This window comes from Dunckerocampus dactyliophorus, chromosome 2, assembly GCF_027744805.1.
Source record: "Dunckerocampus dactyliophorus isolate RoL2022-P2 chromosome 2, RoL_Ddac_1.1, whole genome shotgun sequence".
Taxonomy (NCBI): Eukaryota; Metazoa; Chordata; class Actinopteri; order Syngnathiformes; family Syngnathidae; genus Dunckerocampus; species Dunckerocampus dactyliophorus.
In genome coordinates, this window is record NC_072820.1 from 13,217,335 (window position 1) to 13,289,423 (window position 72,089).

General features: G+C 40.0%; 1 long non-coding RNA gene across 1 annotated transcript; it reads left to right on the forward strand.

Moving 5' to 3' along the window:
* The first annotated feature begins 8,328 nt into the window (after positions 1-8,328).
* Positions 8,329-39,401, forward strand: LOC129176967 (uncharacterized). Its single transcript, XR_008569549.1, has 3 exons — positions 8,329-8,420; positions 34,979-35,054; positions 38,329-39,401. It is a non-coding gene; the product is annotated as an uncharacterized LOC129176967 (long non-coding RNA).
* The last annotated feature ends 32,688 nt before the right edge of the window (positions 39,402-72,089 follow it).

A 72,089-nucleotide genomic window follows, 5' to 3' on the forward strand; every position in this document is an offset into this window, starting at 1 on the left:
ACAGTTGAAATTTTGAATTGTGGGTGGGGAGATGGGAGTATCTCCCTGAGTCCAAACTTTGGAACAACAGTCTGGAGACTAGCCTCTGAGGATACAGCTTTGGGACTAGACTATGGTGGATAGGGCTTGGAATCAACATTTAAAAGTGGAGGTTCTGGTTGCAGAAATTTGAAGATAGAAGGCTGAGTCAAACGTTCAGGGGTAATGCTCTAAAGTCTAGGTTATGGGTGCTGAGATTGGAGTCCAACCTTGGGGGGACAAGGCTCAGTGTCTAGTTAAGGGAGGCTGAGTCTTAAAATTTGGGGCTGTCTGAAGTCTTGATTCTGTGGATACAGCTTTGGGCCTAAGAGATATTAGGCTTAGGGAGCAGCAGTTGAAAGTCTACCTTCTGGTCACAGAAGAAAAAGGTTGGCCTTTGTCAAGCAGGTTGTAAACTGGAGCCTAGGCCAGAGTGAAAAAGGCTGAGTCCCAGGCTCTGATGTAACACTTGAAAAATAGTGTGGTGCCAGCAATTCTGCTGCACGCTTTAGTGACGCCCTGCGACCTGTTCCTGTTATTGAGGGTGAGCAGTCCATACCAGCGGATAAAAGAAAAGGTCAGCAAAGATTCAATAAAACAAGAATAAAACATTTCCATAAAAGTGTGAAAACTGCAAAGCTTCTGATAAAAATCCATCCATTACATACAGCATCCACCCGAGACTCGAATGTTAGCCTGTGTTCCAGCAAGGAACCAAGGAGTTCAAGGAATTCTCAAGACTACAAGTCACTTGACACGATTGGCCTTGTTAATGTTTGGACTCTATACATCACTCCAGCTAGGATTTGAGGCTCCTACTGGTACCTTTTACACACAAAAAGGTGGTGTCGATGGTGAATAGTTGAACAGCTTGAATAATGATATACATGCAGTGGTATCATCACCGGCGTCATGAACACACAGAATCGTTTTTCCTCTTCTGGGTGCACGTGCTGCTTGGAGGTGTTGCCATAGTGACTAATCCTGTTTTCTCAACTGGTCTGCCTGCGTTGACAGAAGTTCCACGCTGGAGTTTGCAGAGTTTAGGAAAATCAAATGGAAGTCAATCGCTGTTTTGACAACCAAATAAGTGAGTTCAGTGCAACTGTTCACACACACACACACACACACACATGGCAGATGTCGAAGGTGTAACAGTCAAAGTCTACATTTCCTAAATACGGCTGTACCCCCCACCGCACCCCAAAAAAGAACATTCATTTTTTCCCCCACATATTTTTCATGTGTTTCATTTGCCCACCTACAGTGAGAATTCATATATGGGCTCGTTTAAATTGGCTTCTTGAGACAAGTTCTCAGGCAACAAACTGCACTTTGAACCATGTAGGTCATATTTTTAAACATAAATACACACAATTTCATGTGCAAAGGGCATAAACATTATTGCATACATTAAAATAAAGAATAATTAAAATAAATTAAATAAATTTAACTAAATTTGATATTTCACTTACTGTATATTACATTGAGTATAGATCAAGAAGAAAAACAACTATCAAAATGAAATTTAAAAGGTCCCCTATTTTGTAAAATTGATTTGGTAACGATGTTGCAATAGTAACATGCGTCTTGAGTAGAGATCGACTGATATGTTTTTTTTCAGGGCGAATACCCATACCGATCTTTAGTAGTCAAGGAGGCTGATAACCGATATTTAGGGCCGATATTCATTTGCAGTAAAAGTGAAAATATTGGCAACAAAATTTTTAATAATACAAACTCCAAGTTTGAACTTACTTCAACTCTAATGACTTTGCTTATTCCATGCAGTACAATTCATCAGAGTATGGTAAGATTTACTTTGTTGTTGTGTGCCATTACGGGTCCATGCAGTTATGCAAGGTGTGCAAACATACAGTATTGTGTGAAACATACCCAGTAAAAGCATAAATGAAAACATATTAAGCATTTTGAATCTAGCTAGATCATTTACTGCAAGTCAGCAGAGCTGCCGCTTGTGTTTCTAGAACGTTGGGCTCACAGTAACGTTACCAGTAGTTGTGAATTGTAGATGACTGGGATGTTTATTACAATTTTAAGAAAGTCTGCTTACTTAAAGGGCATCCAAAATTCTGAAACACCCATAAGGACGATGCACACGGAAACGTTTTCAGGTCAAAACTGCAAATTATTTTATCGTTTCAGCCTCGCATCCACACGGTAACGGCGTTCTGGGTGCCTTGAAACGGTATTTTTGAAAACGGCTATCAGAGTGGGAAACTATGCAAATGCCGACTTGTAAACCCCTGTTTTTCAGAAACGATGACGTCACTGATCCGTTGGCCACCCCGTCGCCGTCACGTGACCAGAAGTGAGCTTTGATGACAAGCCAACATAATATCTGAATATTTCGACGGACATGACTCACGCCAGTCGACGTCCTCCTGATATTTTGTTCTCTTTTTCTCCACAATGACTTGTAGAAGACTTGGAAACTGGAAACCGACGGACTTATGAGCATGTGTTCTTACCTCTTCTATAGTTTGATGTGTCACGTGGCTTTTCAACCCGACAAAAAAGAAAAAAATCCTAAGAACGTTCCGTGTGGACAGGGCCATAAAGTGAGGAAAAAGCACACAATTTCTGCATAAAATGCACATACATTTTATAGATGTAAGGAAATTAATTAAAGATAATAAACTTTAGCCCCTTATTCTCTGTACCCGCTTAAGTTGTGACGTCATAACAGCAAGACTTCGTGCAAGGACGCCTGCCGGCGTATTGTTTTCTGTGTAATCACCTGTAAACATCACAACAGTTTTAAGTGAATTTTGGGAAGTTTTGGAGCGAATGCCAATACTTTGTGTCGCGTGAGGATGCAGTAACGGCATGGCTCACAGTGTTCGTCTTTTTAAGAGGTCGAAAGACGGAAAAGCTATTTCAAGTTTGCAGTGTTGCCAGAGAGCTGTGATACAAACATATATCTGCTCTATTGAGCTTCTTATCTTAACGTGTAACCAATCAGATGGTGCTGTAGGTGGGACGATGCTGGAGACAGAGAACTGCAGACATGCTCGGCTGCATCACAGCCGAAACCCAGTTTTAAATTGATCTCTTTTCAGCCGTCGGATTAAAAAAAAAAGTCTGATGCCAATATGTGTCAAAATGTTGAATATCGGCCGGGCCGATTAGCGGTCGATCAATTGTCTCGAGAGCCTGTTTATAAAAATGTGAGAAAAATCGATCATCTCTCCTCTACTTGATGGAGTAGAGCTTTTTGTATCAAAAGCAGGCTTAGCAACTTAGCGTCGGATTAAAAAAAAATAAGTCTGATGCCGATATGTGTCAAAATGTCGAATATCGGCCGGGCCGATTATCGGTCGATCACTAGTCTCGAGAGCCTGTTTATAAATATGTGAGAAAAATCGATCATCTCTCCTCTACTTCATGGAGGAGGGCTTTTTGTATCAAAAGCAGGCTTCGCGACACATCTTCGCAAACAAAGTAAAGCCTGGAGCATTGCCAACTATCCATTAGTCAGCTACAGACATGGGAGCTGTAAGTTTTGTCATGTTGTTTGTCATCATCGAATAGGCTAACCTAGCATGATGTTGCTGTTAAAATGTGACACTGATGTCAGCACTGTAGCTCACATAGCTATGCTAGTGTTGCTAACATTTGTGTCCTCCTGTCCCACACCTTAATGTTACATTGCTGTATGCGATATGTGGCATCTACTCTTTTACTTTGGACAAGTGTAGAGTTACAGTGTAAAGGATAATGTGGATAACGTGCACATTACCTCTTTTTGGAGACACACACTCGCGGCATGGATAAACAGTAGGAATGTTACAATCCCTGTACCTAAGCGACGGTAAAATCCGACATGCATGCACGCTCGTTTAGGAGAGTCTACGGGCACGTCCCTGAAAATGCAGCTTTTTCATAGGCTATCGGGTGTATTTTCATCGGGATACATGTTTGTTAGGTAGATTACTTCTTCCTTTTCAATTTTGTATTGGATTTATATAGAGTCTTGAACCACATCGACTCATGCGACTGCTTCGAAAGTGAAGTCCAACTAAAAGCCTTTCAAACTCTTGGGTCAGAGCCTCAGGACAAGATAAAAGGTATGTAGGATATCAATCCACTTTAATATCTATATGCAGATGAAATGTCATTAAAATCTGATGTTCATTTTTCCCCGGAATTACTGTGTACGTGCAATTTGTAGTGCGGCGTTGAAAGGAATACAGCATGCTGCTGCACTGCAGTGTGACGCATACATAAAAAATATGACACTTGATTTTCTTCACTGGACTTTTTGATTAACAAAAAATGTAAATGGATACTCTATTGACTATTAGAAGGAATGTCACAGACTAAGTTATTATATATTTTATAGTACGGTTGTACTTGCCAAGGTCCGTTGGTCGTTCACAGCTTTTGTCTTGACTCAATGTTAAAGGGATAGTTTGAATTGTTTGACATGAAGTTGTATGACAACCTCATCAGCAGTGTAGTCCAGCAACACAGCGACTTACCCCCCATTTGGTCTCCTAAGTCCAGTTCTGGTCGGATTTTGATGATGAAGAACGTAGATCTGAACATAGATATGATAAAGACGCCCGCATCTTCTTCCGCTGTGGAAAAACATACGTAAACAAGATGGCCCGCGGCTTTCCGTAGCGGGAGAAGAGTGGCATTACCGCGAGGGTCTTCATCACATACAAATGAATGCACAGATGACAGTGTGAAGGGATATGACAAGAGACGAATATAACGCCGAGCGTTTTGTGAGGTCAGATTTTTTGTGAAGGCATTTTTGTGATGCAAATGAACTCATTGTTACTTAAATGTCCCCAGCAACTAAGCAGAACTACTTTCTTCATCACCAAAATCCGACCAGAACTGGACTTAGGAGACCAAGTGGGGGGTAATTCGTTGTTGCTGGACTACACTGCTGATGGGGATGTTATACAACTTTGTCAAAAAATCCGAACTATCCCTTTAAAGCAATGGGAACCAAAGGCACTATTTCCCGGTATCAAATATGCTCTAACTTCTTTAATATCTGGGGTAGAGAAGTGAATGAGGTATCAAATTAAAGTTCAAGTCACGTTTTATCACATAGAATTAATCACAGACTTGGTTTTACATATTTCAACATTTTGTAACATTCCTACAAACAGCTCATCAGCATTAAAGCTACAGACACGCAAAACGGTGGGCTCCTAGTAGGTCCTATAAGCACTTTTAAACTGTCAAAAATCCAGCATCAAGGCTGTGTTTTGGGTGCTCCTCTGAGACTTATATTAAACGGTTGCGGCCCACTTTTGGGTTGTGACCCACCAGCTAAGAATGACTGCCCTAGGGGATGAGCCTTACAGAAACTTACGGTTTCTAATGGAAAACAAACAGCGTGCCCCCAGTGTCAAAAGCATTCTTGTCTCAGTCGGAAACTGGAGTCCCCCTCGTGTCTGATTGAGTTATGTTGTCATTCCCATTTGTGCATCCCAACCTCCTCCTTATGCAGACTATCTTGTCATACATTGAAGTCATATGATTTTGATGGAGCATTTTTTTCCTTGCAAACACAACATGAGAAAGCAGTTTTGTCATCAGGAATAACGGCATCGCAGTCTCATCACACTAACCATATTTGTCTCAAATATGCAATATGCTTGTGTCCCGTTATTTTTTCATTTCCTCTACTTAACATGTTGTCTTTTACGGCAACCGCTAACTCATGCCGAAGCTATTTATCAAATGCGATATGTTGCCGCCTCGGTCTGTTTTCAATATTTTGTGGTCTGGGAAGTGTTGTCACATGTGCAGACAACATTCCGTGCTGCTCCTACTACTGTATCAGCCCTTACTGGCACATTGTCTGTCTTGTTGATGAGCAATACAGACGCTTGGATATTATATTTTTGTGCCTCTTCAGCGTCCACACAGATAATAACCTGATGGTACAAATCAAAAGCCTCGCCTCCCCCAAGGGAAAATACCTCAGTCTGTTTGTGGTTTGCAGCTGGATGCAGGAGATGAAGCTCTGCTTGGTTCCTGAGAGTCAGCTGTGTGAGCGCACACGAGGCCAAGCGTCTGTCCTCAGAAAGCCCACAAGGAAACCCTACCAGAAGAAAAAGCATTTTAGAAAAAAAAAACAATGACGTAATGCACTTGGAATCAATGTATTTATCACAGAAGCATCAATATGCATCATAGAACCTCTAATATCAAAGGATGCTGAGGTTGTACAATTTGGAATATGATCAGTATTTCAGCCATATAAACGGCCTCTGTGTACCTCACAAGACATCAGGTTTTCGTGTTTTTTGGTGACACTCCTAAAGAATAAGAAGTTAAAACAAAAAGGGCGTGAGAAGAATAATATACACAGGTTTTATTGTTTAAACCTTTTTTACAAAGGTTAACTTCTTTTTACACTTGCGTGACAATTAGTAAGAATGTTAGAAGATGGGATATGTGAGGCACGTACGCAATGTCAGTTAACCTTTAGTTTACGATTTAAGTGCTTTGTTGAGTTTTTTGGTGTTAATATTAATAGTGGTTAACTTACACTTTTGAATGTTAACCACGGTATTGCCTGTACTCTCACTAAATACTTTATGATGGCAACAGTTTGACCCTGGGACATATTAATTATATTTAGATCATTTCCTGTAGTAAAAATGTGCTTTATTGATTTTCCTTCTTACTATTAACAATGATTGTTATTTGGCTGAAGGGAAACCAATGAAAATGGTCTCATCTTACATGTACTTAGGCATTGTTATCGATGAAAATCCGTTCTTCCAACAACATATTGAGCATCTTGTAGGTAAACTGAAGCTTAAAACTTTGTTTTTTCTTCAGAAATAAATCCTGTTTTTGATCTTATCCAAGGAAATTTTTAATGTTTACCTTTGCTGAATTATGGTGACCTTCTTTTTCTGAATGTGTCTGAACATTACAAAAAAAGCTGGGCACTGTCTACCACTCTGCTTTACGCTTTGTGACTGGCTGTGGAAATTGTGCCCAGCATTGTATGTTGCATGCTGCGGCTCTGTGTTTCCATCCCCGCTCATTGGTTGACTTTCATTTCGAATTGTGTTCTTGGGCTCCTTTCCTACCTCTGCACATACATTCTGCACATACATGCATAAATACCAACAACAGTATGCTCTGCACTCTCAGAAATACACACCGATGGTGGTTCCTAGAGTTCCTAAGAAAATTGGGTAAGACGGCATTCCAGTGCTGTGCACCCTTTGCATGGAATAACCTGCAAAATGACTGAAATTTATCTGAACTTGTTACGTACGGAGAATTTAAGGCTATTTTAAAGAAATGTGGAAAAAATGGGCTTGGCCAATGCAACTGTTTTTAAATAGTTGTAATTATTGATTGCAAATATTGCACTGTGTTGAGAATGTCTTATCAGAAACGTTGTGTCATGCTGCCGTCTTGGCCAGGTCACTTGTGTAAAATAGATTTTTAATCTCCACTAGGTTTACCTGGTTAAATAATAAATAAAATTAGTAAATAAATACATTATATTAAAATGCCAGGTAAATCATTGCAGTTCAAGCTGTTATGATAGCAACAGTTTGACCCTTGAAGAGGTGAATTCAATTTCTAAAGGAAAAAATAGTTGTAACATTCACAGTAACTTATTTTTTACACTTCAATTACTATTTTTTATGGGAACGATCACTTCTCAATCTAAACAATTTGGCAGTTCCAATGTATCTTTGAAACAAGAGCACATCAGACTCACACTGTGGCCTTTATTTCTCCATGTTTTGGATGACAAACCCACACCAGGACACAACTATAAGCTTGCTTCCTGCGGGTTTGCTTTGATAATTTAGGAGGAAACCTCATTTGCTAATTGATTGGTGCATGCTTGGAAACAAATGAGCTGATTGGTTTACTCCTGAACTGATTTACTCCTGAGCTTTTGTTATGTTATGTTTGAATGGCTTCCTTTTCAGTCAAAGCAAGGCCACACAACAGATTCAATCAGAACACAGCTTTCTAAAGATATGGACTGTATTTTTAAGTCACTCAACATGGTCAAACATGTGATTAAAAAAAAAGGCATCTATCCACCCGTCCAATCACAAACAATTGCAAACAAGTCATAAGAAGAGTCATCCTCCTAGCGTCCTAGCATTACACAGCACATTCTTGCACGTCAATTCCACCACAAGGAGACAGGTGGCAGCAGAGAACCATGAGGCCAGGCCAGCCAATACCTCAGCAACAAAAAGAAGAAAAAAAGTCTTACTGTACACAATTAAAATGTGGTTTGTTCCATGCCATCTTCATTCTTTCTGCTCACAATTTCAGAAGCTATCAAAGCCCTTCAGCGAGGAGCGAGACAGAATGAAGACACCAGGATGTTTTAATAGACGAACCCCTGGAGTATCATGGTATGTTTTATTTCAGTCATCTAGATTTGAAGCAGTTTACACGGGAAGGAAATTGCTTTTAATTGGCAAATTTATTGTGTATGTCAGCTATTTTGCGTGTTTTATTTGTATTTTTCTTCTGTGTCAGCATTTTAAGAAAGGTGCATGCGTGCATGCCCCCCAACACGCATGACCCACCAAGCAAACAAATAAAAGCACACAGGGGCCTTCTTTTTAATTAGCTGAGATTGACAGCTTTAAATGTAGAGATAACACAGTTACTAGCAATTACTCTAAATATTTGCTGCGTTGCACAGTTGACACCTATGTGTGTGTGTGTGTGTGTGTGTGTGTGTGTGTGTGTGTGAGCGAGAGAGAGAGTCTCTGGAGGCACATTAGCGGCATGGAAAATGGAGGGCGAGCCACCGTGTTTGTTGTTCAAGTCATGTGATCGGAATTAAAGCAATGCTAATATGATGTGGCATTTATTTTATCTTGTCCGTCTCATTCTTTTATTGCCCCCTTTCTTGTCAAGACACATAGAAACACCTAATGAAGTTAAGTAGGCGTTACTAAACTCAACAAATGTTGAACACGACGGTAAAAGGATGTGAACTGGAGGTCGTCAAGGTCAGCTTGCTGCGCGGCACTAATATATTTCTGTTAAAACAAAATAGTGTATATTAAAGGTGGTTAGTGTTATTCAAACACTTTCCAACATACTTGAAATGTCTTTGTATCCCTTGTTAGTGCACATCTTCCCATGTTCTCAGGGCTTTATTACATGGATGCTTTGGCCTGGCATCAAAGTGCAGCCTGGCTGGCATATGACCAGTAGAAAATTCCATGACATGTGCTGCATATCACATTTCACTTGTATGGAAATCCATGCACAATAATACTCCACCCCAGTTAGTCCCTGTCCTTGATGAGGAGCATTTCTCATCTTTATCCTAATGCTGTGTGGCAACACGGAGGCGTGTTGTGTTGTAAAATAACATTAAGAATGGAACTGCTGATATTTAAAGTGGAATTATATTTATTTTTTATTGGAACGCACTGTGACGCACTGTTTTTAATTAAAATGTGGATTTTTTTTTTAAGTTGTTTTCATGAGTTAAGCCACAATTAATAGGTTGAGCTGTCAATTGCAAGGTTGCCCTGCACATGACCCCCGTTTTTATTTGTTTTCTTTTTTCCCATGGCCATGAAACAAGTCATCATTTAAGCTGCAGGTCCTCACTTCTTTTGCTGATACGGAATTGTTTGGGTTAGTTCAATCAAAAATAATTAAGTGAATAAATAATGATAATTAAAGGAGCAGAAAACATGAGCCTAATGACAAAAATACAAGTAAGATCAATATATTGTCTTTTATTTATTAAATGTTCCCGTTTATCATTATTAGTATCCTACTTATTCGTCATTAAAATAATCTTAACATTGATTGTTAATAATTGATAATACAATTGATAATATACTTTTCTCAGGTGTTAAAATAGTGCCTCATATATTTACTAACATTTTCCCGTTCGCCATGTAAGCTATATTTACTTATTCGCTATTGAAATTGAATTCTTATGTTTTTATTGTAGCCTGTATATTATTATTCATTTTTGTTGTTGTGTATTATGGTATTATTATATACCACTGTTATTATGATATCCTCTTCCATGAATAAAACTTCAAGGGAACACATTACCGTTCACTCAATTTAATTTTTTAATGCATTGTTTATTTATTCCCAGTTTTCCGTTGTGTTCAACCAGCCTGTTGAATAGATGAGCATATTTTAGTGTGTGGTTAGAGGGAAAAAATAAGGAACCTCAGCAGTGAAACAGACCTACACTAAAAATGACCTTTCAGAAATAAACCAAACCAAAAAAAAAAACAACAAACAAACAAACAATACGTTGAAGTAATTAATGAACGGCTTTAAATGATCAGCACTCGATGGTCTGCAAAAACATGCGGGTTTATTCGTTTTTTTAAAGACAGACATTAAAAAGCAAATAAATAGGTGGATGAAATAATTCGTTAACAGCCAAGCTGTTAAATTAAACGGTTGTAGTGAAACAGTAAAAAATATTGCAAAATGATAAAATTGCAATGCATTTATTTGACTCCAACGTGGTGCAGTCTTCTCTTAACGAAATAAAACGACCACGTCGGTTATAATTCTGAATGAGATCACATATAGGAAATAATATGCTGCAACTCATAAAACGTATCACGTATTCCCAGCAAAACGAGCAGTGTTTTACCACAAACAACTGATCCCAGTAATAACAATAATATTAAAAAAAAATAAAATCTCCCAGGCTGCAAAGCAAGTGTGTGAGTTTATTTTACAGTCTGCTCTTCCTCCTCTAATGCATGACTGACAAAATACAACCGTGACTTTGGGGGGAGACAAGAAAAGAGACATTCTCCTTTCATAAAATATCTTGTGTAACATTTTAAACAAACAAAAAAAAATCTAAATGTATTAATAGACCCAAACAGATTTTAATATAAACAGCCGTGTATAATAACAATATCGGTAATAATAATAATAATGATGATAATAATCGATCTGATCACCAGTTATTATTATGTAAAAAATAGGTATAATGCAATACATATCTACAGCATGTGAGGTCGAGCTGCCTTTGCAGGAATGTGCGTGTGTGTGTGAGAGAGTGTGTTTCCACGCGTGTCAGACAGAATTAGAGAAATAGAAAGTCTGCAGGGAGTGTCGGCCTGTTGAATTTATGAGTGTGTAATGAAGCATTTCGGATGCAGACAGACTAAACAGCGTCTATGTCTGCGTCTCGCGTACACACACGCACACGCACGCACACACGCAAACGCTCTCTCACAAACACTGACACACATTTTTAAATGAGTCATTTTAAACTAAAGTCGAAACAAAACATATATTTACAATATTGCCAAGGCAAAAAGTAAATAAAACCAACAGTTCAATTGTGGTTGTGGCTTCTGTGGTGATGTACACAACAGGTTCCTTAAAGAACTCACTACACTGTCCAAAGAGCGACACGGGGGCCATTGTTGGCCGGCACCTTGTTTTTTTTATTGGCATATTCTGTAAATAAATAGATTAGGAATCAGATATATTACTAGATATATTGTCACCAATAACACAACGCTAAGATGCAGATGTTTTGCTCAAATATTGACCTACTTTGGATTGTTGCTAGCATCTTTAATGTACAAAATCTATCAACCCCCGCATTCGGGGGTGGGGCTGGGGGGGGGGGCTATATTGTTGTCAGAGGTCACTGATCTTGAACCTATGAGAGGGCCTTATAGTTGTAGTTCACCCCAAATGTGTTTGATTGATTTCTTTCAGACCAGACATGCCTTTATGGATCTCGCTTTGTGCACTGGGTATAAAGTTAGAAGCAAAGTGTCCAAACTGTATTTAGAGGGTGTAGTACAGCGGAGATGCAGCAGCTTTAAAAAAAACCCTGGTAAAATAACTTAAAAGGCAAAATGGATTGAGTTTTACTTCTGATACTGTGAGAGAGTAAATAAAGTCTAGGGTCAGCAGAACATTTGTTTTTTGGGAAATATGGGGGAGGCTCCTGATCTCTGAGGGAAACATGCTCTCCTCCACATCCTGATGAATTGATTAAGAAGTGTGTATGGATACTTTTGTCTGTATTGGGTGGACGGACTGGCCGAATTCCCACGAGAGGGGTTAACTTTTAAGAGCATGCCCTGCCTGATATGGGAGATTGGTCTTGGATGAGCTTCGCCACTCCCGCTCATCAAGTGTGTTTTGACTAGCGTGCCAGCTCTCTGACTACCAGTGAAGCGACTACACCCGCCGAGTGGATTCTAAGCATTCCAGTGTGAGGGGACGCCTTTGAAAAAATGGACAGATGTTCCCGAGCGTCACCTGGCATCCTTTCCTCAGCACTGTTCTATTGTTTATTTCCTCTAGAAATAGTGATAGTAGGTATGTTGTATAGCAAATTGATGTGACCTCTCACCTTTTGAGAACGAACAAACAAAAGCATGTTGCATACTGTAGATTGAGGCAACCCACCCATTTTGTCCACGTAAGGACTAGTCTAGATGGGCCTGTCTTATGTAACAGCAGCGTGTAGACATGGCACATGAGGCGTGATGGGCTCCAGCCAGTGCAGCCACATTATCCAAAAATATACTGCTTATATTCACTATTTGGGAGTTCCAACTTCACTTTCATTATTTCAACTATAGAACTCTATAGAGCGCAGACCTCCACCGAGACGGGACAATCCTTGTGTGGATCAGCACCAAATTGTACACCCTTCTCCTGCATGTAGCGTAATTTTTCCAATCAAATTTCATGCATTTTTTGCTGACAAAATAAGCAAAATGATGAAAAAAAAAATCCTGCATCCACAATGTTTATTTTGGCTCAGGATCACAATTGAATGGAATGAGCCAACGAGTTATGTAATCCTTCTTAAAAACCAATACAATAAACTAATGCTACTCAGTTTAAACGACAAATAAATCTGCTTCTTACTCACTTGATTAAAAAATATGCTGAGCAGTACACATCCACTCCAGGACTGCAGGTGGTGCTAATCCATCCGTCCATTTTCTGTACCTTGTCCTCAATAGGGTTGCGGGTATGCTATATGAGGCGGGGTAAATATTGGACTGGTCGCCAGCCAATCGCAGGGCACATACAGAGAAACAATCACTGGTGGTGGCAAAGTGTATGATCAGGTAAGATTTTTCATACAGGTCCATCTCCTGGATCTCTGCACCATGTATGTGGGGGAAACAAAATCATCGACTCGCACTTGCATCATGCAGCTATGCACCAATATTTAAATCTTCTTCGTCTTAGTTCTTACTAGGCTAAATAACAGCACTCATATTTAAACTGCAGTCAATAATAGACAAAAGGAGAAAAAACAGGACTATATCTTTTACATACTGTTGTCATGTAGGTGGCAGTAATGTGCATAAAAAAGTCCTTTCCTTCTTTGCCAAAGCTCCAACTGCTGGGTCACTGCACCATTGAGATTGTGCCCAAAGCAAAAACGAAACAAAAATGTCCCAATCTGCACACTTAACTGGATCGGCACAAAAATCTTCACTGATCCCTCCTTGGCCTGTGTGCCCCCCTTTTACAAAATTTCTCGAAATTGCTCATGAAATGTTTGCCTAATCGCTGCACGGTGGGCTTGTGTGTAGAATGCTCAGTCAGGCGATCCGGATTCGAATCTACGTAGAAACGTTTCTGTGTGGAGTTGTCTCCATGCTTGCTCCGGCTTCTTCGTACATTCCAAAAAACATGCATGTCAGGCAGTGACGTGCAGTCAGGGCAGGCAGGTGATGCAACGATAACATAAAATAAATATTTAATGTTTAAATATTTAAATACATGTTTGCCCATTTAACAGTATTATAAATGTATTTTCTGTGTGATTCAAATCATTTATAACATTTTCTTAAAGTAATAGTAAAGTAAATAAGTAAAAATGGCTAAATTCGAACATTTGCTGATCAAATACAGCGCAGAAACCTAATATGAGGTTGGTGCAAGCGTTTTTCTGAGCTTAGTGTGCAAGGCATGCCTACCGTCTGAATGCACTGACAGTTGAATCATTATGACTGCCAGTTTCTGTTTGTCAACATGTCCCCAATAATAGAATTGGCAGAAACATTTATTTTACACCATGGCTTTCTACAGCCTGCGTAGAGTCTTTACTGTAAGTGTCACCTCATTATTCTTGCTAATCAGACAATAAAATAGACAGAAATGTCATATGTGGAGGTGCTAGCAGTACTCGCTTCATCCAGAGGGGGTGACGGCATGCGTGAGCTGGAAGGTGCTTGTCACTGCCATCCTTCCATAGACAGAAAAAGCCAGAGTTTTTTTGTTTTTTGACAGAAGCATGTCAAATGCTATATTTTTATGATTTGCGGAATGAATGAATTAATGTGACAGCCAATAAGGAGGATTATATATTTAATCATTATAAATTCTAAAAATCATATAATAAATGGAGGCCGCACGGTGGCCTCGTGGTTAGCATGTTGGCCACACAGTCAGGAAATCAAGACGATCTGGGTTTGTATCTCCATTGGGCATCTCTGTGTGTGGAGTTTGCATGTTCTCCCCGGTTTCCTCCCACATTCCAAAAACATGCATGTTAGGTTAATTGGAGACTTTAAATTGTCCATAGGTATGAATGCGAGTGTGAATGCTTGTTTGTCTATATGTGCCCTGCAATTGGCTGGCGACGAGTCCAGGGTGTACCCCACCTCTCGCCTGAAGTCAGCTGGGATAGACTCTAGGGATAGACCCTAGTGAGGATTAGCGGCATAGAAGATAAATGGATATAATAAATAATCTTGAACCACGAACTAGCTCTCACCCTGCTCACAAATTTGACCACTGTAGTTCTAAATCAGTGCTACTCCAATCCTGTAGGTGGCAGTAATGAACATTATGAAGCGGTTGACTCAACAAAAAACAACCAAAGGAGAATAATCCCATTTGTTTCAATGTCAAATATACATAAAGCATCTCATTTCATGCAAAAATCCTCATTATTGAGGTTTTAAGGATGTTTGCTGTCTTGTGTGGCTGCAGAGATGAATGGGTGGTTGTCCGAGGGCCCCATGACGCCCCTCTAGGGGCCCATTAATTTGCTGGGGGGACATGGAGTCCAGCTAGGCAGCCTGAAGCCCTGCTAGAGCCCTTAAATGCTTGAAGACACACTGCATCTCCTCTTAAAGCTCCACACTGACTCTCCATGACACATATCAGACGCTAGCCGTAATACTCGCTATGTTCAGCTCTGCAAACTGTATGAAAGCATTTGTTCCATGTTTTTAACCAACTGGGCTCCTTCTTTCACCCCCACCACAAATTTCCATCATCTGCTTTCTCCTTTTTCATTTGGCTGTCTCTTCCACATAGGCTCACACGCGTCTTCATTTTCTCTTTTTTTCCCCCTCCGGCGTTGCTCTCATGTCCTATCAGTTACAGCTGACCACCAGTCAGGTGGGTCTACAGGACGTTTTAGATCACAGAGGGCAGCCAGGCTGAAAACTCCCACACTGGGCTCCCTCCAGGCCCCGCTGAGGCCTCGTCCCATGCAGGCAGGCAGGGCAGGCATGCAGGCGGGCAGGGCAGAGAGGCGAGAGACACCTGGCCAAACCGCAGAAACACTTCCAGCTGCAGACTGCCTGATGCTCACCACAGAGAGAATTCAGGCCAAAGGTGGAGGAGCTCACCGAGAACTACCGCGCCACCAGAAGACATTTCCCTCGCTTCTAGGGTGTTTATTTTCATCACGGCGCATATGTTCATCTAGTGGAGGCGGGGCTTTAAGTTCACGCAGTGAGTTTCATTGAATGTTAAGCAGGAAAGTCCAGGATAGTAGAGGTGTATCTTTAAAAAAAGGGCAAAAGAAGGCTGTGTTTGCAAGCCAGACCAGGATTAACCATCCCAAACTGTATCATGTCGAGCTAAACTTGCAGTGTCGCAATTGTGCCTCCTGCTCGGCCACAATAGAAATCAAAGCAGAACAAATGGTGCCCCTGGAGGGGAAAGTGGGAGGGCGGCGACAACAGCTCCGTCTTTCTCTGCGAGCACTCGACATGAAAGAGCACATTATGTCCGAGATTAGAGGCAATTACATCGCAAGTGTGCTTTAAGACCTTTGTTTGCCAACATGACAGGAGGGAGCGGGGCTGTAATTTGATGAAGGGGAGCAATGCGAGAAGTGAGAAAGTCAGCATGGCGACGTCCCAGTGGAGAAAGAGAAGCAAAGAGAGGCCTTTGTCCTTGCTGTGGACAAGCTGTTGGCAGACATGTGCATGCTAGCTGCAAGATGAACTCAACTGGGATTCATTCTATATTGCCATGAGCCTCTTTCACACAGAAATGCAGCACAATTGGTGCATCACAGACTTAACAGCCAAGTGTGTCTTTCATATGGTTTACCTGGCTTAAGTAGATGCTTGTCAGACAGCAGCAATTGTTTTCAACAGTAGTTTCACTTGAACACCTTTAATAGGCAGAACATTTCCATCTTTTTTCTGCGTTGCTGTTCTGTGTAGAAAGCATCAGCACAGAAGGGTTGAAGTTGACCTGCTTCTGAGGTAGTAAAAAGTAGAGCAATAACACTAGTCAACAGTAACACGCACTACACCTGATCACCAAAGACAGGCTTTTAGAATTATTTAATCTCACAACAGGCACAATAATAACATAATAATAATAATAGTGATCAACATAATAACCCCCCGGCTACTGTTGTGGCCGTACTCTTGCTAAAACTCAAATCTGAATCCTCAATGTCACTTCCTGTTGTAGTTGTAGTTCTCTTTTGTTCCTTTAAGTTAACATGTAGCTCGTAGCTCCCAATTACAACGTGAGATGGGCACATGAATGCACCAGAGCAGCCCCGGAGAGTTGTCATAACACGGACTTTGTTTTTGATGTTCAACTAACAGTGTGTGTCTATAAACCTGGTTATTTCTGATTCATTCAATGCTAGACGCTGTTTGCACCGTGATATTGTATTGTGTTGTGTGCCTTAAGCATCCAGCCGCCGAGCTGGTCGCTAACTGCTGAGCTAAGTTAGCCCCGTCAGCATTTCCACCAATTCATTATATTGTTAGCATGCTATTTCAATGTGTTTAGTGTACTGCTGATAGCCGAGATGTTATGTTGTTGTGCATTTGTGTATGTGTCTAGGGAGGGGTGGTCGCTGTGTGCGATTGGCCAAACCCAGAGCGTGAAGAGTGAATACATAATGAGGATTTTCCGTCATCACGATTACGGATAATGACGAGCAGTACTCGTTTCATGCTCGTATTCGGCATAAATGCATTATCCGTAGCGGATACTCGTCTTCAATGTTCCCTGAACAGATAATTAGATGTGTTACGACGTCACGGAGTGATATACAAAATTGTCGAACAGTGACTATTGCTTTCAACAAAATTGGATGGAAGTAACTTCACACCCTGTGAAGGTAATATTAGTGGCTTAACAGGCGGGATGCCGACTGTGTGAACGGCCTTTTTTTTTGTGGCATGGCTCGGGAGGAGGTAGAACGGGTCCCTCAGTAAGTGGATGGTTCCTGGTTTGAATCACGCTTCCCCCATTCCAGTCCCAGTCCCTGCTGTTGTGTCCTTGGGCAAAACACTCGGCCCACAATGCCCCCAGTGTCACCCACACAAGATGACCAAGATGCTGACCTTCCACCTGTATCCGGTCCCCAGGCTCTGCATGATGGCTGCCCACTGCTCCTCAAGAGAATGGGTTAAATGTAGAGACAAATTTTTCTGTACATTGTTATGACAAAATAACATTTTTGCATGTGAAGTTAATTAACACCCGAGACTCACTTCTCTCGCCATGTTGACAGCCATTGTCACTGTTCTCCGCAGACACATACCTGGGAATGTCCCGCTTTGTGGGTGTTAAAAACACATTCATTGGCTGTCATGTGCATTTTGGCCAATTAAAATCCTGAATCAACCACAGCTGAGGAAGACTGCAATTGAGCAGTCAAAACTGTCAGGTACGAAAAACTAGCTAACTCTGGTTTGTAAAAAGAACTTTAGAATGTATGAATGATAGACCAAATGAACCTCATTGGACTACAACCACAGCTGACTTGGTCATTATAACACCTCTGTTAATCAACATAGTGATATATAAGATATACAATGATGTGCACATTAGCTTTAACAGGGAGCCCAGAAAACATCATGAATGTCTTTTTAATCACCTGTTCTATAAGGCACATGCACGCAAATCTACCGCCACACGAAATGAAACTAACTACCGTAAGTCAACAACTTATCTTGTTAAATAACATTTCTTATGGCACAAACCAAAACGCTCCGTTGCTATAAAAGTGGGGGTGTTGAAAGTGCGGCCGAGGGGCCGTTTGTGGCCCATGGCTCTTTTTATGTTGGCCCGCTGCACATTGTAGAAATAACATGAAACCAAAAAAAAGCAGCAAAAATATGGAAAAACAGGCAAAATAGGCAAAAAAAGCAAAAGGCCTAATTTAAAAGAAAAATATGTAACACTTTTTTTTCACACTTTTTACAAAATAAAAAATATATAAATGTGCCGCAATCCTTACATTTGACATTTTTCAAGTTGGCTACTCATAGAATTTCTCCAACGCTGGCAATCTGGAGAAATGAGTTTCAGGTGATTAACACACCCCTGTTCTTTCCATTATTCTCTTTCACGCAGCCACCATCAACCCACATTTACGCCTCTGATACTACCTTCGGAGCTGGCAAATGCGCCCATTATTTTGTGCTTTATTCCATGTTGTGCTGATCAGTGCTAAGCATATAAGCATTTGGTTCAACCCCCACATTTGCCAGCTCTAGAAGTAGTATCAGCAGCGGGTTGGTGGTTGTGTGAAAGGGTATTCTGCTAACTTCCGCCTGCTTTTCTTGCCTTGTTGTGTTGAAAGCAATTGTCGCTGGTCCCCCCCCCCCCCCCCCCCCCCCCCACACACACACATGGAATGTCCTGCTTTGCTGAGTTCAGTGTGAAAGACACGGGAAATGCCAGCTGTGCTGCTGTGTCTCTGATATGCCAAGTTTGCAGCATCTCTGTGTGAAACGGCCTTCTGAACAGCAACTCAAGAAAATGACGGAAAATAATAACTAGGCAGTGTGATAGGAGCTACTGTCCTGTTGTGTGTGGCTACCGGCTTGTCACAGAAAGTGAAAAGAGAGCCTCTCAAAAGGAAGTACTTTAATGTTGACCTTTTAGTGGAAGCAGACAGTCCAAAGATGGTTATGCATTGTTTCAGCATTCATTCCATTGAAATCCTCAGTTGTACTGCAGGTTCATTCAAATGTCAGGAGCACTCCAAAGACATGATTCATCTTGAACCTGCGGTCAAACAAAAAGCACCGCGCCAGATCCCCGAGACGTGACATCTCCACTGTCCCGCCGGACCTGCATTGTTCCAACATGGAGGCTTCTCTGGACAGGAAGCGGAGCGGCTTGTTCCAGACAGAACACGATTTTATTTGAGGAAGTCATTCCGTCAATATATAAAACACCAAAGCAAGCCCCCCCCCCCACACACACACACACACAAACACACTTTCCTGGTGCTATCCCCCTTCAAAAGGAAGGGCTCCTTTATACCAGGCTCACATGCTCACATGGGATCAGAAGAAAAACAAACAGAAGCCATTTAAACATCAACTAACTTGCCTTCTGTTGGAAGGGAAGCCTACTGCAAGGCAAACGGCTCAACGAAACTAAGAATCCAACCGTAGAATTCCATGGAAAAAAAATACTTCTAATCATTTGCTTCCTTGAAACATTTTCCCATAAAGACGTGTGAAAGGAGGAAGAGGACCGCCTATTAAAGTGAAATTTAGCATTGATGGATGGGAGCTTGTTGAGGGGGTGCAGCGCAGAGTATACCCCAGGGAAGAAGGGGTGTTTGTGGGGGTTGTTGATGACCATGGGGGGTGCAGAGGAGAGTTAAATCCTCACTTACACCTCTGTTTGTGGGAGACCTCCCATGCTCACCGAGTCGATTGACATCATCCCTTTAAGTCCTTAAAACTTTGGTCTGTTTTACCTCAAATGTTTTACTTTCATCTGCACTGCAGAAAAAAAGTACAAGTGACCTGAAGACAGTTCCAGCTACTGTAGTAGATTCTGTAAGAGTACTTAAGGAGCTGCTCTCATGTGAGTTTAGAATGGAGTAACTATTTGAAGAAAAATATATATAGATGATATAGATTTTTTGGTGTATTTTTGTGACTAGAAGAGTGACAAAAATAAGGGCCTTTAAAGGGTCCCTGACATGATTCGTCAACTTTGCTTAAATATGTTCCACATTGTTTGAAAAGCGAACGCTAAATTTGCAGAAATTACATTTATAGTTCATGGCGGCAGTCACGACGAAGTAGCTCGCAGCACAGCCTCATTTCCGGAAGTGACGTCATCTGAGTAACACCTCCCAGTTAAAGCAGAGTAAACAAATGCTTCTCGAGGTAGATTGTCGACTTGCTTCAGTACATTTTTCACCAAAGTAGTAGTCAGTCCAACACATTATGTCGCTGCTGGATGTCCACAGTATCTGAGCGATACAGTAAGTTTGTTTTCTTTTCCAAAAGAGGAAGTTTTAACATAACAATGGACAAACGACAAACGAGAGACAGATGGAAGCCCGCCTCGAGTTCTGTTCTTTGCCATGATCATTTCACGGATATCTGCTTCGAAGGAACACCTTTACAAGAAGCGTTTGACTTGAAAGTACGGTATAAAAGAATTTTGAAAAAGTATGCTATTGTGCCGGTACACAGGAAAAAAACAAGACAGCAGAGAACAACCACTACGTCAAAGTTGGCACAAGAGAGAAAGTCATGCCTTGTTTACATAACGTTTTCTAAACGCTATTCCTGTCACAAGGTGGCGCAAGCCAGTGTACGGAACCCAAGATGCAGAGGGGACACAGGATGTGTGAACAAAAGTTTTAATACAAGAAATAACTCCACAGGAGTACAAAGGTATATATACACAAATGACAGTCCAAAAGGTACAACAAAAAGACACGGGCAAGGCCACAAAAGCGGAACACAAAAACACTGCTCGAAAAAAAAAACGATAGCAGGAAAAATGTACGAAAAGCGCTGCTAACTAGCAGGACAAAAATACTAAACTTAAAGAATACTGCTGAGAACCAGCCAGTGACAAAAATACAGAAGGTGCTGCCGAAAACCAAGCAGGAACTACTACGCAGATGAGGTAACACTACTCACAGCGGTACGAGGCACACGGGTAGGTAGCACAAGGCAGACTGAACGTGTTAGCACGCAAGGAACAAGGACAATCTGGCAACGAAAGTGCTCCAGCGTCTAGCTTATGAATGGTGATAGCTGATTAGGAACAGGTGTGCGCTGGAGACTCCGCCTCTGCAGGATCAGCAATGCACTGCAAGAGACGGCAGACAGGCGGCAGCAGAGCGACAACACAGAGCACGACAATTCCACGATAGCGGCAAGCCTGCAAAGCATTATACATGTTATATAAACATCTTTTGACAGCAATATGTTTAATGTGGGGGGCGGGGGCAGCAGCGGTGGCGAACATTTATCCTAGACGTGCAATACAATAAAACAAGCTATAAAAAAAACTCTCATCAAGAAGTTGATTTAAACAATCATGGAATTCTAAGCAACTCCAGAGTCATTTACACTTACCATTCTGTGTTTTGAAGGCGATCAGTCTTCGGATTTTTTTAAAAAGGAGTTGTATGACATCCACACCATCAGTGTAGTACATCAATGGTGACTTACACCCCACTGGGTCCCGTGAGCTCAGTTCTGGTCGGATTTCGGTGATGAGGAACGCAGTTCCGGTTAGTTGCTGGGGACACTTCAGTAAAGAGCATGGCTTCTCAAAAGAGTAATACATTTGCATCACAAAAATGCTTCCTTGAAAAAATCAGACCTCACAAATCGCTCTGCGTCACTTTTCTTTTTCGTCATATCACTGCGTGTTGTCGCCTGTCCATTGTTGCGTATGTGATGAAGATAGCTGCGACACTCGCATTTTCATCCGCTGTGGAACACAACTTAAGCTAAAGAAGCACTCAGAGTGCGCAGACCTTTTGGATCAGTCTTTGATGTTTTGTAGCAACTGTTGGAAACTTGTCCTGTATTTTTTTAGTGTTTTGACCATTTTTTGTGGTGTTACATGCACAAATGGCGAAAATGGTCCTATCTCCCAATGTTAAAGAATACTTAAAAAAATTCCTCGACCCAGATGGTGATCCGGATCACCCCCAAAATTTAAACAGTTTAACGACAATTCCTGAAAATTTCATCCAAATTCATTCAGAACTTTTCAAGCTATTTTGAACACAAACCAACAAACCGCAGTGATACGACGAAAGACAAAAGTAACACCGAGTGATTCTATTCTGATTTTTTCAAGGAGGCATTTTTGTGATGCAAATGTATTACTCTTTTGAACACATATTGTTTTGAGAAGGCAAACTATTTACTTAAGTGGCCCCCAGCAACTAACCTGAACTACGTTCTTCATCACCAAAATCCGACCAGAACTGGGGTCACGGGACCAAGTGGGGGGTAAATCATTGTTGATGCACCACACTGATGATGGGGAAAATCTGAACTATCCCTTTAAGGCTTAAGTCTTAACTCTGCAAGTTCTCTATTTCATCTCCAAATATTTCTTCCTCCTCGAAAACTACTGACACATTTACTCAAATATTCGCTATAATCACTGTAAGCATCCTCTGTATCATACACCAACATGTTTGTGCAGCTGAGTGATAGTACTCCGATGAGGTCTCTTCCGGAAATGATGCTGAACTGCGACAGCCCGTTCGTCGTAGCTGGCGCCATGATCTATAAATGTAATTTTTGCGAATTTACCCTTTGCTTTCAAAAACAGACAATGTAGAACATGATTACAAATATTATATAACATATTTAAGCAAAGTTGATGAATTATGTCAGGCACCCTTTAAGATATAACATAATCTTTTAGTGCCACATGTTTGCCATGTTTGTGAGGTATCCTGCAACAAGACTCACTGTCATTGCTGCGCTAGGATAGGTTTAAACATGACATAAAATGTAAGCAATTGCCTTTCTTCGTAATGATTAAAAAATGGAAATGGTATGACGCCCCATATGCAGTACTCGACCTCATCCTGAAAAGACAGGGGTGTGCATGAGCTGGAAGGTGCTTGTCACTGCCGTCCTTCCATGGAGGGGAAAAGACAGCTTTTTTTTGACAGCAGCAGCACCAGCTGGACAACAGCAACTCAAATGCATTAAAATATTTTTACGCTCTGCTGAATACATGAATTGAACGGCCAAGATGGAAGAAGATGACCAGACTTTTACAACAAAGTATCAGTACTTTTCCTGGAGAAGCATAGTGTGCATGTACTTCATATACAAATAAAAGGTAAGACCACAAATGTTTTTTCAGTTAAAAAAATACATAAATGGGAAAAAAGAAGTATTTCAAAAACATTTTTTTTTTAAACAAAACTGAATTATTGTCTTTGTTTTCTTCATATCCTCTCAATGAGCAACCTGTATTAACATAAAAAAAACTCCAATAGAGTCAGTGCCTCACCAGCCATGAACCTCAATGCACGTCACTGCTACATATAGTTAATTAGGACACAATATGTCAACATATGAAGCGGTAGGTAGATGAGTAGCCTTTCACAAGTTTTCTTACTGATATTTGACAATTGAGTTACTAAAACTAGTTTCTTGATGATGCGTTTTTCTTATTTAATTATCTAAGCACTGCTAATGTACCATATTCACACCATATATGGTATATGCTTACATTATTTAATGTATATACAGTATCATTGACACATGTAGAAGATTATTCATTGAAAAATTATGAAAAAAGTTGACATTTTCGCTTTTTACAAATCCAGAATCTAGACATTTATTCAGATTTGCATCAAAATTCAACAGGTTCGTTTTTGTTTCATGATGCATCCTTCTACAAACTGCCATCCATTTGTTTTAATTAGGTTTCCGCTCAAGGTAGATGGAGCTAACTTTTAACCCTGTTGCCAAAGAGACCAGAAATGCATAAAGGGGCAAATGGAGGGGCTGCACTTGCGTATAACGGTGTGTGTGGAGAGGAATTACTGCTGTACTACTTTGCCTTTAACTGTCAGGAAATGAGCCATAATCTGCAAGCGCTTGACTGCTGCAGCATTCCTGTGAAATGACACAAGTTGAGCTAGATTAGGGCCTTGGTAATTAGCTCATTAGTCAACATAAACACATGGCAGTGCTCCCCCTAGTTCTACACGCCCTGCCCCCACAGCTGGTGGTAGAGGTAGGTTCACACAAACATACACACACACACATGCATGCATGCAAGCCCAATTCATCATTCATCCTTTCTTGTGGACCTTGCTTTTTCTCCACTTTCCTTGCCCAGGTTTTCTGTACTTCTCTGGGCCTCGTCATCTCCTCTTCGCTCCAGACAAGCCACTCTTTCATATTGCAGGCCTGGGGGCTGAGGGCCGGCCACTTTTCACGAGCACCTAGCAGCTTATCAGTGCACTTTATCAGGCTGAGGGAGGCAGATGAGGGTTCAAGCGTTTCACTCCGCTCAGAGAAGCAAGAGGCTGTCAGCAAAACACGTATTTGTTACAAGGTCCATGCTTCCAGAGTCTAGTTTACAACCAAGAAAAGTCTTAAGAGTTGTGTGTTTTCAAACACAGGTCATGCTTTGTGCAGCGAGGCGAGCTGGCTGCCACACAGCAACACTCTTGTTGCTTTGGGGACAGATGCTGAACAGTGGTGCACTGCTCCTTCACACCTTTTGAATGCAGCTGGGGGTCGGGGCTCCGCCCCCAACTCCCCCACCCGTCCTAGAGGTCAGCATAATGCTCTCGTTCATCAACACATCACAAGCCAAATGACAGATCGTGCAAACTTTGTGCGCTAGGTGTTGAAGTTTGAGTTTCAAGTCTGCCTCGTTGATAAGATCAAGCAAAAAAAAAAAAAAAAAAAAGAATCTGGCCTTTGAGTTTGTATTCATGATGCATTTCAACACATTGAGGGCAAACGTTTTAACACCTTGGATTTCAGTCACAGGCAGCTTTTCATTTGGGGAACACAAGGTGGGTGTGTACACCTCAATGCTACTGGAAACACAAGACCTGTTTAATGGCGTGGTATGTTGTGATTGATATGAATTGACCATTGACCATTTTTGTGGCTGCTCACTGTACACATCTTGCTGCGGACCATTGGGGAAGTCCTGTTACACTTTTTAACTGGCACGGCAAGTGGGTCAAGGTGTGTTATTTAGGATCGCAGCATCTCACAAAAGTGAGTACACCCCTCACATTTTAGCAACCATTATTATTATTCTTGAGGGACATCCAACCATCCATCTTCTATGCCACTCTTGAGGGACAATACTGTAGAAATTAAACTTAGTCATACTTTACAGTAGTCAGTGTATGGCTTGGACAGCAGTATAGATTTACTATCCACTAAAATCGACTAAATAGCTGGCAACACAAGTGGGTAAAACAATAGTTGTGCCTTGCCCACAGTCAAGCGTAGTGGTGGTAGCATCATGGTCCGGGGCTGCATGAGTGTTACCGGCAGTGGGGAGCTGCGGTTTACTGAAGAGAAACATGAATGTCAACATGTACTGTGGCATTCTCAAGCAAAACATCATCACTTCCCTTGGGAAGCGAGGCCGCATGGCAGTTTTCCAACATGAGAAGGAGGCCTAACACATGTCCAAGATGACAAGTGCCTTGCTGAGGAAGCTGTAGGTGAAGATAATGGCGTGGCCAACTATGTCTCATCCAGGCCTGAAGCCATCGAGCACCTGAGGGGCATCCTCAAGGAAGATGGAGGAATGCAAGGTGTCTAACATCCACCAGATTCACCAGTCATCATGGAGGAGTGGAAGAGGATTCCAGTAACAACCTGTGCAGTTCTGGCTACTTCCATGCCCAAGAATAGTACGGCGGTGCTAAATAACGGTGCTCACAGTAAATATTGACACTTTGGACACAATTTGAACATGTTCATTGTGAGGTGTACTCCCTTGGGTTGCTGCTATTTAAACATTATTGGCTGTATGTTCAGTCAATCACTCACCGACCGTACTTTACATTGGCGGCAGCTAGCTCGCCAGCTAGAATTATCTGCCTAGCTTCTCGTCTTTGGACTCCAAATGTGACTTTTTACCAGAGTGACTTTGTTTTTAAAACAAACAAGCAATGTGGTTAGTTCGGAGCTCTTTTTTGTGCCATGGCGAAGTGGATATCACCTTCATGGGGTACGTACCAACTTTTTCAAGTGTCACTGAACAACTTTACTCTTGTCATGACACTAATTATGTACTGTCCTCGTAACACTATTTGTGTGTGGTTGTTTAATGAACATAAACACATAGTGTGTCCAGCCTTGTGAGGGTGATACCATCACAGATGTCCTATCTACCAGCTGATTTTGAGTAGCTCACAAAGGGTCAAAGAATATTTGCTTCATCTCTTAGTAGTATTGTTTTGTTTTTAGAACTGTTAACCATGGACGTTATACCTTTATATAATGACACATGAGCACAAAATATCCAAACAACAATGGCCACGCTGTTTGAGTGGAGCTCTGCTTGGTAAATAACATAGAATAGAATAAAATAGAATACAATAGAATGCTTTATTGTCTGTCCCAAATGGTGACAGAAATTCTTATTTTACAGGGCTCACAAACACATTCACTCTTTACCATCAAGTCACATTAACATTAGGAATGCGATAAAAACAAAGAATTCCGACACATGACTAGTGCATGACTAGTGTACAATTTAAATATCGCCAGTCGTACATGAAACCCAAATAGTTGACAGTTCTAATAGTGATGAAAGTTACAACCTGGACACTGAATTTATCCTCTTTTACGTTGACCAGGACAGATTTCTATTGAATAAAGATATTTATTTGTATTATTTTATTCTGATAATTGTGTTACCTTGAGCTAAAAAATAATTATTGAACAATTTATTTCCCATGTATCCGTATTACTCCAAAACATGCATCAAATTACATTTTCGTTTCTGTCAAATAGTACATACTGTAAATAGTTTCCGACAAATAAAGGCAAAAGAAAAGGCCATTCGCCCTAAAACGAACCTACAGTATTTGCCAGGGCCCCTTGGAATTGTCTAACAGCGCTCATGATCGATAGCACTCATTACAAATAAATTGAAAAATTGAAAATAAACAGTTAATCCATGTGATCGATATCGCTATCGGCCGATCTCACTCATGGATGACATGAATCAGCAGCATAAAAGCCTGATCGTAGCAAGCAGCAGTATAGTCCAAAAACAAACAGGTTGTGGGCTACGTCACCACTGACAATGATTAGCGAGGCCAATGACACACCTTGCTCCCTGGCAGAGGGGCCATGGTCTTATCTGACATGATGAATTCCACTGACACTCCAGCTATCTTAATGACTGTGTATCTATTCATCTCCTTCCTCTCCCTTTCCCCGCTTTGGCCTTGCTCCGACTAGATTGTGTGTAGATGTGCTCGTGTGTGTTCAGGGCAAAAATGACTGGGAGTTGCATTTGACGGCGAGCAGCAATGACCCATCAAATTCTAAACTCACACAGTCTGACAAAAGTTTTTTACAACATTATCCTCATTATCCTGCAACAGGTGAGTCTACAGTACAACACTCCTCCTGTAGTAGAAGCAGTGGTAGTAGGGGGGACGGACAGAAAGAACAACAGCAACAATACAATCTACCAGAACTTGTATGTGAAGGGGACAGACAGAGACAAGTGGGAAGAAAAAACAATAATACACATCTCCTGATGTGTGTTGCACGTGGATGAGCAAGGTTTAAGAGGGGCCGGACAGAAACAGACATTTTTAGCCATGTAAACATATCCTTGAAGTGTTTTTACCTTTTGGGCATCTGGGAGTCTCACTTTACCGGTCGTTAAGAGGACCTCCTTCCTCATGTGACCCAAATTTTGTCTCCTCTAACCCTCATTAGTCCCCCCTGTGCGCAGAAGGCCCTTGGACTTCAAGCTTTTGCTCACGACAAATGGCCAACTAACTACTGTGTCCTTCTTAACACTTAGTGGACTGGTGGTGATAAGCGATTTTCTTTTTGGATCCTTGTCCATGTTTTTGCCTCTTTCCAGCTTAGATGGATGACGGCTGATAGAATTCTCAAGGCTGATTGACATATGTGTATCATAAATATCATTTTACTGATTTGTCATAAGGACAAATGGTCTGTTTGCCTGAAATTTAAACTACAACATTACTTGGGCATCAAGTGTACGTCCTGGCTGGTCGTAGAACTAAGTGAAATGTATAGTTTTTATCTTTAGGTGTGCAATTAGTGGAAATTAAAAATAGAAATTTGCAGTACACATTCATAGTCATTATTATAAAACTAAGCAATACGTTTGATTGGGAGGGGGGAGTCTGTGAAACTTGATGTGTTTTTTTTTATTTTTACCCACATTTTAACCCCCCCCAAGTCCACCAACGGCGGACGCACACCACTCAGGCGTGACGCAGTTCAGAAATAAAGGCAGATGCACTTTACCGTGAGGAGCATTTGTTTTTCTTTCTCGCTCGCTCAGCGTACAAGTGGCTAACCGGTGTGCGGTCCAAGTATTCTGGTCGTAATAGTAGCTCAGTGTTCCGGGAATTCACGGATAAAAAAAAAAAAAATGGTGGCGGCGGTGAGGTTTTCTGGGTAATAACTCCATCTCTCTGTATTGTGGTGCAGGAGGAGGGAGGAGGAGCAGGTTCCATTGCTTGCTGTCCATGGAAAGCACACTCTGCACATTCTGCAGACAAGGGTCTTCAGGGAGGAAATAGAGAGGAAATTGCGCAGAAAGTGTAAAAAAATAAAAAAAGAGAGTATCTGTGGCTGACTTCGCACAAAGAAAGAGTCCTTGTTTTCACTTCTAATAACATGGCCATGATACAGTATGTGATATCAATACTACAATTAAGGTGACTGTCTATTGGTGTATAATACATACAGTTGATTCATTTAAGTGCACATTAGCACTGAGCATCTGAGTGTCAGCATTCATTCCATCATTTTACTCAGAAGGGCTTCTTTACAGGCCTTTGACAGCCATGTGTTTCCTCATTATCAATGGTTTTAAGGCGCTTTTAAATGAGGGGTTTGTTAATCTTCTCTGGGGGGAGCTCATCTGTACCAGGTGCTGACTAGCTAACCTTTAAGCTCTGCCACATGGTGTCACCTTAATGTGAAGTCATCATTATAGTCATTACAGCTTAACCACCCCCCACTGTTAGTTCTGAGGATCTTCCTGTGACAAGTACAAACTTAAAACATGTATTAATTAAATATATAACTAAGTAAATAAATTGACGTTATTATAATGTTTAAATTATTATTATTATATAAAACCCAAATTACTATTATAACTTACTAATAGTTATTTAAATATTGAATGCTTACTAAATAGCTTGTTCAATGAATACATACTCCACTCTGGCAGTGTTTGATAAAGCTTGTGTATTGCCTCATGTTGTCATCCTGCATCCAGGTTTCATCATGAATGAAGACCCTTCAAAGAGACTTCCTAGTAGATTTGGCTGTGGGGTGCCCAGCCCACAAAGGAGCCTGTTTTTGGGACGGAAACATGTCGTGGCATGTTGGTTATATCAAAAGAAAAATAAGTGTATGTGATGAATAAAAGGAGGATGGAAAGGTTGTAAACTTCACAGCCTGCACTGAGCACGGAAGAGACCCCCTGTGCGTTTTGATTATTTAAACTCAAAGCGTACTCAGTGTGCTCTCTGTTGTAGAAAGCTGCATCCTACTAACAAACGCTAACAAAGGGGGAAGCTCATGTTTGGGCTGCCTGTGTGATGAGGTATGAGGTTTGATATACTGCATACTGCACAATGTGGAAGCACTATCTTCAAATATACAGTACACGTATGTATATACAGCAGTGGAAGTGGAAGCTGAAGTTGAACACAATCCCTTGTGTTTGACTTTCAAGTTGTGCTAATTTCAAATCAGTTTTCTATTGGGAATAATTAAAGTGGTGTCATTCTAAACCATAAGCTAAGCACTCCATGAAAAAAGTAAATACAGCAGTCCCTCGCTACATCGCGGTTTGAACATCGCTCCCTCGCTCTATCGTGTTTTAAAAAAAAATAATGGCATGTCCGACATGATAGCGTGAACAATATTTCTCCTCCTTTTCCGTGTTGAAGTGGTAGGTTTTTGGCTTCCGTTTGAAACACTTTCTTAAGCTCAGAATAAGTAAATTGGAGAAGCTAACTCATTAGCTGTACTAGCGGCGGCCGTCTCTTTATGTCCCTGCAGTGGCCTGCGCAATGTGGTGTAAACAAAGAATAATATTTGTGTAAAGGTGACTATGGGGTGTTATTTCATGTCTACAGAATAATATTAACAACCATATTTAGAAGGTCATACACAGGGTTTCTATGTTTTAACTACAAAAATATTCAGTTTATTTATATTGAATCCTACTTTGCGGAAATTCCTTATAGCGGTCGGGTCTGGAACCGTTAAACCAGGGACGACTGTACAACTAAAATGAAGTAAAACTACTCATCCTCTAAAGGCGCATGACAGACACCAAAATGGAGGTGGTCTCAAAGCAACACTGCCACCTAGTGGCTCTTTATAGGTGTTGCTGGGCCCTGCTGGGCCAATTATTATTATTATTATTCAACGACTAAATTGCCTTATTGTGTGCACATGTAGATGGTGAAAATGTATATACTGTATATTAGCCCCATCAAAAATACTCAGTGAAACCTTAGTGGTATGCGAGCAAATTGCAGGGAGGAAACATTTAGGGGCCACATGGAAACATTTTCAGGTCAGAACGGCAAATATTTTATCGTTTCAGCCTGTCACCCACATGGAAATGGCGTTCTGGGTGCCCTGAAACATTTTTTTTAAACGGGTCATGGTATGACAAAAAGGCTCTGGGGTATCACACTTCACCTCCCGCCACAGCATGATGTAAAACAACAGTTCCCCAAAGTGTATTGATAAAAAAAAAATACATTAGTAGAAAAGTGGATTGTAACGCATATGATGGACACTACATATTTCTGAATTTGAATCTGTGTCACTTTGGTTATTGCCAGAATTCTGGTATGAACTTTATTGTATTGCACTGAGCAACCAGACCCTTTCCTATGTTGTAATAAGTCACATTTCCTATTCTATGGCTTTTCTTGATAATTGTGCTGTCATCTTTTATGTTATTGTTTCCAACTTTAAGTCCTTAGGACTCCCGTTTGGTTGTTGAGTTGTTGAGACTAAGGTCAAAGTTCCCCACTAACAAGGTCAAAAATGTATTTGCAAGAAACCACATTGACTTATGTCATATTAAAGGCCTGCATGAGGGCTTTCAAGATACTGTATGTCACGATATTGTCAACGCACTCTAATATGATGACATACTAGTTGAAAAATACCCTGTACCATAATGACTAGTGAGTTAGTTGGATTTAAGTCAGGGAGAGTTGCGCAAGCGTCAGCCTCACTCTCTCGTCACTCCCTATCTGGGCCCGGGGGCAAGACAAAGTCAAGACGGCTGGAGGTTGGTTGGGATGCAGCAGAAGTATGGAGGCCGTGATTGGTCGCCCACTGCAAGGTCCAATGTTGTCCATAAGCGGAATCTTCCGTCGGATTACTTGAGGTGCATTCCTGCTGCCAAATACTATACTATTTACCCATAGCTGGGACCCTGACAGGGACTATCACTCCGGGTCAGATTGAACCTGGGAGCGATGGTGATTTAAGGGGTAACTCGACTTCCCCCAGAGCGTCAGAGCTCTCGCATCACCCCCGGATGCACTTTATTGTCTTGCCCAGGACAAGACAATATACCATAATATATACTGTATGTTGTAAACGGCAAACTCACAAATGAGTTTGTGAGTTTCAGAGCGAGCTTGTAAATTCAGAAATTGCAACAATCAACTTCGACTTATTCCTCATATTCAAGCCAAATAGGAGTGTTCTGCCCTGTTGGAGGTCTGCATTCCACTGCAGTGTATATAAAATGAAATGTTGAAGTTGTTGGATCATTTGCTTTTGATCAGAGTGAAGTTCATTCACAATGTTTCCTTCAACAGGAGCTTTTCTTTTTACATCCTGTGTTCATAGAGGAATGTCTGCAGCAAATGTCCTGTAGCAGGAAGTCATAGATTTATCTGCATGTTGGGCCATGAATTTGTTGTGCCTGACAGGCGCGGTAATGGAGCGTATAAGAACCGTCCAGATTCCAACACAGGTAAAGAGAACCTGAGCTCGGAACCTCAGCTGATTACAAAAATGTGCTTTGGTTCAAATAAACAAACATTGCCTGCTGTAACGGACTTGTGGTGCACAGACATTCTTTTTCCCTCGCATAAAAAGAGTGTGTGTGATTAGCTGTTATATGTATCGTCAACAGAGTTATTCATCTCTTGGAGGGTAAGCAGATCTCAGGTCCAGCATTCAATAGAAGGAGGAGTTCAGATGTGTGTTAGAACTTGAGAAGTGTTAATCAGGGAGAGGATGTGGGCCTTCTGGCCTACCTGATTACCACCAAATGGGCCAGCAGCAGCAGCAGCAGCTGGGCCTTCTGTGGGGTATGCAGATGTATGTGTGTGCAAGGGGTGTGTGTGTGTGTGGTCAGGACATGAGGTGCACGGTAAGCAATGGTAAAAAAAAAAAAAGAGCAATATATTTCATATTTGATTGATTGATTGAATCTCCGGTGTATAAGTCGCTACTTTTTTCTCAAACTTTGAAGCTTATCTATCGGTGCGGCTAAATTCTAATTTCGTGACATCTCCTATACTTCAGAACTACTACTGATGTTTAAATATGTATTTCGAAAAATGCTAATACTACAATAATACATCCTAAGGGCAAAAAAAGGAAATAACCAAAAAACGAAGAGAAGCCACCATTCTCGGCGTTTGCTAATAACCCTGTCGCTCTAGTTCTGTGCAGCCGGGTATGCACTACACTCTAGTTTACAGTGAGCAACAACAATACTAAAATACTATACTAAAATCATCAATGTGATGATTCCAAGGCACCAGAGCGATAACTCCATGAGAAATGGAGTGGAGCGTGCAGTGGAAAATACACTATTGTAAGCTTTTTTGTGACACCTTTATTTTGTAGCACTACAAGATGTGCTGTTATCTTGAAGGCTGGAAGTGCTGTTGTTGTGTGTTGAGGTCACTTGATGGGAGTCAGCCGAGAGATGAGCTGTGCGTTGTACAGCTCCGGCTCCTGACGTTTCGTCTACCTTACACTCCCACAACATTCGTAGAATCCTCAACTGCTCGGCCACACTATCGTCAACAGGTTTCGAAATGCTGGAACTACTGCCAGATAGAGAAAACCGAAAGAGAGAGAGAGAAAGAGACATAGAGTGTGTGTAAAAATTATGGTTCTCTGGTTTTTCCTCTAAATTTAGTGGGTGCGGCTTATACACCGGAATTTGATCTTACATGCGCGAGAGCAGGCGTCTTCGAAGTGTGGCGCAATGAGCCTTCCCTACTTCCCGCAAAAAACCTATGCTATGAGTTATTTCTTGAATTCAATTGGGTGAGAAACACTGCTGAATTTAAGAAATAACTCTCACTGCCACATCGTGTCTTTGGCAACAATCACATCGTCAGTGAAGGTCAAAGAAACCTTAAATGTACGTCAATGTACATCCCTTTCATTCACCTTTTATATGTATTTACATGCATTGAATTGATTTCTGCATCTAAATCTATCATTGTAAAAGTATAAAAAACATTTCATTCATTCTTTTTTTATGCTGCTTGTCCTCATTTGGGTCACTGGGGTATGCTGGAGCCTATCAAGCAAGAGGCAGGGTACACCCTGGACTGGTCGCCAGCCAATCGCAGGGCACATATAGACAAACAACCATTCACACTCACATTCACACCTATGAACATGCATGGTTTTAGAATGTGGGAGGAAGCCGGAGTACCCCGAAAAAACCCACGCATGCACGGGGAGAACATGCGAACTCCACACAGAGATGCCCAACAGAGAGTTGAACCCAGATTGTCCAGATCTCCTGACTGTGTGGCCAACATGTCAACTGCTAGGCCACCGTGCAGCCCTTACAGTATAAGCATGTATTTTGTGTTAACATTTGTGGCTTCCTAGAACGATATGTTGGATTTACATTCATTCTGAAATAAAAAAAAATGTATTTGGTTAGAGTATGTTTCAGCCACCCTTTCAAAAAGTGACTAAACATCTAAAAAATGGCAGTTTGACATTAACACATTCCACCTAAGCACATTCGCAGTGAGTTGAAATAAAATCAAAACATGAATAATATGTTGGTAACCCTGAAGAAGGTTGGCCTGAGGGGGTAGTCCATCCATCCATTCACCCATCCATCCATCCATTCTCTTCCATTTATCTGAGTCCACGTCGTGGGGGGCAGCAGTCTCAGTAGAAAAACCCACGCTCCCTCGTCTCCATCCACGTCTTCCAGTTCCACCGGGGGGACATCAAGTAGTAAATATTCAAATTCAGTGAAAAAATCCATTGCATTTTATTTAGTGAAGTAAGAATTCAAATGTTTCCATGGATATGTGACGTAAAAAGCAGTAAAGTTATGCCTTTAAGCCCTCGGCTTGTATCAGACAGCAACTTACAAGCCAGCTGCCACTTCCTTGTTTGCTGTGACGTATCTAAACAAGCTGAAAGTAGCGTCATCACCACCTAGTGTTGCGGAGGAGGACGTACTGTAGTTTGGCCAAAGATCACAGAGTTACACCCGACACTTGTAAACTTCACAAGCTCCAGCTGTCAAATAACTTCTTGTCAGCTGCAAAGCTCTTTAAAGGCAGTCGACTTTTACAAGACAATTAAAAAAAGAACAATTCTGAACTCAAGCAGAGAAAGACTATATTATGACAGTTTATTGACTAAACTTCACCTTTTCATTCCCCTTTTCCACTGCACAGTACCAGCATTACTCACTTTGGTTTCCTTCATTGAACGCAACGGTGGGGAGGACACGCAACAACTTTTCTGTCCAACGTGAGTTGCTTTAACATTTTAACATTTACCTGGCGATGAGCTCTATTACTATCTTTTAATATTAATAGTAGTGTTATCTATCTGTCTAATAAGATGTTATCTATCATCTACGTATTACAGTCAAGGAAAAACTGATGAGGCAACCCTTTCTTGATTTTCTTCAGTTTCTTGTTCATTTTAATGCCTGACACAACTTAAAGTACCTTTGTTTGGACAAATATAACAATGACAACAAAAATAGCTCATAAGAATAACATTTTTTGGCAGTACAATGCTATAGCTAGTCATGTAAGAACTTAAGTAATTTTGGTTATTATCAAGAAAACCATGGAAGTTGCTAGATATCAGCTCTTAAATTAAACTCTTACAAGCTATATTTGTTATCATCATTATATTTGTCCAAACAAATGTACCTTTAGTTGTACCAGGCATTAAAATGGATCAATAAACTGAAGAAAAGGGTGGTCTAATTATTTTTTCCATGACTGTATATATTTATCTATTCATTAAAAAGTGCTCCTGGACTTATTATTTATTCTTTTTATTTTTTTATTACTACAAACTTTATTATCTAGACCAGGGGTCACCAACATGGTGCCCGCGGGTAGCCCCCCACGACCACATGAGGTGCCCGCAAGCCTGCTTTTCATTCAGGTTTTCAGTTAATAATGTGAGAACACCAGAAAGAAAAGTATTGTGAAACATAAAATGTGAGTTGTGGATACCAGCATTTTGTGAATGTTTTGGTAAAACAAGCATATTTGATCTGTTTGGGTTGAAATAAGGTATGAAAATCATTTCTACAAAAATGAGTAGCTTGTGGCCATTTTCATTTTCTAAAAGTAGCTCTCGCAAGGAAAAATGTTGGTGACCCCTGGTCTACACTATGACTCATTTTATTCTTTTTCTCCCCTCTAAGAAAATGGTAATCTGGTACACACAGGGAGTGAACAGGCTCCCAGTCATTGTTGAGAATGGTTTGGATTAAATAAACTCTGCTTCTACTTACTTCATGTCAGACATGATGAACTGTGCAAATGTAAACAAGTGATGTACTTCATGATAACTTTCTATCTATTATTCTGCTATTTTTACGAAATAAATATTACATTTGTCTGTACTGGCTGTGTTTTCTAATACAATATGAACTTTTAAAACAGTATTTTGTCATATACCAAACCGTATTCTTGTCTTTTCAATTACAGTAAATCATGATTTGACTGTTAGCAGAAGGTAACACGCATGTGACCTCATAAAGATCAATGTGGCGCATTCACAGCGAGAGGTGGAAATGTAACAATGTAACAATATAATTGTTTTGGACTTCCTCAAACATGAAAGCTGCACAGAAAAAAGAGGCACGTCTATTCTGGGCCATAAAAGGCACATTTCTTAGTCTTATTTTAACTCTTGTTTATTTCTCTGAGGAATATTTGGAATATATTTAGACTAAATGAAAGGTGTACAAAGACGGAAAACGAGGGGGAATTCAGTCCGCTGGTGGTAGCAGGATGCGTTTTTTTAGTTTAACATGCTGAACACACACACACACTCACACGTGTTACTTTCTGCATCACCGTATGGAAGTGAAGGAACATACCGAGCCACACATAAGGTCACATGAATGTCTGCTAATATAAAAACGTGTTAAATGAAATCTCACATGTGTGAGTGAATCATCACTGCAGTGGCCTTTCATTGCCGTGCGCAGTGACTTTGTTCTGGGAGAATGAACGTGACCTCCTCATAGACTCAGCCCAGAATAATTTCACTACCACACACGAGTCCACATAACCGTCTCCAGCAGGGGAAAAAACAGTCTTGTGGTGTGACACATGTAAAAGAAAGGATAAGGAATTGCCTCCATGTACTATATATCAATTTGAAGTGCAACAAATGGAAATGACTGATAAAATAACATATTTGGATGTTGTTTGCACAATCGTGCGCTGTGGCGTTTGTGTCGTAAATTAGCAGAACAGCGCATGTTGTTTTTGCTATATAAGGCTTGCAAGTGAGCGATCGCTCCTTTAGTCACAACCTGGGAATTCTAGGATTGTGTCAAGCAAAACTCTGCACAAAGTCACAAAATAGACCGCAGCCCTCTGGACCAAACTGGGCCCAAAACTGTCCCCCCTCTGAAATGGTCATCACTTGAACACTCCTCACATATTCAGCCTTTGCATGCAAAGTTGTACTGTGTGCTGTTGCTGCTGTGCCACGTGTACAGAAAACATGGAACACCTTGTTTCCACATATAGTAAGCAGTGGTGCTTGTTTACTCAACTGCAGAAAGGACAAACCATTTACAGTATGAGGGGTATGAGAGGGTAAGCACAAATAAGGTTGGGCATCGAGTCTCGAGCATAGATGGGAATTGGGACGAACATTACAATTCTCCTGGGATCATTCAAATGTTTTTATTTCGATCCGTAGTTTCGATGCCCGCTTCGCCGACCGGTAGAAATAGCCTCGAACGCCAACGAAGAAGACGCCGGCGAGCACCAGTGAAGAAGAAGTGGCTAAAAAGTTTGGCTTAACTTCATAAAAAAGAGTGGTCGTCTCAGTGCAACATTTGCCACACAATGATATCATGCAAAGGAGGGTGCACGACCAACATAATTCATGTTCACACATTCATGGTGTAGAAATAATCGATACACCAGCACCTCATCTTTGATGCGTTACGTCGGGCTCGAAACAGTTTGAATCAGGGAAATAAATGACGTCTGTCTCATGCCAATGTAACCCGAGGGTTTCAGGAAGCTAGCTGATGTGGAAGCTCGGTGTACGTAAAGGACGGGAGCTACGGCTGCGTCCAGGCAAGTTTATACCAGGCTATTGTCTACTGTGGGTTCCTAATATGCTGTGCAAGCACATAAAACACATACTGAGACGAGGTGGAGCTGCACACGTCTTCAAGTCTCACATGAGTATACAACACCTTCTACTGGTAGCAGTAGTAAATAGATTAACAGACAATTACAACACAGCAGTGATAGTTTGCTCTAATACACCACAAGGATGCAGAACACAATGCAACCCTCTCATACCCTTGAACCCTTCTGACTTTTCTTTCTTTCTGAGCAATGCATCACATGCATTATGGGAAAGCTTTAAAATGTTTATTTTTTCATTTTTCATCAGATCATATTGGTGCATGTTTGTATATTTATATATATATATAGTGTTACGTCGCAGTGTGATGAGTTTAGTGTTGTTTGTAAGATGAGTGAGTCATCCATCCATTTCCTGTGCTGCTTCTCCTCATTAGGGTCGTGGGGGCATGCTGGAGCCTATCCCAGCTGACGTTGTGCGAGAGGCGGGTACACCCTGGACTGGTCGCCATCCAATCGTAGCGAGTCAGACTGTTATATTGTTATACTGTTACATATACTGACCTCCAGCGATTTCCATTGGGTTGACAAGCTTGTTGTGAGTGCACTGGTAGCCTCTGATTGGCTCCTGCTAAAGAAAAAGCTACCGTTTAGTAGTAGTACATGGAAAGCTTTAGGCTAATTATGAAATTCATCACAAGCCAATTGTCAAGTAACATTGTATGTACAGTATATGATGTGTTAACACAACTTGTTGTAACTTACCTTCGAAGAATATCAGTGTGATGAGCCTTCAGGTTGCAGCCACGTTTACTGCCGTCTCTCTGCACAATGCATTCAATTTTTCTTTTGGATGGATTATATTTAAGGCATATCCACAAATCACTGTGTTGTTTCCTACTAAAAGTGTTGTCGTTGCCCACGTCACAGGCCACCAGCGTGTTGAGCAGGAAGTGCGTTGCATGCTAAGCTAGGATGCATTGCTACATTTTAGTTTTTGACTGAAAGATTACATACACAATAGGAAGAAATGTCATGCATTTGAAAGGTCTGATAGACCACCCACTAACATTTTCGTCCAGTCTCGTCTCATCAACGAAAACTTACTCACGACTCGTCATGTTTTAGTCACTAATGAGCCATGTTTAGCTGTCACCGTCTTGTTTTTGTCATTAAAAAAAAAACTTAGTCAACAAAATAATTTCGTTATCGTCATCGTTGACGAAAACAACACTGCAGGACCTTTGGTATTGACTTACATCACAGTCTACAGAAGTCTACTGTAACTCGAGGACCGCTTTTACTGTAAATAAAGCGTTTGCTTGTTTCAATCCGAGTGGCCGATACACCCGGCGATTAATTGAGACCTGGTGCCTGTTAGAGTGGAGGGCAGTATTTGAGAAAATACAGTATTTGGCCTTGCAGTGAGCTGCATTCAGGCTTTGATAAAAAAAAAAAACAAAAGACACAATAAAAAAAATGTTTTTGTTTTTGAAACTTTAACTTTAAAGTGTTCACAGTAAAAACTAAAGTATTAGTATTTGTAATCTATATACTGTAGTAATTTATCTATTTTCATTTTCTTCCACTTATCCGGGTCTGGTTATAATAATGTATTATTTATACAGTATAATTGCTTTCCATGTTCTTTTAAAAATTAAAATGACCTTGTGCTGCACCAACTGTCCCGTATCTGAAATACATTAAAATGTTAAACTCTGGTCTTATTGTTGAATGCCTTTATTGTTATGATTCTTTTTACAATTATTATTATCATTATTAGCAATACATGTTTTGCATCAGTTGCACTCAAACCTTTATAAATATTTAATAGTTGATTTAATTTTAAAATCTTTGTGGGATTCTGCATATTAGCTATATTTAAAATCCTTGCCGATCAAGGGGCAGACACAAGCGGGACAACGTTGACTTGGTTTTAATTGAAAATGGATTTTTGAGCGTACACAAAACATGTTAATATTGAAGGATGAACACATATTTGATCAAAGCGTCATCCCAAGTCATTGTCCCTACAGATGTTTCAACAAATGAGTCAGATGAAGTACAAATGTGTCCCAGACTAAGGGAAAGTATGACAGGCATGAGAGCAGCCTCCCACACTATTTATTGTCCTTTATTCCCGCGACGTGCATAAAAAGGGGACGAGCCAACAACGTGATATCTCTTCACGAAAGGAACCCCCCATATCGGCCCCCCCACCCTCTTAAAAAAAAGTTTAAAGCTTTGCGCTCAGCTGGGTTCTCTCTTTGTACGTGCAATGTTCAAAGTCTTATACTGCCACTAATCATCCATGTTACAACATCTCGAGCAGCGAGGGTTCTTGCTCGGAGCATCATGGTGCCACAGGCTTGAAGGAGCACTCCACTTTGATGTCCTCCTCTGAGAGCCGTGGAGACATCTTTCAGTCTCTCTGCACCCCTCCTCCATCACTACACTCCCTCTGCTGAGAGACTTAAAACAGTAGGCTGGAGGAGGTTATTTTGGGAGGGATGAAGAATAATATGTTGTACTCCAGGCCACCCCTTGGCCCATCAAACCAGTAACAAATGTGGTTAGACGGCCATAAAGGATGGAGACATGCGGAGGGAAGAAAGACGAGGGGGCAACACTCCTCTGACACCATTTCTCCTCTTCTCTCTCAACTCAGCACCTCCTCCATCAGTCGCACCTACACATTCCTTAGAATAGGACGGACAAAGCCAAGGACTTGACAGAAGATGGTGTCTTGGTGTCCATTCATATTATTACACGTGTCATACGGTACAGGGATTAACAACGAGGGCAGCATACTGAAAAATCAAAGGATTCAGGAGCCATTTTGTTATGTTTAAGTTTGGAAACAGACTGTATATATTTATTAGTATTAACATTATGCCTTTTTGTACTTTTTTCAACATTTGTTGATATTTTTGTTAGTTTCTTATCTAATTGGATGTCTAGAGAGTGCCGAAGGCCAATGAAAAACAAGCTAAATACCACAAATTGTACCTATAATAAATGATGTTAGGTTTGTGTACTATAGATCAGGTTGAAATTTGTTTGGGCCAGGAACCACGTTTGGTGAAACCGAATCACGAGTTGAAATAGACCCCATACACCGCACCATGAGGCAGGAGAACCATGTGATTCCTCCCATTTTCACTAGTTACAGTTTTAAATGTATGTTATTAAAATTGAATGTTACAAATTATGATTTTTAAGATGAAGACAAATTGCATATTTCACATTCTAATGGCCAAAAGTCCAACTTTTGACAGACAACTGACAACATGCAGTACAGAATCTATTTAAAATAAAATGTTCGTTGCTTTAAAAATATTTTGACAGTAAATACTACATGGTTTTAACATATTTTTAAATAGTTTTAATGTATTTGTTTTATTTTAAATGTAAATCAAATATGAAACAGAAAATATAGGTTTTGCTGTAACTATTGTGCTATGTCTGTATTATATTAAATCTTAAAATCTGATTTTATAGGGGAATAATTGACTTTCGGACATCAACAAATGTGTGTTAGAAGATTGGACTCAAAGTTTTGTGACTAATAGTAAATACTGTGTAGTTAATAGCTATGAACTTCTTGTAAAACCTGTGGGATACTGCATCAAGAACTATTGGATGTGGGTCATAAACTGATCAAATATCAGGGAATGCATGCATAATCTAATTTCGTTTTTGAATTACTTTCATTGTAAATTAGTAAATAATGTCTATGTATAAAACTAGTACTTCATTGGGTCGCCATAATGGCGCTGCTGTGCATTTAAATTAGTACAATTACTGCGTGTGTTTTTTAAATATTACTGATGATAGGTGAGTTCAAACCACAGTTACTTTTGCCATACATTTTTGTACAACATCAGTAGCTGCTTGATCTCATTTTTAGCATCACGTGGATGCCAGGAACTTTATTGTAAGTGGAAAATGTGTTATTCCAGCCCAACCACAAGTTTATTTTCAATGAGTGTGCAATATCTGTTTATATTAGCCCCGCTGGTCCATGTTCATATCTTACATTTTTTTATTTATTTCATTATTTGTCTTTTATGTTGCAGTAGATTGGGTTGTAATTTTGTAGTGTTCTAAGCTTACAGTGGCAATAAATGCATTTAAATGAAGTTAATTGAGAGACTTAAGTTTCATCTCTTCGGCCAGGAGACCATTTTTCTCAAAGACCGCTCTGAAACATCATCATTAATGACTCCTATACTATTTTTATGTGACCCAACTCAACCTCACTGTCTTGTCTAGACCTTCCTCAGCAGTGGTGCAGCTGATGAACTACAGTTCACTGACCAGCCAGATTCAGTTGATTGATTCGGAGCCAGATAGACGCCTGTGTCGTTCCACTGAGGGCAACAGGGAGGATGGCCGGGCGCAGCGCATCCCATCTCACTAATTTAACTTGGCCTGGAGCATTACCTCCCACTTTCCCCAGACCGTTTGGCTGCACTAAATCACTGAACTCAAACAATATCAGTGAACCTTCTGTGCATTTATACAGAATAACATATAATAGGCAGTGTATGTCCAGTGGTATGAAATGAAATGTTATTTAAAGGAGCTGGATGGCTGTTTTTTGTGTGTTTATGGTGTTTAAGATGAGCCACACTGTCGAGAATGTCTGAAAAAAAACCCTATATCACATGGACATGCACTTTCCAGCCATTATATTAGGTACATGCACACAATCTCAAAATAAATTACATTTTACCTTTCAAAAGATAATAAGACCAATTTTGATTGATTTTGTCAGAATGTTGAAAAATGTGCTCAATAAAGTCGGCAAAAACTACACAACAATCCATTTCAATCATAATATAGTACAATAATGTATATTTTTGGTAATTAGAAAAAGAATGTTTGCTTTTTTTCTACAATGCACAAGCTCTCAGTATAATTAATTTTAAAAATTAAAAGGACATTTTGGCAAGTCAAATATAGTACGGAACAGCTCAGCGCTTACTTTGTTTAAAACAAGCAAATTGACACACCATAAATACTGTATATAAATATACAGTACAGGCCAAACGTTTTAGAACACCACCATTTTTCCAGTTCTTAATTGAAATTCAAGTCGTTCACATCCAATGAGAAGCTTGAAATGGTAGAAAAATAAGTGGTTAAAAAAAGGGAAAGTAACCCAAAACTGAAAAATACTGTGTAGTTCGGAATGATACACAAAGGCCTGTTTCAGGGACCACAAAATGGGTCAACAATTTAAAGCTGTTCTGCACAAATGTAGGTTGATCAAGTCTTGGCAGTTGGTGCAACTAATTCCTGCAGGTGTTCCAAGTTCTGGAGTTCTTACTATCTCCTCTGTCTGCATAAAGATTGTGTTCGGAACAAACACTCTGTGGTGCTATACCCTTGTGAACGTCAGTTGAACATCATCGTACTGAGAAAGTAATTTGTTGCTACAAAAATGGCAAGAAAAAAGGGAATTAACAGTGGAAGGGAGACAGACCATCTTAACTCTTAAAAATGTAAGTTCAAGTTGGTTCCAATTTTCAAAAAAGGAGACAAACGCCAACTTACCAATTATCGGCCAGTTTCCTTGTTACCACAATTCTCTAAAATTGTGGAAAAGTTAGTTAATAATAGGTTGGACAAATTTATTAATAAGAATGAATTACTCACTAGCAGTCAATATGGTTTCAGAGCCAACATTTCAACTTCTATAGCACTGATCGAAATCACGGAGGAAATCACTACTGCTATAGACAGCAGAAGATGCGCAGCAGCTGTTTTCATGGATTTGACAAAAGCTTTCGATACAATTAACCACAATATCTTAATTTCAAAATTAGAAAGGTACGGAATTAGAGGATTAGTTTTGAATTGGGTTAAAAGCTACCTAGCAAAGAGGAAACAATTTGTAAAGCTAGGAGAATACACATCTGGGAGTTTACACACCATGTGTGGAGTACCCCAGGGGTCCATACTGGGACCAAAACTATTTAATTTGTATATCAACGACATTTGTAAAGTAACTAAGGACTCAAAATTGGTCCTTTTCGCGGATGATACCACCGCTTTTTGTTCTGGTGAAAGTACACAAGAACTCATTAAAAAGGTCAAGGATGAAAAGGTCATATTAAAGTCATGGTTTGACAGGAACAGATAATCCCTGAACATAAGTAAAACTAAAATAATGCTATTTGGAAATAGCAGAAGTAACGTATTGTGTGGAGATATGGGGGTAATAATTACAAAAGCAATCTTCACTCACTCACTGTACTGCAAAAAAGATCTGTGAGGATAATTCATAATGCCAAGTATAGAGAACATACAAACCCTCTATTTTTAAAATCACAGATATTAAAATTTGCAGATTTAGTACACTTTCAAACCGCTAGAATAATGTATAAAGTTAATAACAACTCATTACCCAAAAACCTCATACAGTATTTCTCAATCAGAGAGGAGAAATATGATCTTAGAGGAAAACAAAACTTAAAACACTTATATGCGAGAACCCACAGCATTTCCGTGTGTGGAATTAAACTATGGAACGGATTGAGTAAGGAACTAAAACAATGTACAGAGATGAGCAAATTCAAAAAACAATACAAGCAGTTGGTGTTTGCTAAATACAAGGCAGAAGAGTCTTGATTATCACAATGATTGTTCTGTCAGGTTTGCTATTTCTTGTTTTGTTTTGTTTAAAGAAAAAAAAAATTCTTTACTCATATTTATCTAATTATTTATTTATTATCACTATTATTACTTATTCACTTATTTTTGGGACTTACCGATATAGATTATGTATTATTCTGACTATCACAGAAAACATGATAGGAAGTGAACAATATGTACTGTACTAGATGTAGAATGGATGGGGGGTAGGATTAAATAAGCTCTGCTTCTTCCTACTCCTTTTGGACATGTGGAACTGTGAAAATGATTCATGAGATGTATTCCATTGTAACCTTCATGTTCAAATAAACTAAACTAAACTAAGTTCTTCCTCTAGAGAAATTGGACCGTTCTAAAGCTTTTCACGGGTGCGGCTTATACACTGGAATTTACGGTAAATACAAGTATTTGTCACATGAGTGCCATGAAAATGCTGTTTTAGCTTGGAAAAGTAAAAAATCCCATACTCAAAATGTCATAACAATGGAAATCGTGCAGCATTTCAGACTGAGCATAATGCTTTCAATACTCCAGGCGCAACATTTCAAAGCGATTACTGTAGTAGTTACAAAGCAGAAAAGTTACCATACTAGCCTGTGTTGGTCTGGCTGGTCATGTTTTGCACCCTTCTTGAAATTAATCCAAACGTCGGCGTTCAAGCTACCCGGCACTAGATAGCTAGCCGGCGCGCTACCTAGCTAGCTGTCGCGTTAGCAATCTCGTCTTCAGCCACGGCAAGTTATAAAGCATGCATGACAATGCTTTGGCCGTTGCTTGATTGCTTCTCTCGCGATACCCGGTGTGTGTCTCCACAATCGATTAATCTAAAGGTTTATGGCTGATTATTATCGATGCAGAAGTCTTTAGCGGCGCATCGGAATCGTTCGCTCCTCAAACCGGATATCCTGCCGCATCAGTTTATCGTTTACATCCCTAATGCATACGTTCCTCTAATGCCACGTCTACATGATCCACACTGCTTGCTTGTTGTAATTCCAATAAACACTAACAAACAAATATTACCGTAATTTCCGGTGTAGCCGCTACTTTTTTCTCATGCTATGAACCCTGTGGCTTATATACTTTTATGGCTAAAAGTGGATGTAGGATGGCAAGGTTTATAGTGTGTCTTTTTTTATAGTGTGTTAAAAAATCCACTATCACCAACGAGTTTCAAAGGACTGGACTACTACATGATGAAGCGGACAGCTCAAGCTAAAGGTCCAATTTGGTTTGATATGAAAGTGACACCGAGAGCGACAACAAAAGACAACGAGAGACTGCCAAAGTGTGCGACGAAGGAATTATGCGTCTGTTTAATTCTGACACTGAAGAAGATTACTTTAGTGGTTTTAGTTCCTAGAAGAGGGATGAAGATGGCGATAAATGACTTTTCTGGGAGGCTACTGTTTAACTAGCCGTGTTACTCGCACTATTCGGTCCTGTTTGGAAAATGTATTTATTTAATCAAATGTTAAAAAATATTTCTGTGTAACGTCTTTGTGTATACTAAATATCCCGTGTTACAACCTGCTTATAGACCGGTGTAGCCCTTTTGTGTGACGCTTTTTGTGTAAGTGGTAAGATTTTGGTTATTTTGTCCTTCATCCCCGCTCCCTTTGAATCACTTTCTTTAGTTTAGAATATGTAAATTGGAGAGGCTAACTACTGTAGTTAGCTCAGTAACTTGCTATGCTAGCGGTGGCCGTCTCTTGTGTCCTTGTAGTGATCCTGTAGCCTACACAATGCGGTGTAAACAAAGGATAATGAGAGTGTAAAGGTGACTATAGGGGTGTTATTTAATATCTACAGGGCTCTAATAATAGTTAATATCAGATTTAGAATGTCATAAACAGGTTTTCTGTACTCTATTCAGTTTATTAATATTGAATCCTACTTTGTGGAAATTCACTTATCACGGTTGGGTCTGGATCCAGTTAACCACAATAAACGAGGGACGACTGTATGTGGGGCTGCAAATTCAGAATAGAGAATTGGTGGGGATTCACTATACTGTTGTTGTGACCCATGATCGTGTTTGCCTGTACAATGATGTTATATGCTATCACATGTCAACAACACGGTCAAGGCTCAGGCACCAAAACATTTGGTCTGATGTGGTTTGCATTCACAATTACGTCTTCTTTAGGAATTGTTTTGGTTTTTCAAACACTTGTACTGCTCCATCCTTATCAACCCGCTTCATACTGACAACTTCTGATTCCCTTCCGCTGACACTTGAGGAAATGTGCCTTTTCAGCGCTCCAAACCACCAGCAAAAGGTGTATGTCCACTTCCTCCATGGAAAACAAATCAAAATGAAAGAACCTACTGTCAGCCCGCCATGTCTCCACATGTACGTCACAGCAGCGTCACTTGCACGGAACGCCCACGATTTGGCGAGGGAGGGAGGGAAAAAAGGCGCTGTGCAGTCCGTGCACAGACGTGACCCCGCTCTAAATCACGCTCTGAGTGGACTTATCAGCCTGGGCCTGCTATTGCCATTATTTACAGTGGCTCCACTCGGCTTGAAGGGTGCAAAGTGCTTCTAATAAACGGTTTAGGGTTTCCTCATCTGCTTGGCAGCCACTTTACAATAGACGCTCTTTACTACTGATTGTTTATGAGGGGGGGCTGGACACTTCGACTTGTATTACCTCTGACTGGTGTGGGTTCTCCATAAAACACCTGTGTAATCTAATGAGAGGCAATAAACACTTTATCATAAATATGCCTTTCCATCAATGACAATGCTCGTTTTTAAGAGGTACAGTATTCATTGAACAATATGTTTATGGTGTGTGTTTATTGCTGTGTCTTATACAGCATGTAAAAGTGGGAGAAAATATTAGAAACATCTTTCAGTATGATGCAATAATGCTTTTTTTTTTTACAATGACAATAACAGCACTTGTGTGCACTTGTACCTAATGAAGCATCCTATGAGTGTACATATTGTAAACCAATCTAAGTACTACAATGTGAGATGTACTTTTTAAAACAAGCAAAATAATCTGCCAATAGAAAATGATCAATGGTGGAGTGTTTTCTTGACTTTTTTTAGTAGTGGTTACCTTTGTGTGACGGTGACAAATGATGTTTAAAAAGTTTTATTGTTTTTATTGTTTACTTGTTGTTAAAAATTGCTTGTATATTTAATAAGGTTACTATGACGGACATAGTTTGACTCTGGAACAGATTATTTATTATTATTTTATTATTTTCTATGGGGAAAATTGTTAGAAAAATCTATCTAAATAAGTAAGATATATAATTTATATATATATATATATATATATATATATATATATATATATATATATAATCCTTTCTTTAAAAGGATCCTGTCCCATTTCAGGGGGCCTTTTAAATGATATTTTAAATGCTGTCACCGGCATTTAAATTAAATATGCCACACATTTCAAGTAGTCTACAGGGTCAATCAGCATTCTTCTCATGCTTGGATTCCGACTCTGCTTTGATTGGTCAGGGGTCAAGTGTCCAACATACACAAATTAGTCTGAAAAGTTAGATAGGTAAAATAAGGCAGTGTTTCCCATACATTAATTTTTTTATGGCGGCCCGCCACTATTAAGATTGGACCACCACAGATAGATTTGGCGTTGTTTTAGATTTTGCGCTACCTGTGTGCCTTCTCTCACAGGTACATTATAATGGGATTGTCGATGGAGCTTGCCATTACAACACTGTACAGTAAATGGCATCGTAACTCTGCTTCTTAACACACCCCATGCACACACACTGATAAAAACCCAGTAATATTTACTTGGAACAATTCGTGTAACACCCCTGCAGCTTTATATATATATTAAACATATATTATATGTTTTTGTGCAATTGATGCACTCTCGCTGTACGGGCGACGCATGACCGACTTACTCGACGCGCACGGAGCACGTAAAAAATATCTGAACGTGCGTCGGCTGCACTAATTAGGTATGTTGGGTGCACGTGTGGCACACGACACACATTGACAAACCTGACACCAGCAAAACGTATGGAAGACACATTCTGGCCGTACTGACGACAAAGTGCCTGTAGTTTGTTTGACATGACAAAGAACCTCTGCGGTCGGTCTGTGGCCAGTCTGCAGCTCAAAAATCATCATGTCACACCCACGCCTTCCATGAGTTTCTTGCATTTTTTGCACTTAGACCGACCGCAGGAGCCCGTATGACCTGTTGTGACCTACGCTTAACAGATAAGTTAACACCCTAATTACATAACAGCAAACACATAATATTAACCACTATTTACAGAGCAGTGCAGCAAAGCATGATGGGAAGCAGCATGTGCGGATTCAAACTTAATCTTTGACTTTTTGGAATAAAATGTACTCACAGTTTTAGTTTTAGTACAATACGGAAAAAAAACCCAGATTAATAGTAGAATTCCAGTAATTGTTGCACTTACTATATATTTCTTTAATTTATATGTTTAAATTGTTTATTTAGACAAAATATTAAATAACAAATGTTAGTAAACACTAAATCCTGATTTTACAATGTAAATTTAGTTTTACAATGTAGTTTTCTAAAATAAAATTTTGTACACCCAAATTATTAAATATATAAAATGTGTTTTTCAGTGCATTATAACGCGTCTGTTCATCAGTGTAGTGAAATGTTAGATGTACAACGACGTGCACATTATCTTCACTATCAGTGCATGCTTACATGGAGCCCAGGAGACATCATGAATGTTTTTTTTGCAATTGCTCGTGCGTGTTATAAAGCACACGCATGCACGTCTCCCACTGCACGAAATAAAACCAGCACCAAGTCAAAAAGGTCATGCTCTGTAGTTAAATACGATTTCAAAACGTGAGATAATGTCACGCATTTCTTATGACACAAACCAAAAAGCTCTGTTTTGCCTGCCCACGCACAAACAATGAGGTGCAGTGTTTTTAAAATATTCAATCTGGCCAGAGCTTTGCATCTTGGTCAATTATGCTAATTGGACAATGACATCATCCGCCCCCGCAACACAGCGCCACAGATAGATTTCAGTCGCGTGGGGAAATACCGTATGGTTATGAATAGCCAGCTTTTTATGCACAGTAAAGAAAAAGCACAGAGAACCCTTTTGGTTGGTCCCAAATTTCCACACGAACAAATTAATTCAAACGTAAAACTTAGGAACTGAGCTGCAAATGAGTCGTCAAAAACATCTAGTGTCACATCAGGAAGGAAAAGCGCCAAAGTGCAGCTCAAGCCTAAGTACATAATTATCCCAATCAGGGAAATACAGGTCTTGAGGGAGTGTATTTATGAAAAGTCAGGATATTATTACGCATTCACCTGCGTGTAGCCTCCCTGGTACTTTACTGCACTTAGCTTGGAGGGCTGAGGTCACACCTATATGACATCACTGTCTCCAGAAAAGCAAGGGAAAGGTACAATAGTGTGCCACACAGTCGCGACACTTCATGGCCCCCGCGAGAAGGAAATGACTTCATGCTCTCGGTTTTCGCACAGGGCTTACCACTTTTACCCGTGGGAGGTGGTCGAGCGTGAGGCGGGCATAATTATATCGAACATACGTTTAAACAAAAAAAAAAAAGTGGCCTCTTTGGGTTTTTTGTGGGCGCCCTCACAGGCCTCCAGACACCTGTATTTTTCTTACAACACCTGGCTGTTTGGGAACTGGGAAGGTCCCACGCACACTTGAAAAAAATGTGTTTCGCGTAGAGCAATTTTCAGGGCATACGTGTCTTTTTAAAAAATGTTGGCTGAAGCTGTCGTACACTGATCCTGTAAACAAACATTTAGAATAATATACACGGATGCAGTGCAAAAAAATCTATAAATATTCCAAGCAAGGTTGAATGGAGGACGGCTAAACTCCATGACCTAAAGTGTGAGAACCCACAGTATTGTTTAGAACGTAAGATTCCATATTATAGTTTTCTACTCAAAAGAAGTTAGGAATATTTCAGATACATTTCAGGATGAACCTGAATGTACTGCTGTGTAATCTTTAATTTGAATGCACATGTCGAACATGTGCTCTAACATGACACTTGTCCATATCCCTAACTTTGGGTGCGTAGTATACTATAATATGGGATCTTATGTTAGAAACAATGCTGTAGATTCTCACACTTTAGGTCATGGAGTTTAGCTGCCCTCCATTCAACCCGGCTTGGAATGTTTTTATATTTATTTGCACAGCGACAATTTATTTATATTGAATATTATATTTTTCCGAATTTTCAGAAGGTCCCAAAATAGTACTTTGAAAGTGTTTAGTTCAAAATTTTGCCTTGATGCTGGAAGTTAGACCGTTTAAAAATGCTCTTAGGCCCTGTCCACAAGAAAACGTTCCATTTTTTTGGCAAGTTAAAAAAAAATGCGTCCACACCGTTTCGGATAAGTAAATAGTTTTATCCAGATGGGAACGGATCACTGGGTGAACACTATGTAATACACAAGGCACACCTACGTGTGGCGCTGTAAACAGACACACAGACAGAAGCACATATCACACCAACCTGTAGAAGAAGAACGCATGCACATAAGTCCGTAATCTTTGGCTTTCCAAGGCTGGTCTAGACTTACGATGAAGTGGAGTCATTTTGGAGTTTTAGACAACAGGAGAATGTCAAGTGGTGTGAGTCATGCCGGTTGAAATATTCAGATATTACGTTGCCTTGTCGTTGAAGCTCAATTCTGGTCACATGGCATGGTGATGGATCTGTGACGTCATCAGTTTCAAAAAGCAGCGGTTTCGCTTGCCTACATGGAAATGACAAGCCGGCGTTTTCAGATTTTCCCAGTCTGGAAGCTGTATTCAAAAAATACCGTTTCAGGGCACCCAGAACACTGTTTTGGTGTGGATGAAAGGCTGAAACAATAAATACTTTACTGTTTTGACCTGAAAACGTTTCTGTGTGGATAGCCCTTAGAAAGCCCTGCTGGGAACACGCCGCTTTGTGCGTTTGTAGCATTAATGCTAATTTCCATCCATCCATTTTCTATACTGCTTCATCCTCATTAGGGTCGCGAGGGCATGCTGGAGCCTATCCCAGCTGACTTCGGGCGACAGGCGGGGTACACCCTGGACTGGTCGCCAGCCAATTGCAGGGCACATATAGACAAACAACCATTCACACTCACATTCATACCTATGGACAATTTAGAATCGCCAATTAACCTAACATGCATGTTTTTGGGAATGTGGGAGGAAGCCGGAGTACCCGGAGAAAACCCAATGCGCACACGGGGAGAACATGCAAACTCCACACAGAAATGCCCAAGGGAGAATCGATCCCAGGTCTTCCCGATCTCCAGGCTGTTGGCCAACATGCTAACCACTAGACCACTGTGCGGCCCTTAATGCGAATTTAAAGCTGCTAATTTAAATGCTAAGTTAAAGAGCTGTAGTCCACACCTGTTTCACATTCTGCTAGGTTAGCCTATTCACTGAAGAAAAATAAAATGGTCAAACCTCCAGCTCCCACATCTGTAAGTGACAGTCAAACAGCAAGGCTCGGCCTTTATTTCAAGACCTGTAGCGAAGCCTTTTTTTTTTTTTTTTTACAAAGTGACGGGTGTATACACAGGACAAGTTCTTCTAGCTAGGGACGGGTCAATTAGGAAGGGGGTAAGCAAACAATCTGTGGGTGTTGATGGCCTGCAATGTTGTCTTCTGGCATGCGCGGAGGCTTGAGCGCCCCACGGCAGGGGTGGTCTCAGAAAGCTTTGTCAATCTGCTTGCCGCCCACCTCACAAAAACGTACATGTTCATACACAACTTAGCACATTTTCCGCCGATAAATTGAAATTCCGGGAAGCTTTAGTTTGGCCGCTGACCCAAAGGCCTATAGTGACCTTAAACAAATGAGCTGCGGGGTTGGACGAGGATCGCACAAGAATGCTTTGAATTTTCACCATGAGGCCTCTGGACTTTCTCTCATGAGTTGATTTGTGGTTCCGACGGCATTTTAATCTCCATGATTTCATTCCTTTTGAAAGATCCTAAATTTCATCTACTGTGAAGGAGCTTGTTTGGGTTCATTTAATCAGGAAAATAAGCACGTTTTGTATTTGCGCGGTGCTGAAATCAGCAGGATCTGAGGTTCTCGGCCTCAGAGTCAACACAGTCACAAGCTATAGACAAATAAAGTCACAAGAGCTCATAAACACACACAAACACACAACTGTACGAGTTCACGCACAGTACATGCCCACTTTTTACCACCCAGCGGGAGCGTGTTTTTCTAGATCATTTGAAGCCCAAATATGTGAGCTGCATGAGTCCTCTTATGAAGTTCTGCCAGAAGGGAACACAGAACTGCTGAGAACTTCGGACAAGGCAAAAATTCCCAGAATCCAGCAGAGCCAAAAAACACCCTTTTTTTTTGTTCTATCCCAGATAGTAATACTGCACACAGGAGACAAAAACAGTCAGACTTTACGTCACTGAGTGAGCCAATGAAGCTTTTAGAGGTCAGCGCTTTTCTTTTTACAATTGTAGATGATTTTCTTCACAAATGCACACACTTCTGTCATTTACACCTTCTTTAATATGTCTTAAATGACCGGCTTCATCAACTCCCCAAGTCCTTTTTGCAAAATAACACACACCTGAACTGATAACAGTTCAAGCAAAAAGCATTCTCCATTGAAAAAAAACAAAAGGGCCTCAATATTAACTAATATCCTTATTCCAGAAGATGTGGTTTGTTTCTAAAAATTTTGGAAATTAATTAATCAAAATGACAAATTTAGCAAAAATATATTTATTTTCTAAAATCATGTACATATATATTTATTTATTTGTTTAATTATATGATTACTCATACATTTTTCTGTAGTTTTCAATATATGTCTGAAATAAGGATTTATTCATATTTGAATACATATATTCATAATTTATATAATACACTTTTTTAGAATATTTGATAACAAAATACATTTAAAAAGGGAACATTTTGCTTAAAATATATTTAAGCATATTTCTATATATGGATTTATTCCTATGATTATTTATTCATTTGGAATGATTTCTAATATACATTATTTGTACATCATTTTAATATAGAAAAGCTTTATTGTGAGATAGATACTGAGATCAGTACTTTATTGATCCTTTCCAAAATGACTTTGCTACAGCAGCCACATATGCAAACTGTATACAACAAACAACAATAAAATTAGAATAAAAATTGAAAGTCAAAAAGAAAGAAAAATGTAAATATAATACAAAAAAAAAAATAAACAACTCCTGTGTGTCTTATGCATTATCGATACTTGCTTATCAATTTTATATTACAGTACTATATTATATTAGAATCATATATGGGAGTATATTTAGGAAAAAATATAAACAAAATAAGACAAGTTTTGCAACATCAAGTAAATCTAATCTAAATAAAAAAATAATAATTCTATTCAGAATATCCCAATTATTGTTTTATGTGTATGCCATGTGCCTGAAATAACTTTCAATATAAAATTGTTTAATTGTTGTAGAGGTATTATCAAATGTAGGTGAAAATACAATTTACTTCTATGGAATTTGAGAATTTTAAGAGAATTGTTGTCATTTTAACACATATGTAAATCCTGATATAGAGTAACTAAATGGTGACCCGTTTGAGTCAACCAAATTCAAAATCATGAGGTGAAGATGGTGTAGAAGTGTACTGCATACATACTGAAAGCTGTGCCTAATAATTTGTCTATCATGTTCAGCTACATATACGTACGTAATCAACATAGAACCATCTGTCTATGTAATGCAGTGCAGTTGTACCCCGCTGCAAACTACAACCATGAACGGGGGTGCAGATCAGTGAAGCCTCCGTGGTTGAAATGTGATCTGCATTTAAGCTGTCGTGCAGTAAACCTCTGGCCGTAAAGTGAAAGCCTCCCGTGCTGATGGGCAGTTAAAACACGTGGGGTCTCAAATGTTTGCTGTCAAACCGGCTTTGTCTCCAAAGCAAGCACCTGGACTACAGCAGGGGGAGACAGATAAATCTTTCCAAAAGTCGTTTTTCACGGGATAGTCATCTTCTTTCGCACAAGTGCCATATCTGGAATTAATCCACATAGGAGCTCAGATTGTCACCATGTTTTTTTTTTTTCTCCACTGAGGCCTCCCTTACTGAAAAGTGCCTTTCTCAGCACCGGCCTGTCTGGCTGCGCTTCCTGTCCCTCACGTCTCCCATGCTCGTTGTTATTAGGCCCACCAAATGGCCCTGGTTCACTGGTGGTCTCCACTAATAACGCCCACTGATGGACGGCTTTCGCTGCTTGTGGCCTTGGGCGTCACGAGACATCCAGCCTGCCAGCGAGCCAAGCGTTTGTCACTTGAGCACGTGCTTAACTGCCGTAATTTGAGAATGAAATAAACTGTAATGACTTAAAATGCACATAATTAAGAGAAACGACGAGGGCTCTGCCAGTTGCTTCAAGATACTGGGGTGGGTTTCCTTAACGGGCCTGCGTTAAGTGGGAGAGACGGTAATCTGATCTGCTGAGTTAATCTGGAATAGTCAAGACGTGTTTACACTTAAATGAGGTCTGAATATTCTCCTGTGTACTTTGTTGGATGAGGTGTGTATGTCTTTTAAATGTGATTTACACTACAAGCATGCAAACACACCCAAACAGTCATACAATCTAGGCCAGGCACTTGTACTTGGTTTATGATTATAAAACACAGCTGGAACTCAAAGCCTCAAAAATTGCACAATTTGGAATTCCATTTGTGCTCAAAATGCTTCAAAAGTCATGTTATCATACATGTAATACCGAAATCCTCAAAGTTTTATAATTGTTAGACAAACGCTCAATGACTTACAGAGAATTAGGAGAGGTGGCCAATACTACAAATTTGGTATCAGCACGATACCAAGTCAATACAGGGACAGAAATATGTTTTGCTTAAAGCGACCATGTTTTTCAGCAAATGTTGCTCTAATTTTACGCAGTTCCCTACAGGTGTGCGCCAAGATTTGTGGTGACTCCCTAAAGTTTCAGTGGGTGTTCTGTAGAGCGCATTGAGCTGTGTGAGAAATTTCAAGTCAGTCCAACTTATCGGGGTGAACCTTTGGGATTTAATAACAGTGCCACCATGTGGTGTATTAGACAGCAAAATGATAGCGGAGGTAGCGCGTGTGTTGATAAATTCTCATACTTGTAGCAGCAGGGTGCAGCAGTTCCGGAGTAGAAGAGTTACTTTATGCAAACAAATCAGAGTCTCACATGACTATGGATAATAAATATTATAAGTTATGTCGTTTACATTTGCGTGACGGCTAATGTTAAAAAATGACATGTGCAGGCAAGCTTCAACGGTCATTTTCATGTCGGTCATTAGAACTTATGCTTTCATGCTACATGCTATTTACTGCCTGGTCATATAAATGTATGTATGCATTTTAAATACTGTCATTGTTTTGCTAATTACACGGTTGTCAAGAATGTCAACAAGTTAATTCAAGTGCCTGCACAGTCTTTTATCATGGCGACAGCTTAACTCTGGAAGGGATCATTTTACTTTACACTATTTCTAATGGGAAAAAGGTTTTCTAAATAAGAACAAACCAATGGATTGTGCTCATTTTCAGCAAATATTCCATTCAGAAGCACTGAATTAAATTCCCAACAATTACACGCCCATGAAAAACGTGTTCATTTTCTTCTAGCACTGGATGGCGGGTTGCTTTGCAAACCAAAACAAAAAGACAAATATCAGTAGTGTTTCTCACCTCAATAATAATCCAAAATGGAGCCAAAGAAAGTTGCAAGTTCCAGCATTTGATAAGGAAGGTGAGAAACACTACGGAATTCAAGAAAAAAACTCCTGACAAAACACCAAGGTGGTGTTGGTGTTGATCTTGCTGCAATGAAGGTAAAAGGAAAACTGCTCTTTTCTTATCGAGGGAAAGGCTTCTTGAGACGTCATCTGTACTTCTGTGAAGAAAGTGTCGAACGTTTCGCTCCTCATCCGAAGAGCTTCGTCAGCGAACTAACAAGTGCTGGTAGCCTAGGCCTTAAATACAGTAAGAGTGACGTCTCAAGAAGCCTTTCCCTCGATGGACAACTCCTGTACGACTGAGAGCCTACACAGATGCTCTTTTCTTAGAATTTTGCCCATCATCCACAATCCTTATGTGAAACATGAACACATTTCTTTTCCCTTTTCCCTTTCCCTTTTCTAAAGCAGTGGTCCCCAGTGGTACCGGGCAGCACAGAAAGAAAAAAGAATTTCCATTGTTTCATTTTTTTTATGTTTTAATTTGAAAAGTGGCCGGATTCTCTCTGTTACATCCGTTTCACTTGACGCATGTCCATTGTGCGTGTGCTAACTTTATCTCATGCCGCACAGATAGACTAGTACTGTATTTTTACCATTTTTCTTTCACCTCATATTTGGTGTCAAATGCTGATACTATGGGAATGCATAAAGGTAAGTTTTGATGACTTATTGAGTGTTAATGTGCACATTTGTCTCAAGTTAATTCATGCTAGCGTACTGCCTTTTACCACACACGTCAAACAGCGATGTAATCATCTCTCTGGAAAAACTTGGCTGGAACTTGAACTGGTGGATGGTGGGTCGGCATTCATTTTGTGCTTTTAATTTGATGTTATTCATGTCTTAGTTTTACACAATACATAATAAGATAAATTAGATCACTATAATGTACAAAATTCTGCAAAGATAAGTGGGCCAAAATTCCTCCACAGCGCTGTAAGAGACTCACTGCAAGTTATTGCAAACGATTGATTGCAGTTGTTGCTGCCAAGGGTGGCCCAACCAGTTATTAGGTTTGGGGGGCTAAAATTTTAAATTTCTTTGATGATCGGAATCGTTTAAGTGTGACAAACATGCAAAAAAAAAATATGAAATCAGGAAGAAACACTTTTTCACACCGATGTAACCTCTTTTGCAAATCTATGCTGGTTTTAGTCTTTTTAACAAATTGAAAAACATAAAAATGGTCACCCATATCCTTGGAATTTTCAGTACAAGGGCCTTGATGGAAACAGTTAAGACATCCTTGGTGTAAATTGTATCTTAAAGCAGGGGTCCCCAAGTTTTTTGAGCCCACAGACCGGCTTGCGTTTCCACAATCCTGTGGCGGACCTGGGAATGGCGCGGACACGGACATTGTACAGTAGTAATGTAATGCTGTTTATTTACGATATATTGTCTGTAAAATAAAGACAATCACAACATCAAATGAATAAAGACTCACCATCGGTATGAGCCTGGAGTTTGTTTTCCAGAGAGTAGACAGGACGTGTGTTATTAATTAGCTTGAGATTATACATCAAACAAATACACACACTAGCGCTCAACGCAATCATACAGTCGTACCTCGGTTTTCGTTATGAATTTGTTCCAATTTCCAATTTGTTGAAATCATGTACAGTAAATATAATTAATCCAATTGGGACACCAAATAATTATACTTTTATATGCTGAAAACAATGCAAAATAAATATGGATGACAAATGGATGGAAGTTACTTTTGATGCGGACTTCCCGTACATCCTGGCGAGGTTTGAATTCAATAGTGTGTCTCAAATTGCACGCAGTTACAACTTTATTTGGACCAACGATGGGTTATTTAGCAGTTGCACTCAATACAAAAATGCAAGGACAGTAAATCAACAACGCATTTGGGCACTGGCCTTCGCGGAACCTTTCAGTACAGAGCAAATGGATTATTTTGTTACATGCAATACTGTACTAAAACCAAAGTAAAATTTTGCAAAAGTTAGCTTTTACTTTGTCTCATAGCACATCAATATGGTGCGTTCAAGGACTGCCAAACATAGCGCAATATCTGCGAGGCTCTGCGAAACACCATAAAACAAAACGATTTACACGGTGGTTCAGTGGTTACCATGTTGGCCACACAGTTAGGAGATCTGGAAGATCTAGGTTCAAATCTCCGTTGGGCATCTTTGTGTGGTGCGTGCGTGGGTTTTCTCCGGGTACTCTGGTTTCCTCCCACATTCCAAAAACATGCATGTTAGGTTAATTGGAGACTCTAAATTGTCCATAGGTATGAATGTGAGTGTGAATGGTTGTTTGTCTATATGTGCGACCAGTCCAGGGTGTACCCTGCCTCTCACCTGAAGTCAGCTGGAATAGCCTCCAGCATACCCGCGACATTAGTGAGGATAAGCGGCAAAGAAAACGGATGGATGGACTTAAACATACAGAAATTATGGTTTTCTAACACTGTCTACTTTTTTTTTTTTACAATTAAACAATTGCCCATATTTCTCACATTTATGTACATCTACATAAAATTCAATCCCGTTATTTACAAAACTATTTTTTTAAGTGTCTTTTTTAAAAATCGGTGCTTATGAAAGTTTTCTGTACTGCTCTGTGGGCGTGGCCAGTGGTTGGGGAACTTTGCTTTAAAGGACAGACGTGGACTCCTACTGTTATAATGTCTTATAATAATGGACCAATGAGTACTGACCTTAGTGAGTCTCAGCACAATATTTGCTCAAACACATGATACCCTTTATTGGATGCCTTTAAAAATGGATCCCTAAAATTCCCTCTCAGGATTTTTTTAAGTGTATACTTACTGCTGCCGCCCAACAGAAGAATTAAAAAAAAAGGCTCTTTTTGGCTGTTGCTATTTATAAAAAGCACATTCCTTCCAGTATTAGGGATTGTGTGTCTATGAACAGAGGTCTTGCTGAAAAATATGTTCTTAGGGGTGCAGGCTGAATTCTCCAATTCCCACGGGTGCACTGAAAGTGGCCGTCTCTGGCCTCAGAGAGAGAGGGAAGGGGATAGGGAGGGAGATACGAGTCTGCACTGTGCCTTCACAAACAGCCAGGCCCATTCCACTCTTCTTGGCAAGAACTTCCACTCTCTGTTTCCCCTCTGGCAAGCGTGAAGTGCTCGCGGGGAGATGTGGGACAAGTTGAACACCCCCACTCCTGGCTTTAAGAGCAAATTCATCATGCAGTAATTCAGGCTGCGGTCACTGGGTTGTATAGTTTCTTCTCTCATCTGTGACCTCTTCAGGTTCTGACACTCAGCGAGACATCAGCCGTTTACTGACGGGAGGCTGTCACAGTGGTGATATTTTCTGTTTAACATGAAGCAATCCCGTCATGTGTACTTTCAATCACTGTTTGTTGTTGTCAGGTAGACACAGACCTGTCATACACATTTACACAATTCTGAAGACAAATGAACTGTTTCTATCCACAAATATTCTCTTCCTGCACCGATTCTCTTGCTTCCAATTTTCACAAGATTTAATATGCAGCGCTTGCAAAAAAGAAATACCTAACAGCTCCATACTCTGTCCTAATAACACCCTTCCAAAACCATCAGTAAAGACAATGTGTTGTTCAGGGGTTAGCTTGTGGCTCGTGAAATATTGTACAAAACAAACATGGAGAGAACATGCACATACAGTATTACCTGTTTCTACAGGTATAACAAAATACAAAATATTTACTAACACAATTGCTCTCTAACTCTGTAGGTTGTGGTCATGTGTATTACTGAAGAGGTTGCTCGGATCAGGATTTTTACTATTATATACCGTATGGACCCCTTTTCTTCTAAAAACAGTTTGAAAAAGACAGGTTGACTTATATTTGAGGTCTATTTGAGGTCACGATTTATACATGGTGCCACCAAACAACGTTTCAGCAAATAAATCAGAGTTTTTTGTCCTTTCCGTCACACACTCATCATTGTAATTTGTCGAAAAACCCTTTTGACCAAAAGAATGTCTTGAGAAAGAGGGGTCGCTTTATATTTGGGTCAGGATATCAATTATCCAGATTCATTGTATCGTTGTGCCTTTCGCTTTCCCGCCACCTCTACACAAAGTTGTGGAAATTTTTTTTGTTTTGTTTTTTTTGCATAACTTGCTAATAGACAATACCAGGAAGTTGTATACGTCAAACCTTCATCATTCAAGCATAAATCCTTATTTGAAATGTAATGAAACAGTCCTCATAGACACAATGTAACCATCTGAGGTCAGACACTGTCTATTTGCATACCTTCCAACCCTCCCATTTTTACCGGGAAACTACCAAACTTGCCAGTGCCCTCCCGTCTGAATAGTTTCCCATATTTTTTACCATATTTGAACTTTCATGAAAAACAAAAAAATCCTCTCCGGATCACTGAGGGCAATACTCGGGAAACATCAGTGTGATACATTTTGTAGCCGGTCAAGTTAGGCCTTCAAAATAAAAGAAGCACACCGGTAATTCTTGTGGAATATCAGACTTTCCCTTACTTTCCCTCATCTTTCCTTATTTTTCTGGAATATTGTTCTTATTTTATAATGCAAATGTTTATTCCTGCATTCTGGACAAAAATTTAGGGACACCCCTGTCACACCATCCTTACCGCTTTAAATGGGAGTTTGCTTACTTTGCATAGAAGCCACAAAAAAGCCAAAGAAAAAGCAAAACACGCAGAGTTGCATCCCTTGATGCTCATTGACAATGAGGTCACGTGAGGTATGCTGAGGTTTTGCATGATGCCATCCTTGATGTTTTTGAATAAATGTTGCAAAAAAAAAAAAAAAGCCAAATAAAAAGGATGGATGTTGGTGGTCTGCTGGAGGTCTTGTGATTTTTTGTTGAAGTCTAAACTGCAGGATTTCAACCTTGGAGTTTTTGCTGTACTTTGCTCCACAGCGCCCCAAGTGGTCACACACATGATCAAATATCTATTCAATTGCAGTAAGGCAAAGCTGCAAAATAAGCAAAAAATGGACAAAAGTTCTACGGTAATTCTACTACTGTCTTAGCTTATTTTTCAGTCACTTTAATTTGCACCTAACCTCCAAATTTCATGATTTGGCCCTAAATTAGTTGATGGGCTCATCAATAACGTTACAAGGTTGTTGGAGTTGGCGTTATAACGTGCACCATTTTTCTCACTAGTGGAGGGAGTGAAAAGCAACAAAGGCTAAAATGGAAAGTGTGGGAGGGGGACCTGGTAGGTGGTGGTGGTAGTCCTGCAACAACAATGATGTTTCCTTGCGCCCCAAGGTATTTTGGGAATTGACGTCTAGACGATAGCGCTAAAAAGGCCCATTAATCAAACAGACTGCTGGATTTACAGACGTTCACCAATGGAGGCCCGGGATGCATGAATAGCAAGAGGCAGTATATTATGTACAGTATGACATGGGATATTGGTGGTTTTCATCAGTAAACATGTGACTTTTTACAACAGGGTAAGTACACTATGTATTTGTGTGTGATGTTTGCGGTTCTCATACACATTTTTATTTACAATTTTCCTTTGTGTAATGTGACAAAAGCTAAGCACTCATAAAGCCCTTATCATTAGGAAGCATGTTGAGTGACGGATACTCGTAAAACCTGCTTGCAGTCTTTTCTACAGCGCACACAAGGAAGTCACAAGAATGCCTCGCTCAGCAAACACACACACACACACCCACACACACATATGTCCCACAATCTGATACATGTGCTAGATAATAGGAACAGATATAAGAACATCCTCCTCACCTCCCAGCTGAGAGGCTTAGGGGAGGAGGTATATGCGTTCCTGTGTTGAGATGAGTTTGTGATGAATGTTGTGAAAAAAGTAGAGGAGGACCCCCCTTCCCCTCCCACGCCCCCACCAACTGACACCCTCCGTCCCACTCTACCCACGGCCCCCAGTGTGATGAGATAAGATGAGAAAGACTGACAGCAAATGCCCGAGAGTGGACAATTCCCACCTGATAGAATGATGTTCTCAGTTTCCTTAAGCTCTCTTTTCCTGTGTCACGTTCATCATTCCTCTCACTCGAGCTGATTGTTTACTAACAGAAATGAGTGATTAGCAAAACTCCAATCCTGTCCCGTGTGCTTCCAAAGGGAACACTGCATCTATCAATCTTCAAGACAAATTTTTCTCCTGTTAATATGTCTCAATGCTAGCTCTGTTGTGTCAAGATCCCAATGTTTTTTGGTGCATCCCACACACTGGCTTGAATCAACACAGTGTCAGCCAATAAGGACTTGTGGGAAGTCAAATCATTGCGCATAACAGCAAACAAGTTTAGTCAGGTGTACACCATATAAACCACGTCATATACTGTACGCCGTATTGCTGTGTTAATTCTCTAGCATTTTTAATCAATAAGAATTTGAATTCCTCATCTTAACCAAATCATGTTGGACAATCCTATGCTTTCAACTTCATGGGAGCCGTTTGGAAAAAGCTATTTTCTGTTCCCAGTGCATAAAACAAGAACATGAGAGCCATGACCTCAACCCCCACCAATAACTCTGCAATATCTGCCAATATCTGCAAGCACCAGCTGTCCAGATATCTCTGAAAAAATGTCATTTGTCGTAAAGGACTGCCTATTGTTGTGTTTGCATTTTTTATTTTATTACGTATTTCTAATAATTAAAGTGGTTAACGTACTTTTACACCAGTATGACAGTTCAAGGAAAACTGCACCATTTTTGGAATTTTGCCCATCATCCACAATCGTATATGAAGTGTTTCCCTTTTCTGTGCGTTCTAGAGATATAAAAACAGCTAAAAAGAGGCAGCTGATAAGGCAATCCCCCCAAAAAAGTGCAGTAAGAATGCTTTTTTTTTTAATTCCTAAAAAATGTTTAGGATTAGAGTCCAAGCCTCAACTCCAACACCTTTGGAATGAAGGTTCAAAGAGAACTATTTTCTCCTACGTTTCCTGTACCTGGCCAGATACTTTTGAGAATTAAAAAGAATGTCTTGAAAGACAGACAGACAGACTTGAAAGACATTGTTTTAAAATTTATAATATCCAAGCTTCCTGGAGTTCGATTCTCCCTTGGGTATTTCTGTGTGGAGTTTGCATGTTCTCCGCCATGGGTTTTCTCCGGGTATTCCGGTTTCTCCCACATTCCAAAAACATGCATGTTAGGTTAATTGGCGACTCTAAATTGTCCATAGGTATGAATGTGAGTGTGAATGGTTGTTTGTCTATATGTGCCCTGCGATTGGCTGGCGACCAGTCCAGGGTGTACCCTGCCTGTCGCCCGAAGTCAGCTGGGATAGGCTCCAGCATACCCCTGCGACCCTAATGAGTAGAAGCGGCATAGACAATGGATGGATGGATGGAAGCTTCCAGGAACAGATGCACTCGGATGACTTTTGTTGGCTGCAATTATTAATGCTTTTGAACCACAGATAACATTTTCTGTTATCTCTTGGTCCTCGCTTTCAGAGGTTTAGTAGAATATGAGTAAAATATGTATGATGGCTCACCTTGTCAGTGAGTTTAACACTCATACCCTAGTACTGTATATCTCTCCTTCCCATTTCACAATGTAGTTTCTAAGTCCACACTCCTCAAGTCACCTCCTCCTCTCCTCAGTCTGAAATAAATCAATGCTGGTTGGAGCTCACTTGTAATAAATCAGTCCTGTCCTGGACTGGAGCCTGCCCAGTCAGCCTGTCACTGCCTGGCCTTCACTCAGGATTAATTAAAGGCCTGATATAAAGGCCAGATGTGCTGGAGAAAGGGAGCCCTGAACCCCCTTTTTAAGCAGCTTTGGACTCATATTCTCGCTCTCTTGTACTGACACATACATGCACTGTATACCATCACATAAATATAATATACACATACACACACACACACACACCAGGCAAATTGAACACGCTTACAACTCCAAGCAGACATCCAGTTGCAGGCGTAACACTTGCAAGGCTCTCCGTGCGTTGTTGTCCTTCTTGTTACATATGGTGCACTGCAAGTCTACGTTTGAAGTATTGAGAGACACTTCTTCATCAATCAGTCAATGGTCCATTCAGGTTCATTGTCCATGACCTCTGACCTCTTATGGATGAATGGACAAAAAGTCGCCACACTTCAACATCTTTCCAGGAGAGTAAGCGTGTTTATAGCAACAAATAGGGGGCCCGACTACTTTTTGTTAGAATTCCTGTGGGAGTAATCATCATACTTACAGTGATGTCTTCTTTTAATACCAAAAAATGTATTTACCAATCAAAGTATGTAGATTTAAGTCGCATATAATTATATATATATATATATATATACAGTATATATATATGCCGCAATAAATCAGATATTGAGTGATGGGAGGGAGATAAAGGGAAATAGATTGATAGGAAATAGGGTTTTAGATCAATGGACTCTCCATTGTACATAATTGTAACATTAGAAATATGATTTATTCATTTAGGATCATTTTATATTTGTACATATATTATTGTTATAATTATTAATATTATTTAGTTTTTACTAACTTGTATTATTTATGATTTAAGGCTTTCAATTACAAATTTAATCACAATTAATCACATTTTTCATAGTACTTGCATTTTATCATCTTTTTAAATGTTCTGTTTAAGATATATTTTTCACAGTACAATAATGCAAAAGCAGACAATCCTGCTTACTTTAAACAAATGGCTGTTGATTGGATGATCAAGATGAATAAGTTGTTATAATAATTTGTTTTCAGGTTCTCCAAAATACTTAAACAGGAGGCCAATGCATCAAAAAATATCCCCAAAGCCTAAAAGTGAAACTTTGGACCTACAAACAACAACCGACGTTGACCTGAGTTAATTAACTTGGACAGCCCAATTCAAAATACATTTACAGCAAACGTTATGTTCTGGAACCACCAAGTAACTGATACACCCATAAATATGTCTATTTTCGACACACACCTCACTCCCCTTCCACACCCTCCTGCTAGCTTGACGTTGACGTTCTTCTCTGATTTTAGATCACCATTTGTAAGAAAAGTGACTGTTGTAATTATTAGAATCAGCTGCAGAACCCCGCCCTCTCTTCGACTGCCATTGTTCACTCATGACCCAATCCAGGTTTTAGCCCTAAATATGCCTCACGCACTTATTAAACACATTTAAAGCATAAAATGTATAGGTACTCACCACTTATGACTGATAACGTAGGACGATCGATGAACAGATGGAGTCAGGCTTGAGGTGAAGCCAGTCACAGCACATTACGATGGTGAGTGCAAGGGCAGCTCAACAAAGTGCGAAATCTCAACACTTGACTAAAATGATTATCAGTGACGTATAAAGACTATAGCTGTCAAATGATTAAAATGTTAAAGCCTGATTAATCACAGTTAAATCAATTAATCGTGATTACTCACCATTAGCTACTACGTCTGAAATATGCCATTTTTTACTGTATTTAATTAACAGAAAGATAAATGACAGAACAGGATTATATACATTTGTATGTATTAACAGCTCCAAATGAACTGAATATGTCAATCAAGCCACACAAGTCTAAAGGTCTATTTGTCTAACGCCAGTCTCTTTAATAGTAGCAGAACATTTAAATCACACCATGCTATTATGAGCAATGAAGGGTTGCGTTCAAAGACATCACGTAATTTAAGATAAATTACGTTTTTTGTTTGTTTTTTCCAGCATACCTTAATGTAGCAAATTGCACATCCAAATTAAGTGTTACAAAGTGAGTGATAAGAATATCCACTTTTCTTGATGATCCTGTTTATTTACACACACACACACATGCAATAAAAAGTCGTTTTTATTATGTTCGGAGTGTCCCTGAATGCATCTTGCCTTCTTCTAATGAGAATGAGGACGTGTCATTCCCAGGATGAATGGATGAGAGACGTGTGTATGTTGGAGATAAATACAGTATGTGGTGTTGTACTGCTGTCCATGTGTTCAGGTTAGAATGAAATCATAAAAGAGGGTCAGAATCTGTGTGACCACCGTGCTTCGAGCTGTTCTTTTTGACATACACATGTGAAAATTTTAACAGCATTTTAACAGTTACACAGAGATTTTTACAGAGATTTTTCTCAGAGAAAAAACAAATTCTGACCGTGAATGCCGAATGATGAATCTGCTGGGCTCTACTGTAATATAAATAAAAAAAAAATGTTTGGATAAATTTTACAATATATATTTCGAATCAAAGTGTACTTCAGTGGAATTCTTCTGCCCCTGAGATGAAATAAAACCACTGCATGGGAATTTAGCATGAAGGGAAATAAAATCCACATCAAGCTCCAACAAGCTTTGTTCGTGTTAGCATTGTGCAACTGACTTTGTAACCGTAGAAACTTGGCAGTGACAATGTTTCAGGGGCTGCTAATTGCCGTTCCAACCTATTTGACTTGCCTCTTCTTTACAAGTCCCTGGGTAGGGAGGGTTGGGAGTGTTGCTGGCGGGTGTGTGTTGGGGGGGTGTTGGGAGGCGCTGCTCAGACTGCGGGTTAAAGGTTGCAAGGCATACTTTATTGCATGATGACTGAGGGGGATTAGATGAGTAAGATATCACTCTGCTTTCTGGTCATGGCTGAGCGAGGTTAACCCACAGCGGCCCTGGGGCCAAGCCTGAGAGGAAAGGAAAGAGGGAGTGGAGGGGGTGAGAAAGGGTATCGTCGGGGCAGGGGTGGCTCGGGGGACATTTGGGCTGATTTCTGATAGCTGCGAAAGGGGTCTGGCCTTTTCCCCATCTACACAGCAAATGCTCACGCAGGAAATTGGAGTTCTGGCCTTACCTTTTTCACACGAGTTCCTCTTGCATGCAGCCTCTGTCTTAATTTGCGCACTCGTGGGGACACTTGAGAGTGCAAAAGAGAACATTTTGACAGAATTAGCATAGTAAAAAACCAAATACAGTATTCCCTCGTTTATCGCGGTTAATTGTTTCCAGACCATGATAAGTGAATTTCCGCAAAGTAGGATTCTTTCTTTAGCGAATATTTTTGTAGTTACAGCAGAAAAAATACATTTTTTTTACATTAACATTATTAGCGAATTACATTACATTACAAATACATTACATTAGTTCATTTAGGCATTTTTTGCTTAAATATGCATACTTTTCAAAACAATAGGGCTTATTCAACCACAAAACTGCATGATTTATTAATTAATATATTTTTGAAAAAACGTAATAGAGTGAAGCTGCAAAATTTGATTTCAATGTGGCATCGGATTACTGTATCAGATAAACTATCGGTTGAAATTTGCCCTCTTGGGTGTTAACAGCAGAACATGTACGTATAATTGAAATGATTTTTTATAAACAAATATAAGAATAAAAACATACGTGCCCTGTGACTGGCTGGCGACCAGTCCAGGGTGTACCCCGCCTGTCGCCCGAAGTCAGCTAGGATAGGCTCGAGCATGCCCCCGCGACCCTAAAGAGGATAAGCGGTATAGAAAATGGATGAATGGATGCAAAACATACATTTAAAACATTTTTTAAATGACAGATTAAGCAAGGAACTCAGACACTGCACCAACATGAGCAGTTTAAAAATTGGACGAAGGCTGGTAACCATATTGTAGTGTCTGATATCATTTATCCTAAATTCATATCATTATTTAATTAGTTATTGTTTGGTCTATATCATGCATTTAAATATACATTATTCCATTTGTTTTGACATTTCAAAATTGTCAATAGAGAACTATCAGATACTGTAATGGACAAATGATTCACTTATTCTCACGTCTTACACCATACGATATAATCCACACCCAGGATGAATGCACCTTGGCATCCAGGCGTTAAAGCAGGAAGAAAAATAAACCTGCAGAGTTAATTGCTGATATGTTCCTAATGTGCCCCCTCACCCTGACCTCCCCCCCTCGCCTCCTGCTGATAGGCCACCCGTGATGGCTGTCACACGTGGTGTTGAAGACGGTAGGGTGTATTTTATCTGCTCAGGGCCCACCGGGGGGCTATTCGTCTTCCTGGAGACCGGTGTTGGGAGGGTCAGGGACAGTCCATCTGTTTATCCCCCTGTCCGTCAAGTATGCGCACATCCCGGATTTCATCTCCGCTGTGAAAGTGAAGCACAGTTGCACTGTGGGGACGGAATGTTGGAGTAAGTCACTGGGATCCTGGACGTGGACATGATGCTATATTACTTAGGGCAGGGGTTCTCAACTGGTCTCACCCCAGGACCCACATTGGGTTGTGCTCCGGTTTTCCCATGACCCTGAGCAGCAGTAAGGGGAATGGTGTCTTGCTTGGTGACACACCCCTCCACACAGAGTTGTGGAAATGAGTTATCCTCACATACAAACATGGCTTCATGTCTTCAACCACAGTTGAGCATCTTATGGAGAATGCAGTATCTCACAAAAGTGAGTACACCCTTCTCATTTCAGCAACCATTTTTATTACAATATTTCTTCTCAAGGGACGACACTATAAGAAAGTAAAGATTTTAGTAAGGTTTACTGAACATGAGTCATCGCAGCCATTATTGTCTAAATAGCTGACAACACACGTGAGTACAAGGTGACTTGCGTCTTGCCTACAGTCAAGCATGGTGGTGGTAGCGTCATGGTCTGGGGCTGCATGAGTGCTGCCGGCACTGAGGAGCTGCAGTTCATTGAGGCCATTGGTAAATTTTCTTTGGTTTAAAGTAAATTGTTATAGCTTATACCACTCATAAGCTGGAACAGAATTTCTTGGCAAAGGGTTTTTTGATTCATGTCTTTTGTGCCCTTAATCGCTATTTTATGTAGAGTATATGTTATGGCAATACATGATTTGTGGGGAAAAAAAAGTTTAATGTGGGTATTAAACAGAAACGATTTGGGAAAACTTGGATTACATTGAAAATGACCTCTTAAAGTGCACTCAGAAAGTAATTGATTTGTCTATGCATAAAATAGTATACAGTTTTCCTTTGGGCCATCGCGGTTCAAACATCGCTCTCTCACACTATCGTGTTTTTTCAAAAATGTATTAATTAATAAATGTTTGTTCTTTCGTGGTTGACTACCGCCTATTATTAGTTAAAAAACATGCATATTTGAGCAGAGGTTACATATTGGCCTAAATTAGGCATTTTCAAGCATAAAAATGTTCTAAACAACAAAAATATAAATAAAGTTTAAGGCAATACAAAGCAATGATGAACTGTAGTCTACACTGGCCACTAGGTGTCACTAATAACATGCAACAGATTTGATCACCAACAACAGGCTTTTATTTTATAATTATTAATCTCACAGGAGGCACAATAATAACAAAATAATAATAAAAAATAATAGTCATCATCCGAATAATAACACAGGCTACTGTTGTGGCCGTCCTCCAACTAAAACTCAACTCTGAATCCCCGACGTCACTTCCTGTCCACACGTCCGGAAGACATTTATTGAAACACACACTAGCACAAGTCTTATTTGTCTTAAATGACTTCTTCTTTCTGGTTATACCTACTATATTGGGTAATGTTAGTGTAAAGGTGACTTGGGGGTGTTATTTCATGTCTAGAGGGCTCTAATAATGCTAATCATTGTATTTAGAAAGGTTATCTATGCTAGAACTTTGAAAATATTCCATTTATTAATACTAAAGCCTAGTTCATTATCGCTGCCGGGTCTGGAACCAGTTAACCGCGATAAGCCAGGAACGAGTGTACTATCTAAATAACTCACTGTTAATGATTATTTACGATAAACAAAATTCTAATGCCTAAAATATGTAGATATATTCACCTAAATAAATAAAAAGTGGTGCACAACGTCTTTTAACTTGACATGGCCAAGCCCTATTAACTTCTGATTTGTTATCATGAGTGACTGCAGCAAATAGTTTCTCTTTGGCAGCATAAAATCATTTATGAAGACACAATAACTTATTGGATCGACCATCCATACATCCATCTTCTTCCACTTATCTGACTGCATCGACCAATAAATTGATATTATACATGTAATGATATCACTTTTTAAAGTGAAACTTACATATTATTATATATAATATACAGTATGTAATATCAAATATAAAACTATGATATCATTATTTGAAAGCATCGTAATTTTTACTTACCCAATAGCACAGGTGTGGACTCAAATCTCGCGACTTTGACTAGAGTCAGACTCAAGTCTCAGTTTTGATGACTATGGACACGACTTGACAATATCATCAAAGACTTGCAACTCGACTTGGAGTTTGACATCAATGACTCGGGATGTGACTCGGACTTTAGTCTGATAACGTGAAAATACTTTTTCCGAGTTTTTCAGTGAGTATGCTGAGTAAAATGTGTCAAGGTATTCGACTAACGTGATCATTTTTACGTCATTTCCAGCAGGACACCACATTTTCCCACTGAATTTGCCTCATTGAATGCATTTATTAACATCCAGTCAGGTGTAAGAACAAATAATGGTGTGGATTACATTTCTATGCACTGACCAAATCCTGAATGCTATGTCAGCACTCTTTTTCTGTGACAAAGTCTTGTCACACTGGTCTTATGAAAAAAATAAAACAATTCCCAAAATGCATTTAACATATTTGTCAAATTTAATTCATTGTCACATTGTTAATTTAATTTGGTAAACACAAAAGAGTGCTTATGACTCGAACATTTTAAGTCTATGACTTCAGAATTGACTCAACATGTCTTGTCTTGATTGAGGCTTGACTTGGACTTACTTGAGACTCAAAGACTTGAGACTTACTTGAGACTTGCAAAACAGTGACGTTCTCCCACCTCTGCCCAATAACATAGTATGTACATTTTTACAGCAACCACCAAACCCAAAAATCATAAGGTGTTTCATGTATATGCTTGTTGTCTATGTTTTCATAGATTATACCAGTGGTGTCCAAAGTGCGGCCTGCGAGCCATTTACTTTTTCCAACATAAAATTGAAATGTAAAGTTGCAATATGAGAAACAAACAAAGCAATGAAAGTTGCAATTTGAGGGAAATTACATTGCGTGTAAGTTTCTAATGATACGATAATAAAGTCCAAATATTGTGAGCATAAAGTCATACCAATAAGAGAAAAAATGTACAAGAAGAAGGTTGAAATATTTGTAAAATATACAGTATGTGATGTAACATAAGGAGAAACAGTTTGTAATAATAATAATACACTTTGTCACTGACAAAATGAATGAATATATATTTTTTATATTTAGTTTTTACTCTTTTTAGTCTCTGCACATCTAAATGGACTGGTTTAAAAATGTAAAAGTGGCCCCTGCATCCGTTGAGTATTCCTTATGCGGCCCTCAGTGGGAAAAGCTTGGACACCCATGGATTATACCCAATAAAAAAAAAGATATTTCCACACTCATTTTGGTGCGTCTTGATGTGTGACGTTACATGTGTGCTACATTTTTAGGTGAAAGTCACATGAGACGAGAAACAAGTCAAATATGTTTGCCTCTAAGGTCTAGTTACCTCACAAAAACAGTGCTATCAGCTCACCAGTGGCCGGTCAGAGGACTGTTTACCTACTTGGAATTGCACTACTGCTTCTGCCTGCACACGTGTGCCTGGGATTGTGGGATGGCTCCCCTGGGCTGCTGGACCACACATGTGGAGAACTCCAAGATTCATGACAACAATGGAGAAGTAAAGGAAAAAAGGAGAGCAACTCGCGTGTAACATGGATTTAAAATATTGTTTTGGACAGATGGGATGCGCATGCATTGTATCATGTTATAAAATTGATGTTACTGTGCATCATAGCTCCGAGGTGAGGTC